Below are 56,990 nucleotides of genomic sequence, written 5' to 3' on the forward strand. Positions count from 1 at the left end.
GTGAAGTGGCACGATCTTGGCTCAGTGCAACCTCTGCCTCCAGGTTCAAGTGATCCTCCCACTTCAGCAGCCTGTAGCTGAGATTATAGGCGTGCACCACCATGCCCTGATAGTTTTGTATGTTTAGTAGAGACAGGATTTCACCATGTTGTCCAGGCTGGTCTTGAACTCCTGGCCTCAAGTGATCCACCCGCCTTGGCTTCCCAGAGTGGTGGGATTACAGGTGTGAGCCACCTTGCCAATTCAGGACTGTTTCTTAGTGGTTAGACTGTTAAACCTGGGCAGGATTTGTGAGGCCACTTGAGGATCCTGGGGCAAGGTAGCTATGCAGGGGCAGGCTCAGGGGACCCATGATGGAGCCAGATGGGTCGTCCAGACTGGGCTTGTGACCTGCCCCACAGGGACTCCCGTGCCCTCACTGACCAGCTTGCTGTGGCCTTTCCTCACCAGGAGCAGCACTCAGAACAGAGCAGAGGAGATGATGTTCCAGACTGCAGCATTTCTCTGGGAATGCACTCATCAGCCCATGCCTGCCTTATATCCATCTCTCTGCACACCTTCTAGAACCAGCCTCAGACCTGGGTGCAGCTGTTGCCAGCGCCCATGTTGCCCAAGAGGGCTGTTCACAGCCCAGAGGCCTGGTTTGAGCAAGTTGACAGTGACTTGGCCTTTGTAGTCTGCGTTCTCAAGGAAGCAGCTTTCGGAAGAGGGAGGCAGCTTTTACACCAAGCTCACAGGTAACCTCAGCCCGTAGATGTCCGCAAGCTGTACTCCCCCACTACCAGCACTACGGGGGCAAAGGATGATGACATTCTGAGCACTCGTTTCTCCCGCAAGAAGCGGAATGTGGGCAAGGTATTCACCCAGTGAATTAGTGCATAGCACTGAGAACTGTCTACAGCTGTCAGCAACAACGCGGATAATCTTGCAAGCGTGGCGGTGAGTGAAGGAAGCCAGGCATGAAAGAGCCTCCACTGCATTCTACTTACATAAAGTGCAGAAACAGGCAAAGTGATTTACAGAGTGGTCTCCCCAGGGTCAGTAGTGACTCAAAGGGGACACAGGGAACCTCTGAGATATGGGTGATGCTGTTTCTTCAGTTTTTTTTTTTTTTGAGACAGAGTCAAGCTTGCTCTGTCACTCAGGCTAGAGTGCAGTGGCATGATCTCAGCTTACTGCAACCTCTGCCTCCCAGGTTCAAGCAATTCTGCCTCAGCCTCCCAAGTAGCTGGGACTACAGGCACATGCCACCACACCCAGCTAATTTTTTTATTTTTTATTTTAGTAGAGATGGGTTTTCACCATGTTAGCCAGGGTGGTCTCAATCTCCTGATCTCATGATCCGCCTGCCATGGCCTCCCAAAATATGCTGGGATTATAGGCGTGAGCCACCTTGCCCAGTTATTTATTTATTTTTTTTTTTGCAGGGGGAGTCTAGCTTTGTTGCCAGGCTAGAGTGCAGTGGTGAGATCTTGGCTCACTGCAACTTGGCCTCTCAGCTTCAAGCAATTCTCCTGCCTCAGCCTCCCGAGTAGCTGGGATTACAGGCACGCTCCACCATGCCTAGCTAATTTTTGTATTTTTAGTAGAGATGGGGTTTCACCATGTTGGCCAGGCTGGTGTCAATCTCCTGACCTCGTGATCCATCCACCTCGACCTCTCAAAGTGCTGGGATTACAGGCATGAGACACCGCGCTCGGCCTGTTTGTTCAGTTTGTGGGGATTTGCTGAGTTGTTCTCCTGTGACTTGTGCACAATTGGTTTGTGTATATATATATATATATATATATATTTTTTTTTTGAGACAGTCTCACTCCGTCACCAGGCACCAGGCTGGAGTACAGTGGTGCAACCTCAGCTCACTGCAACCTCCGCCTCCTGGATTCAAGCAATTCTCCTGCCTCAGCCTCCCGAGTAGCTGGGATTACAGGCACGCTCCACCATGCCTAGCTAATTTTTGTATTTTTAGTAGAGATGGGGTTTCACCATGTTGGCCAGGCTGGTGTCAATCTCCTGACCTCGTGATCCATCCACCTCGACCTCTCAAAGTGCTGGGATTACAGGCATGAGACACCGCGCTCGGCCTGTTTGTTCAGTTTGTGGGGATTTGCTGAGTTGTTCTCCTGTGACTTGTGCACAATTGGTTTGTGTATATATATATATATATATATATTTTTTTTTTTGAGACAGTCTCACTCCGTCACCAGGCACCAGGCTGGAGTACAGTGGTGCAACCTCAGCTCACTGCAACCTCCGCCTCCTGGATTCAAGCAATTCTCCTGCCTCAGCCTCCAATGCTGGGACTACAGGCACGCGCCACCACGCCCAGCTAATTTTTTTGTATTTTTAGTAGAGATGGGGTTTCACCATGTTGACCAGGATGGTCTCGATCTCTTGACCTCGTGATCCGCCTGCCTCGGCCTCCCGAAGTGCTGGGATTACAGGCGTGAGCCACCGCGCCTGGCCCTGGTTTGTATCTTATAGCACAGTGAGTGGGGCATGGAGGCTCACAAATGTAAACCCAGCATTGGAGAGGCCGAGGATTGCTTGATCCCAGGAGTTTCAGACCAGCCAGAGCAACACAGCAAGACCCCCTCTCTGCAAAAAATTCTTAAAAATTAGCTGGAGGCCAGGTGCAGTGGTTCACACTTGTAATCCCAGCACTTTGGAAGACCGAGGTGGGCGGATCACCTGAGGTCAGGAGCTCAAGACCAGCCTTGCCAACATGGAGAAACCCCATCTCTACTAAAAATACAAAAATTAGCCAGGTGTGGTGGCACATGTCTGTAATCCCAGCTACTTGGGAGGCTGAGGCAGGAGAATCGCTTGAACCTGGGAGGCAAAGATTGCAGTGAGCTGAGATTGTGCCACTGCACTCCAGCCTGGTTGACAGACTGAGACTCCATCTCAAAAAAAGAAAAAAAAAAGAAAAGAAAATTAGTTGAGCATAGTGGAACACACCTGTAGTCCCAGCTACTTGGGAGGCTGAGGTGGGAGGATCACTTGACCGGGAGGTGGAGGCTGCAGAGAGCTGTGATTGTGCTACTGCCCTCCAGCCTGGGCAACAGAGCAAGACCCTGTCTCAAAAAAAAAACAAACAAAACCCACACACACACACAAAAAAAAAATTAAGATAGCATAGAGAAAGAGCTCACTGTTTTGCCCTGGATAAATGATGACAATACTAGTAGCAGATAGCTAGCACCAGCCTTCTTATGCGCTGCACATGTCCTAAGCACTTTCCTATGAATGCATTTAATGCAGAAAGCACTCTAAGAGGAAGGTGCTATCAGGATGTTCATTCTAGGGATGATACATTCCACGGAGGCACACAGCTAGGGGTGTCAGAGCTGGGATGCCAGCTCAGGCAGTTGGAGAATGGGTGTGAGAGGAGTGTCAACAAAATTACAACACGTTTAGTTAAAAGATCTTCACTGGGGCAGGCTGGGCGTGGTGGCTCATGCCTATAATCACAGCACTTTGGGAGGCCAAGGTGGGAGGATCACAAGGTCTGGAGTTCAAGACCAACCTGAGCAACATCTCTACTAAAAATACAAAAATTAGCTGGGTGTGGTGGTGTGCACCTATAATCCCAGCTACTCAGGAGGGTTAGGCAGGAGAATCCCTTGATCCCAGGAGGTGTACGTTGCAGTGAGCCGAGATTGTGCCACTGCACTCCAGCCTGGGTGACAGAGGAAGATTCTATCTCTTTTTTTTAATTTTTTTATTTTATTTTTCAAGATGGGGTTTCACCATGATGGCCAGGCTGGTCTTGAACTCCTGACCTCAGGTGATCCACCCACCTCGGCCTCCCAAAGTGCTAGAATTACAGGCGTGAGCCACAGCACCCGGCCCGGAAGATTCTATCTCAAAAGAAAAGATCTTCACTGGCTTTTACTTGTGATTCTAGAATCAGGCAACACCTCATTCTACAAAATAGAATTCTAGGTGTGTGCTGTGGGAAAAAAAATAGAATTCTATAAAATAGAAGGAGCGTTCTCATGAGCCAGGCAGAGGAGGCCGGCTGGAGTATAGTGGCGCGATCTCAGCCCACTGCAAAGTCCACCTTCTGGGTTCAAACAGTTTTCCCACTTCACCACACCCAGCTAATTTTTGTATTTTTAGTAGAGACGGGTTTCACCGTGTTGGCCAGGCTGGTCTTGATCTCTTGACCTCATGATCCACCTGCCTTGGCCTCCCAAAGTGCTGGGATTACAGGCATGAGCCACTGTGCCCGGCCTGAGGCTGGCTTTATAGACAGTAAAGGCTGGTTTTATAGACAGAAAAGGGGTGAGGGAAGCAGACACAGAGAACAGAAAGCAGATGGGTGGTTTCCTTTTTATTTATTTATTTTGAGATGGAGTCACTCTCTGTTGCCAGGCTGGAGTGCAGTGGCACGATCACCGCTCACTGCAATCTCCTCCTCCTGGGTTCAAGTTGTTCTCCTGCCTCAGCCTCCCAAGTAGCTGAGATTACAGGCGCATGCCACCACACCCAGCTAATTTTTGTATTTTTAGTAGAGACGGGGTTTCAACATGTTGGCCAGGATGATCTCCATCTCCTGACCTTGTGAGCCACCCGCCTCGGCCTCCCAAAGTGCTGGGATTACATGCATGAGCCACCTCGCCCAGCCCAGATAGGTGGTTTCAAAGTGACTTTCCTTGTAAAGGTTAACACAAAGGGGACTTCCTTATCATGCTGTCTAAAACTGGCCTGTTTGGGGATTTGGCTGCTATCTCTCTTGATTTCTTGGCAGGTCAAATAAACAACTTAGTTTTGGCTTGGTGGTGTGGAACTTGAGCAAGAGTGACTCCATTTTGGTTTGGTTTATTGGGTCTAGTGCAGGAGCTCAGTACAAATCAATGTTAAAAGTTTTATTTAAAAGGAGCTAATAGCCAGGCGCAGAGGCTCACGCCTATAATCCCAGCACTTTGGGAGGCTGAGGCAGGTGGATAGGCTGAGGTCAGGAGTTGGAGACCAGCCTGGCCAACTTGGTAAAACCCCATCTCTACTAAAAATACAAAACTGGCAGGGCATGGTGGTGCATGCCTGTAATCCCAGCTACAGGCTGAGGTGGGAGGATCGCTTGAACCCAGGCAGTGGAGGTTGCAGTGAGTCGAGATCGCCCACGGCACTCCAGCCCGGGCAACAGAGTGAAACTGTGGCTCAAAAAAGAAAAAAGGAGCTGACATCACTGCAAACAGAGCTCCAGTTCCTCAATGGCCCCAATATCATGCTCACAGGGTAAGAAGCCTGCCATGCCCACTGAGCTGAGTGAGATACAAGCCCCAGCCTGGGTTAGCAGAAAGAAGAGGAGGCACCCAGGATGGGCGCAGTGGCTCATGCCTGTAGTCCCAGCACTTTGGGAGGCCGAGGTGGGTAGATCACTTGAGGTCAGAAGTTCAAGACCAGCCTGACCAACATGGTGAAACCCCATCTCTACTAAAAATACGAAAATTAGCTGGGCATGGTGGCGCACGCCTGTAGTTCCAGCTACTTGAGGCTGATGCAGGAGAATCACTTGAACACGGGAGGTGGACGTTGCAGTGAGCTGAGATTGCACTGCTGCACTTTAGCCTGGGTGACAGAGCAAGACTGTCTCAAAAAAAAAAAATTATCTGGGTGTGGTTGCACACACCTGTAGTCTCAGCTACTCAAGGGGCTGAGGAGGAGAATTGCTTGAACTGGGAGATGGAGGTTGCAGGGGGCCAAGATCACTGCTACTGCACTCCAGCTTGGGTAAGAGTAAGACTCTGCTCAAAAAAAACCCCAGTAGCTTAAGGTCACATAACCAGTAAATAAGGAATTGCAGATCAACCCCAGGCCCTCTGGCCTTTAACACCCACTTTTCTGCTGAACCCACACTGTGGAGCTCCGCAGCGCTGCTGCTGGAATCAACTTTAGAACCAGACAGCCTTCGTCCCCCATCACAGCTGCACTGCTCCACCTCCTGGCTCTATGACCTTCAGGGGACAGCTTCGCTAATCTTGACATGGGTGAGGGGGAGATCGGCCTCTGCTTCCCACTGCCATCCTTTGCCTGCTTTGCTCACCAGTATATAGTGAGCTCCTCCCTGGGGCTGCATGCCGAGCCCTCTTTAGACTTCCTTCCACTCCCCTCCTCTGGAGCCATCTCCTTCTCTCCTGCCCTCACCCACCATCCACATTAACTTTCACCTCCTAGGGTTGGGTGTTTACTAGGAGTCGGTGCTGTGTGATTTTACGGGCTCTCATTTAATCCTTTACAACCCTCTGAGGTAGGTCCTATTATTATCCCTCACTTTACAGATAAGTCAACTAGGAGCAAGGTCATGCACCCAAGGTCATGCAGCCAGTCATGGGAAAGCCAGTGTTCAAGGGCTGGATCCACCTGGCTTCAAAGGCTTAATGAACACCGGGTCTCCACCACTTTGAGTGCCCGAGACCCTCACATCTGAATCTCCAGACTGGTCAGATGTGGCAGCTCGTGCCTATGAGCTCAACAATTTGGGAGGCTGAGGCAGGAGTATCACTTGAGACCAGGAATTTGAGACCAGCCTGGGCAATATAGGGAGTCCCTGTCTCTACAAAATTAAAAACAAAAAATTGGCCAGGCACAGTGGCTCATGCCTGTAATTCCAGCACTTTGGGAGGCTGAGGCTGGTGGATCATGAGGTCAGGAGTTCAAGACCAGCCTGGCCAACATGGTGAAATCCCGTCTCTACTATAAATACAAAATTAGTTGGGCGTGGTGGTGTGTGCCCATAATCCCAGCTACTCGGGAGGCTGAGGCAGGAGAATTGCTTGAACTGGGACCCAAGAGGTGGAGGGTACAGTGAGCCAAGATCGTGCCACTGCACTCCAGCCTGGGCTACAGAGCAAGACTCCATCTCAAAACTAATAATAATAATAATAAAATAAAATAAAAATTAAAAATTAAGACAGGTGCGGTGGCTCATGCCTGTAATCCCAGCACTTTGGGAGGCCAAGGCGGACAGATCACGAGGTCAGGAGATTGAGACCAGCCTGGCCAACACAGTAAAACACTGTCTCTACTAAAAATACAAAAATGAGCTAGGTGTGGTGGTGTGTGCCTGTAGTCCCAGCTACTCAGGAGGCTGAGGCAGGAGAATTGCTTGAATCTGGGAGGCGGAGGTTGCATTGCACCAAGATCATACCACTGCACTCCAGCCTGGGTGACAGAGTGAGACTCTGTCTTGAAAAAAAAAAAAATTATCTAGGCCCGGTGGCATGCACTTGTGGGCCCAGCTACTGGGGTGGTTTGCTCCAACCCAAGAGTTCCAGGCTACAGTGAGCTGTGATCACACCACTGCACTCCAGCCTGGGCAACAGAGCAAGACTATCTCTAAAATAAATCAATCTCCATGGTCATGCTCGGTGGCTTATGACTGTAATCGTTTTGGACAACTGAGGCAGGAGGATTGCTTGAACCTTGAAGGTCAACGTTGCAGTGAGCCATGATCATGCCACTGTACTCCAGCCTAGGTGATAGAGACCCTGTCTCTAAAAAACCATTAAATAAAAATAAATAAATCTCCAGACCATGAATCCAGTTACCTGCTTTACACCTCCCCAGCCCTTGGAGGCAACGGGTAGCCCTCACACTCACTCACCTCCTCCCATCTGGCAGCCATACTGGTCAAGATAACCCCCCAATGCCTCTATTTCACCACCACCATCGCCTTGCCCCTGGGTGGCTGCGGCGACCCCAGCCTCCTCCAGTTCACTTTCGAGAGAGGAGGATGCCACGTCCTTCCATTTGTGCACATCCATCAATAAAAATTGTTCATCTCACACTCCCAGTAAGAGAACGTTTTCTTAAACTGAAATACGCAAACCAACATTAGCTAATACTTCAAAGCACAGCGTACTTACAGCAAAGCTCAAAGCTCCGCCGGAATGAGCGTGGAAGTAAGTCCATGTTCGGAGTCTTCCTGATATTTTCAGGACTGTGTGTTTTGGACCTCTTGTTCAATCTCATCAGCGAGATCTGTGCTGTGGCCACCAGGCTCCTCTGTGCCACAGAAGTGCAGGTTCTGCCATTTTCTTCTGATTCACTGATACTTGCATTATCACCATTATCTTTTTTAATTTTTGAGACGGAGTCTCACTCTGTTGCCCAACCTAGAGTGCAGTGGTGTGATCTTGGCTCACCGCAACTTCCACCTCCCAGGTTTGTGATTCTCCTACCTCAGCCTCCCGAGTTCCTGGGGTTACAGGCACCTGCCACCATACCCGGCTAATTTTTTTATTTTTAGAGGAAACGGGGTTTCACTATGTTGGCCAGACTGGTCTTGAACTCCTGACCTCCAGTGATCCAGCCTCCCAAAGTGCTGGGATTACAGGAGTGCACCATCATGCCCAGCCAATTGTTGTATTTTTAGTAGAGACAGGGTTTCACCATGTTGACCAGGTTGGTCGTTTTTATTTATTTATTTTTGAGACAAAGTCTTACTCTGTTGCCCAGGCTGGAATGCAGTGGCACGATCTTGGCTCACTGCAACCTCTGCCTTCCAGATTCAAGTGATTCTCCTGCCTCAGCCTCCTGAGTAGCTGGGACTACAGGAGCATGCAACCATGCCCAGCTAATTTTTGTATTCTTAGTAGAAACAGGGTTTCACAATGTTGGTCAGGCTGGTCTCAAAACTCCTGACCTTGTGATCCACCTGCCTTGGCTTCCCAAAGTGCTGGGATTACAGGTGAACGCCACCATGTCCAGCTAATTTTTTTTTTTTTTTTGAGACAGGGTCTCCCTGTATCACCCAGGCTGGAGTACAGTGGCTTGATCTCGGCTCACTGCAACGTACGCCTCCCAGGTTCAAAGTGAGTCTCCTGCCTCAGCCTCCTGACTGGCTGAGATTACAGGCACGCACTGCCACAGCCCAACTAAATTTTGTACTCTTAGTAGAGACGGGGTTTCACCATATTGGTCAGGCTGGTCTCGAACTCCTGACCTCAGGTGATCTGCTCACTGCGGCCTCCCAAAGTGTTGGGATTACAGGTGTGAGTCACCATGCCCAACGATTTTTGTATTTTTAGTAGAGACGGGATTTCACCATATTGGCCAGGCTGGTCTCGAACTCCTGACCTGGTGATTCGCCCGCCAAAGTGTTGATTCAACCTCCCAAGTGTTGAGATTACAGGTGTAAGCTACCGAGCCCAGCTTACCTCTCTCATTATAGCAGTATGGGAAGGGACTAATACAGGTGTCTCAGCAGGTGTCCCCCACCCCTGTGGCTGGTCCCTGCCAGGCATCATCCCTTCCCTGCTTCTTCCAGCACGGCACTCCTCTCTCTTTGGGGAACCGCTCCCCCACATCCTCACAGTCCTTGAGTTGGTCGTCGCAGAAGTCCTTCTGCACCCTCCCCAGGGGACACAAGGGGTGGCTACCTGGCCATCTCGAGCTGGACATGGCCGGATGGAACGCCTGGTGCCCAGCTCCTCTTGATGGCCCTTTCCCCTCTCAGGCAGGGCAGTCACTCATCACACACACGACAGCACCTGGCCCTCACTGGGCCTCCGTAGTCTAGGCTCATTTTCGGTCCTGCCTGCCAGCCACTTTCAGCTCTCCACCGCCTCCCAGGGCGGGTGAGTTCCTGGAGTGCTGCTGACCCCTCTTATCCTCTCTCCGGAACAGTCTGCCCGCCCACCATGCTCCCTGCCAATCCCTGGTTCTCTCTCAGGTCACCCCCAGGTTCTTTCTCACCAGTGCCCACTGAGGACAACGAGCCTTAACTGTGGCAGGAACCACAGTTGTCTCAGACCCCCAAGAACCCCACGCACTGGCCATACAGCAGGTGCTCAATGAAGACCAGTGAATAAAGATCCAGCCCGTGTCCAATCAAAATAACCCAGCCCCTCCCCTGGGGGAAGGCCTTTCTCCTGGGGTACCACCCCCACCCCCCTTCATCTTCAGCAGCACCCCACAGTCCTCCCTGCTGTCCAGAGGAAGCCACCAGGTCTGAGATACTATGGGTGTCCTTCCCCTCCTGACAGTAGGGAAAGGCCAGCCAGCGGTGGCCAGGACCCCCAGGGATACAAGTCAGATGGACTCAGGATGGTTCGTGCTTGCCACGTGTTCCCAGAGAGGAAGGCGCAGCCAGCTCAGACACGACTAAGCGCCCGTTTGAGTCACGTGACTTCCAAGGTGGATTCTCCTGACGTGGCACAGGCCAGGGCTGGAGCCTCGGGGGACAGGCAAGGTACTGGCTCCCACTTTCCATTCACATGGAAAATCTACACAATTGAAATATTAGTGAAGAGGTAATAGGTGTTTATTAAAAACGTTTTCACCCAGAGGCAGTTAAAATTTATAACTTAAAACCCAGCCCACTACAAAAAGGGATGGGAGCCATAAAAACTGTGCAACATTGACCAAAGGACCCAGACAGACGAGGCCGGGAGGGGCAGCCCCAGGGGCCGGGGTCTCTCCTCTCCCGAGGCCCAGAGCAGCTGCAGAGTGGAAGCCGAGGTGCCCCCAGCCTCTGGTGGGGCCCTGTGCACCGGCCTCTTCTGCTGGGTCAGGGACCCCTGAAAGGCCATCAGTAGTAGTGTGTGCTCATCGCGCAGCCTGGACGCCCAGCTACTCACTCTGCTGAAGGACAGAGAGGGACAGCTCAGGATCACCCTGGGCAGGACGGGGTGCCCCAGTCGCCCACCGCGAGCCCAGACATGGTGCTTTCCAGGTCATCAGGGCACACATCAGGCCTGTGGGGCCCAGGGGAGGCGGGGCAGGGTTCTTTCTCCCATCCCTTCCCAGCACATCCAGCAGCTGCACCGGAGCCCAGAGCCCCCACCTCCGCCATTGCTGAGGCTGCACTCCACGGCCGCTCGAGGCGAACACCAATTGCTGCAGCTCCTGCAGGGCAAAGGCAGGGGAGTCATGACCTCAGGGGACCTCCACTCTCAGCGCTCCCCTGGGCCCCTCGCAGAGCCTCGGGCCCACCCCAGCCGGCCTGGGCGGTGCCTCACCCGCGGTCTCCCTCCAGTGTGCTCTGGATTTCCTTCAGGACTCCTGCAGGCCGGGTGGGAACAGAGGCCCACTAAGGCCCTCGGGCAGCCAGCCACAGCCCTTCCGCCCCCTTTCACCAAGGGTGCGGGATAGATCTGCCCCCGCCTCAGGGCAATGGCCTGTCCAGCCTCCCTGACCCTGACCCCTTTCCCCAAGCCTTCTGCCAGCCCCACCCTCTCCCACCCGACTCACTCTCATCACTCAGCAGAGCACGCTCCATCCCTAGGCTCGGCGGCTTCTCTGGAAGGTAGAGGCCGGTCAGGGAGCCACGCCTAGGCCCTCCTCGGCCCAGCTCTTTCCTCACTGAGGTCAGGATTTGGAAGCCCAGGGTGCAGGGCTGGAAGGAATCCTGTCCCTACTCCCAGCCTGAACACTGCCTGCTCACTTGGGACCCCTTCCCTCCCGTCCAGCCCCAGGTCTGGCCTTGGTGTGGCCAAGGAGTGCATGGGCCCAGGAGGCCTGTCTTACCTTCGCCATCACTCTGGGTTCCTGAGATCCTGCAGGGGAGAGACAGTGAGGATCAGGGTCCCTGGGCTCCCTGCCCGGCTCTGAAAGCCCTGGTCCCGTGATGAACAAAGTCAACTGGCGCGACCTGCCCTGAGCAGCAGCCCTGGGAGGTAAACTGAGCCCAGCCCTGGGCCGCCAGCTTGCATGGAGGCGAGAGGCACGCAAAGAGGTATGGAGAGCCGGGTCCTGGGAGGGTGGGCTGAGCTGTGGGGAGGTGCCTCCGGCCAGGCAGCACTGGGAGCCTCAGGGTATCTCAGAGAGGGCAGGGAGGGGCGGGAGAGGCCTCCAGCCCTTTCACTTACCTGGCTCGGCTCGGGGCCTTCTTGGGGCCTGCCCCGTTACCAGGGCGGTGGTTCTTGGTTTCTGCTGAATCCACCAGACACCGGGGCTCCACTAGCCACTTGGTGGAGAGAGAGAAGCGCTCGAACTCGGAGGGAGAGATCAGGTAGAAGCCTGGGGAGTGGGGGCAGCGCTAGCAGCCTGACCTCCGCTTAAGGCCCATCCAGTCTGGCTGTGGCCACAATCTTGGCCACCTTCTGCCCTGCCCCTGCAGTGCCCGGGCCCCACCCCACCCAGCCCGGCTCGAACACCTTGGCCGTATTTGGTGAAGACGCAGGAGGCGATGCCGCTGACGTCCTCCCGGCGGATGCAGCTGTAGCGCACCTGGGGCTTGAGATGGGGCAGCGAGACCACCTGTATGTCGCCCAGGTTGGTGAGGACCGCTAGGTGGTGCTCCCCGTAGTCCTCGGCTCGACGGCTGCCGAAGTGGGCCACGCTGACCCGCCGCACCCGAGAGCCCTCCAGGGCTGTCAGCTTCAGCTTCAGCTTGGCACTCACTTTGGGCAGTGTGAACACCTGCGGGCACGGGGTGGTCATTCATGCCCACGGCTAAACCACAGTTCTCCTGCCCCATGCTGCTGCTGCTGCTGCTGGGCCCTGCCCTCCCCCATGCCTCCCGGTGTCCTGGCAAACCTGGCTCTCAGATGCACAGTCTGGGAGGATGCCAAGGTCACTGAATTTCCTGTCTGGATTTTATTTTCTGAGACAGAGTCTTGCTCTGTTGCCCAGGCTGGAGTGCAATGGTATGATCTCAGCTCACTGCAACCTCTGCTTCCAGGGTTCAAGCAATTCTCCTGCCTCAGCCTCACAAGTAGCTGGGATTACAGGTGCTCACCACCACGCTGGGCTAATTTTTTTGTATTTTCGGTAGAGACAGGGTTTCACCATGTTGGCCAGGCTGGTCTTGAACTTCTGACATTGTGATCTGGCCTCCCAAAGTGTTGGGATTATAGGTGTGAGCCACTGCGCCTGGGCCCCTGTCTGGATTTTATCCCTTCCACAGACATAGGTCCTGCCTCAGTGTCCTCATACAAGCTCTCCCCGCCTTATTTCCTGTGCTTCTGCGGCCCCTCAGACACCAACTACAAACAAGCCTGAGTCCCAGCCATCATTTGTGCCCAAGGTCCGAGCCTCCTGGATGTCCCAAGAGTCCCGGGGAGTCCCGCCGCTGCCCGTGTGGCACCTTGAACTGCTCCTCCGACACGACGAGCAGCTGGTGGCTTCCCTGCATGTCTGGACTCTTCGACAGATCATGGGCCACTTCTAGGGGCTCGGGAAGGGGTACGCTGTGTCCGTCGAGCACCAGAATGCCTACCACAGGCGCGCGGTGCATCAGCTGGATCTCCTTGACTATGGGAAGGAGCGGGGTGTGGGGCTGGAGCCACTCCTGGCCCCAGCCCAGGCAGCCCGAGCACCCTCTGCTCTCCCTGCCCAGCACTCACCCTGCTCTGCCTGCACAGGCTCATCCATTCTCCGCTCAGCGGGGGGCACACGCAGGGAGAAGGCATAGACGGTGCCCCCGTTGGTGCCAGCCCACAGTGAGGGGCAGTGGCGGGAGCCTGCCAAGAAGCCACGTTTGGGTGTCTGATCCTTGGAGTGGGAGGCGGGTAGAGCTGGGCAACCAGGGCTTATTCCCAGGTTTTCCCTCCTGGGAGAGGCTGGAAGGCTCTCTGACAACCACACAGGCCCCAACATAGAGGACCCCAATGCTGGGTCAGCTCAGCCTTTGCTGTGATACAGCAGGGGAGAACCCGCCAGGGAAAGGCACACCCTCTGGGGACCAGCAGGCTCTGCCATCCCTGATTGTCACAGCTGCTCTAGGAGGAAGCTATCATTCCCTCATTTTACAGAGGGGCAAGCTGAGGCCCTGAAAGGCTGAGTGACGGGTCTGAGGCCATGCTTCTAAAGGATGCTACAGCCTGGATAGGAAGCCAAAGCAAGCTGACTCCAAGGCCCAGGCAAGGGAGGGGAGGAGGCAGGCAGAGGCTGCAGTCTGCCCCTGCTCACAAGGGAAAACCGTCTTAGGTCCCACCACCCAGGCAGGCAGCAGCCCCCGCATGCCCCCAGGTCAGGAGGTGTCTGCTGCCCCCCACCCCCCAACCGCAGGCTGGCCACTCACTGTCCCTCAGGTAGGTGTCAGCAAAGTACAGGGTCCTCACGAAGCCTGTGAAGGAGTCCTCTGCCGAGCGAGCCTCGATCTTGCGCTGCACAGGCGCCAGCTCCATATTCTGCAGGCCCGGCCGCTCAGCCTTGGTGCTCCCCTCCTGTACCTGTGGGGTGTGGCTGGCCTGAGGGTCGGCTCTGGCCTCCCCACCCCAGGGACAGTGCTTTGCTCAATGCCGATCCTTGCATTGGAAGGCTGGCCACAGCCATGCCAGCCACCTGCCAGGCCTGCGTCTAGGGGGACCCTTGTCCAAGTGGGAGGTGCCCTGGGGGGAGCCTGCTTGGGCCCCCAGCACGTCGCAGAGAGAAAAAGAAAATCACTCATGCTTACTGGGGATTGCCTCTAGGGTAAGCGTTACAGTTACTGCCTTTCTGCTCGGGAAGCTGAGGCACAGAGAAGCAGCGGGACCTGTCTGAGGTCACACATGGTGGCAAACTCATGCGGCCTGGATCCTGAGTCTTGTTTGTAGCCCCGCAAGCCTGGGGAGCAGGTGCTGTGTGGCACCGCCCCCCGCTGGCTGCTCTAAGCTGAACCTGGGCGCATGGCCACTTGCAGGCTCTCCAAGGGCCTCACCTCTCCTGGGGTGCCAGCGGGGAGCCGCTTCCGGCTGGATACCCGGCTCCGTCGCATCCGGCGGAATGACTGGCGCAAGGACTTCTTGAGGGACTTGACGCGGGACAGTGGGCCCTCCAAGGCCAGCTGGTCACTGGGGTGCAACGTGCACCTTGGGGAGACGGCAGGCTGTCAGTGCGGCCAGGTCCTGGGGGTCCTCATGGGGCCCTCTCCCAGCCCCAGGTCCCAGCGCCCTGCTCACTTAACAAAGACCTGCCGCCGCTGCTGGTGGTCGAAGAGACCAAATCCATGGCTGGTGCCGAAGGCCACAAGCCGCCACTCGGAGTGCAGGGCCAAGGAGGTGACCACAGCCGGGGGCTGGCACTGCACCAACACGAAGGGCTGAAAGCCAGGCTCGAAGTGCACAGGCCCTGAGCGGGCTGCCAGGCGCTCGTGGCCCTTCCAGCGGTAGCCCTCCTGGTCCTGCAGCAGGTCAGCCTCCACCCGCTGTACAGTCTGCTCCGCTGCCTCATCATTCAGCTCCAGCACCAGCACCTGGGCAGTGGCAGGCAGCTCAGCAAACCCTCAGCAAAGGGACAGCAGGGCCGCAGGGTGCTACCAGTGGGGACAGCAGAAGAGCCGGGACCCAGGCCAATGCCCAGGGCTCAAGCAGGGCCAGAGACCTCTGTCCAACCCCAGCTCTTAATTCTTTTTTTTTTTTTTTTTTGAGGCAGTCTTGCTCTGTTGCCCAGGCTGGAACACAGTGTTGCGATCTGGGCTCACTGCAACCTCCACCTCCCAGGTTCAAGTAATTCTTCTGTCTCAGCCTTCCAGTAGCTGGGATTACAGGCGCGAGCCACCATGCCTGGCTAAATTTTGTATTTTTAGTAGAAATGAGGTTTCACCAGGTTGGCCAGGCGGGTCTTAAACTCCTGACCTCAGGTGATCCGCCTGCCTTGGTCTCCCAAAGTGGTGGGATTACAGGCGTGAGCCACGGCGCCTGGCCCAGCCCTTAATTCTGATTTCTGCAGAAGAAACAACCATCCCACGGACCTCCCGCCAAGAGGACTAAGCCACCTCCATCCACTGGAAGAGCACAGGACACAGAATGTGTGTCAGGCAGGTGGCTGGCTCCTGTCCCTGCTGTCCCCAGTCACCCATCACTCCTCCCTGAGTTTCCTTCCCCGGACCAGCCTGCTACCTGCCCTGCTGTGCCTGCCACAGCCAGGTAGCCGCTGTACTTGCAGAGGAAGATCTTCTGGATGCCCAGCCGGGGGTCATCACTGTAGGGGTCAAAGGAGCCCACCTGGCGAAGGAGAGGGGCCCTGTGAGCGGCCATGTGGAGCGGGACCCAGCTGGTCTCTGCCCTTCCTCGTTCCCAGGCTCCTGGCCTCACCTTGCGGAGTGGGGGCCACTCATCCTCGCCCTGGGCGTTGAGGTTCTCGTTGGGGTCCGTGTCGGTGAGGAACACGTGCACCGTGCTGAGTTTGTAAAGCAGCCGCAAGCAGACGCCCGAGGCATCCCAGAACCTCACCGTGCCGTCCTCATGCCTGTGGGCAGAGCCCGCCTGCCAGCTGTGAGTGGGATGCCGGCCGGGGCACCCAGGGGCTGGCTCGTCCACCTCAGGGCTCTGCTCCCACCCCACATATCCTGCTGGGAAGAGGAAGGCATCAAAGTCCCCTACCCTGTGAGCAGCAGGTCCCTCTGGGGTGGGGCTGGGGTCAGGCTGGTGCCACCGTCAATCGGCCACTCCTAGAGAAAGAGACCAAGAATACCATGGGAGAGTTTGGCCTGGGCTGGGGCTGGGGCTGGGGCTGGGGCTGGGGCGGGGGCTGGGGCTGGGGCGGGGGCCGGGGTCAGACCTACCATGGTGGAGAAGTGTGAGTTCTGCCGGCTGCCGGCGGCGATGATCCCCTCCCACAGCTTCAGGGGGATGTTGGAGACGTGGTGGGAGCAGGTGATGGCGGAACAGTGCAGGGAAGCCAGGTAGGGCAGCTGGACTGGTGGCCAGCCTGCTGTCTGCAGGTCAATCACCACCAGCTCCTCCTCAGCCAGCACCACCAGCACGGAGGGGTCGTCAAAGGCTGGGGTACAGGCCAAGGATCAGGGGCTGGGGCCAGGAGGAAGCAGCCCAGCCCTGTGGAATCAGAAGCTCCAGGGTGGGAGCTAGGGCATCTGCAGATCCAGAAAGCCCTGTTCTTGGCTGCTTGAGCAAAGCCTTTCCACTCCAGGAGGGCAGCAGGTGTGGGCAGCAGCCCTGCCTCTGTGTGCAAAGTGGCTGAGAGCTACCTGGCACAGGGCTCTTGAGGGGGGCATACCTGGCTGGAAGGCAGGGTTCCAACCAGGACAGGCATCCCAGAGGTATGGAGCTGTGCCTGCCAACCCCCTTCCCTGGTTCCTCCTCCACGGGGCCTGCTCCCTGCTCAGATGCGCCTGCCCAGCCTCTCCCCACAGGAAGCAGCAAACCTGGTCTTCAGCACACCAGCTGCTAGGGGTGGCATTTTCTTACTGCATGCAATCACCTCACCTCACTCAGGCCTGGCTCCAGCTAGCACTCAATAAACGTGCGCTGGATGATAAAATCATTTCTTTTCTTTTTTTTGAGACAGGGTCTTGCTCTGTCGCCCAGGCTGGAGTATGACCAGCTAATTTTTTTTTTTTTTTTTGGTATTTTTAGTAGAGATGGGGTTTCACCATATTGGTCAGGATGTTCTCCATCTCTTGACCTCGTGATCCATCCACCTCAGCCTCCCAAAGTGCTGGGATTACAGGCATGAGCCACCACGCCAGGCCTCCTTTCTTTTCTTTCTCCCTCTTTTTTTTTTTTTTTTTTTGAGACGGAGTTTTGCTCTTGTTACCCAGGCTGGAGTGCAATGGCGCGATCTCGGCTCACCGCAACCTCTGCCTCCTGGGTTCAAGCAATTCTCCTGCCTCAGCCTCCAGAGTAGCTGGGATTACAGGCACGCGCCACCGTACCCAGCTAATTTTTTTTTTTGTATTTTTAGTAGAGACGGGGTTTCACCATGTTGACCAGGATGGTCTCGATCTCTTGACCTCGTGATCCACCCACCTCGGCCTCCCAAAGTGTTGGGATTACAGGCGTGAGCCACCGTGCCCGGCCCTCTTTTTTTTTTTTCTGAGACAGGATTTCACTCTGTTGCCCAGGCTGGAGTATAGTCGTGTGATCTCGGCTCACTGCAATCTCCACCTCCCGGTTCAAGTGATCCTCCTGCCTCAGCCTCCCGAGTAGCTGGGATTACAGGTGTAAGCCACTATACCTGGTTAATTTTTATATTTTTGGTAGAGATGGGGTTTTGCCATGTTGCTCAGGCTGGTGTTGAACTCTTGGGCTCAAGTAATCTGCCCCCTCAGCCTCCCAAAATGCTGGGATTACAGGTATAAGCCACCACACCCAGCCTTTTTTTTTTTTTTTTAACCTTTTTGTGAGATGGAGTCTTGCTCTGTCACCCAGGCTGGAGTGCAGTGGTGCGATCTCAGCTCACTGCAACCTCAACCTCCCAGGTTCAAGTGATTATCCTGCCTCAGCCTCCTGAGTAGCTGGGATTACAGGCATGTGCCACCACACCTGGCTAATTTTGTATTTTTAGTAGAGATGGGGTTTCACCATGTTGGCCAGGCTGGCTTGAACTCCTGACCTCAGGTGATCTGCCCGCCACGGCCTCCCAAAGTGCTGGGATTACAGCTGAGCCTCCACGCCTGGCTGACACTGCGTCTTTGAAGCGCTTGTCCTCCCTGCTCCTCTGGGGTCTGCTGCTCGCTGGCTGCTCCCGGGTGTTCTTAGCCAGATCACCACCAAGCGCCATGCCTCTAAGGCCGGAGGGTGCCCCGGGCTCAGCCTTCCCGTGGCTTCTCTTCTGTCTTCCTCACCACCTGGGAAGCCTCATCAGGGCCCCTGGTTTCACATCTCTCTCTAACATTTTTTTCTTTAAACCTCAAAATCACTGAGTAGCCTTCACACATCTCTGCGTGGAAGACTCCAAACGGACGCCTTCCCAATCTCTCCTCTGAACTCCAGAGCCATAAACCCCAGTTGTCTATTCAGCATCTCCCTTATGCGTCTGGAGTTCAGAGGAGAGATTAAGTCCTCAAACCTGACTCCCACCCAGCTGAGCTTGCCGCACCCTCTCGCCACTGCCTTCTCCAGGATTCCTGGTGCTCCCAGCAAAACCTCACGCCATCCTTGAGTGATCTCTCCTCCCTTCACTCACCTCTCCCTAGACAAGGGGCCAAGAAATTACAGCCCGAGGGCCAAATCTGGCCTCCTGCCTATTCCTGTCAATACGGTTGTCCTGAAACAGATCCACCCCTTGTCTCGTCTGTGGCTACATTTGCTCTGCAATGGCATTAGACTGAGTAGCTGCGGTGAAGAAAGCTATCCGGCCCTTTACAGAAACAGTCCATGAGCCCTGACCTGGCCCCTCAATGCTGAATATCAGAAAAGACAGTGTAACCCCAGCCACCTCCTGCCAGCCCCATGGCCTGCACCAAAGCCTAAGCCGAGGTCAGCTCTCCCTCGACTCTCACGGGGCTCCCATCCTTGCTCCACTCCATATTCCTCACATGGCAGCCAGACAGATCCTTTTGGAGCAGAGGCTAGGTCATGGCACCCCTGCTGGGGGCCCTCATCTCCCTCAAAATAAACACCAAGTCCTGACCGTGCTTCCACAGCTCTATACGATCCGGCGCTGGCCACATCTGGCATCATCTCCGCAGCCATTCTGCCCTTCCTCCGCCCCTACCTCAATGGAGCAAGCCAAGAGCTCCCCCAGCTCAGTCTGCACCCCAGGTCCCTACAGAATGAGCCCTCTCTCAGATTGTTCCTGTGTCTATGCAAATATGTCCCCTTATCAGGGAGGCCTCGCTAACCCTCGTCTAAACCAGCGCTGCTGTCCTCTGCCTGGCTTTTTTCTTACCTCTGACGTTATTTGGCAACCTGGTCACTCTGTCCCCAAACTCAGATCTAAGTTTCATGGGAACAGGGGCCTCATCTGTTTCTAGAATAGGGCGTGGCACATAGCAGTTGCTCATTAAACAGGAAAGCCTTCCAGGGACAGCTGGGTCAGAACCTGGCAGGGCAGAACCACTATGTGGGAGCCTAAGGGTGCCCACATCTCATCTGAGGGGAGCACCCCTCATCAGGCACCCATCTTCTGGCCTGTGGGACTGTGGGGAGTTAGGGGCACAGAGGGATAATTGCAGGAAGGTGGCCTGTCCTAGAAAGCCCAGCAGTCTTAAACTTGTAGCTCAGCAAGTTTCTCCCCTCCCTTCCTGACCTTTCCCCTGGGAATCCAGTTAACTCAGCCCAGCGAGTGTGGCCACCGTAGCCCAGGAGGCCCTCGCTCTGTGCCTGCGTGGCCCGAGTGCTGTGGAAAGAGCGGAGCTGGGCCCTGCTCTCAGCATCCAGGGTGTGAGGAGGGAAGAGAGGCTAAGAAAGAAGGAAAAGCAGGTTTGGGGTTCCCCTGAACAGGGGAGAGGCTGTGAGAATACAGAGCAGGTGTCCTGAGCAGCCCCGCCCCCTCACCTTTCGGCCTCAGGCCCTTTCAGGCTGGCGTCCTTAGGAGAGGGCCCTCCCTCCTGGAGCTCCTGCAGGCCTCCTCTCCAGGTTGCGACATCGGCCCTTTCTGGTCTTGCCTGTCACACTATTTACGAGGCTGACTCAGGGCTCTGACAGTCCTGCTGGAGCTCCAGGAGGCCACACAGCCACTTTCTGCCCTGACCAGAAGGCAGTCTTTGCCAACCCTTAGTCAGGACCCTCTTGCCTCAGCCAGGTGAATGTTAAATCCAACAGTCCAGATCAGCCCCCTGTGGGCTAACTTCCATTCCAGTCTGGAAAGGGCAGAGCGCCTAGGGCAGGCAGGAGGTATGGCCGGCCTGGGTCTCCAGCTGGGGAGGGTGGCAGGGAGGCAGAGAAAGGAGCTGCAGGCCTTGGTGACACTCCACCTTGGGGTGTAGTGAGGCTAAGGGACTCAGGACAGTGGCAGGCTTAGGAACAACTGTGTACAGCCCATCTTTCTTTTTTCTTTAAGACTCGGTCTGGCTCCATCACCCAGGCTGAATGCAGTGGCATGATCTTGGCTCACTGTAACCTCCACCTCCCAGGCTCAAGTGATCCTCCCATCTCAGCCTCCTGAGTAGCTGGGACTACAGGTGTGTGCCACAATACTCAGCTAATTTTTTTTGTTTTTTGTAGGGGTCTCCCTACATTGCCCAGCCTGGACTTGAATGACTGGGCTCAAGCGATCCTCCTACCTTGGCCTCCCAAAGCACTGGGATTACAGGCAGGAGCTACTGCACCTCGCCCTTTCTTTACTGATGGACCTGCCCCACACCTCCCACACCTAACCCTGGGCACCCACTCCCGAAGCTCTCCTACCGGCTGTGGGGTCCTCCTCTGTGAGGACAGTGAAGTCGATGACCCGGGAGGTGAAGTCAAAAGCTGTCTGCTGGCTGTCGTGGACCACCGAGATGCAGTGGCGGTCCCCGTAGCTGGCCCGAGGCATGCCGCCCTGGAAGATGATGAAGGGCAACCTGGCAGGCACAGAGGAGCAGGGGTGGGCTGGGTCTCCCGGCATGGCCTCAAAGCCACAGGCCAGCGATCAAAGAGATCACTCAGTCAAGTTCCCCAGGAACAGATGGAGCTGGACCCCATCTCCTTCCAACTGCAACAGACCAGGAGAACTTGGGGGCAAGGTGGGAGCATCCAGGCTGGGGGCGCTAAGTCTCGGCAGCCACTCCTGCCTCAAGCTGGGTACTCCCCCCAGTTCCGTTTAAACATCACCCAGAGTGATTTTCGAGGAACAGGGCTGCCAGTAAAGGGGGTTGAGACCTGCAGCTCAACACCGTCTCTCTGGGAGGGTGGAAGGAAGGAGCGGGAATGAACTTGGCAGGAACTGGGCTGCTGAGAGACATAAACAGCATCCACCCGTTCTCCCCTCCCTGGCATCCAAGACCCCGACGTGGGACCTGAGAGTGTTCACTAGGCACTGTCTTCCCAAGCAGAGGCCTAAGTGACCTTTCCAGCCTTTTCCAGCTCTCCAGGAAGGCTCTGGAGAGGGAAAAGGACCAGCATGGATACCTACCCCTGCCTGCTGGTCAGCCAGAGGATTTTGGTAATAGCTTTGCAAGGAAAGGGACCTGCAAGGAAACAAATGGGCTTGAACGGATCCTCCTGCTCTCAGACAAGCATCAGTCCCCACGGGCACAGATCCCTCAAGCTCATGCCCACACCCACATGGTAGACCTGCTTGGGACTCTTGCTCTGAGAAGTTCCCCAAGAAACTGGGTGACAGGAACCCTGCTGTGCGGCTTTGGACAAAGCCTTTCCCCTTCTGGCCCCAGAGTTTGCTTGAGTTGAACATCCTGCACCTGAATCCAGGAGGCACTGGGGGTGGGCCCTGCCTGGCGGGTGAAACACTGACCATAAGGCACGAGGCTGCGGAGGGGCTCTGATTGCTGGGCGTCGCTGGACACGAGCCACTGGCAGTAGCTGCCGTCGGAGTGGCAGCTGACCAGCAGGCGGCCATCCCGCTGCCAGCAGATATTCTCCAGTTGCTATGGAGGAGGAGAGGGAGAGAGGGCAGCAGGCTGGGACCGAGGCAGCGTTTCCATCACCTGCAGCCCATGCCTCTGCACAGAGCGTGTACATGCCATGTGGGGCCTGGGAGAGCAACATGGCGCCTGCCATGTCCCGGGCATTGCCTACCTGGCTGCTGAGGAAGTGGTAGAGCACGCGGCTGCCCTGCAGGTCCCAGATAACAACGAGGCCTCGGTTGTAGCCGATCAGGATCTGGTTGGGATCTCGAGGGTGCTCCTGCAGCACCTCCACCATCTCGAACACCCGCCGGTGGCGGGCCTCGTCCGGCAACCTGGGTGAGGGGAGTGCTATGAGCCTCTGATGCCACCGCCAGGGGGTATGGCCCCAGCATGGCACGGCCACGGGGTTCCCCACGTAGAGGTGGCTGCTCCATGTGCCTGCATGGAAAGATGGCTAGGGGCTGGGCGAGGTGGATGGCCAGGTACAGTGGCTCACGCCTATAATCCCAGCACTTTGGGAGCCCAAGGTGGGTGGATCACTTGAGGTCAGGAGTTTGAAACCAGTCTGGCCAACATGGTGAAATCCTGTCTCTACTAAAAATAAAAAAAATTAGCTGGCCATGGTGGCATGTGCCTGTAATCCCAGCTACTTGGGAGGCTGAGGCAGGAGAATCGCTTGAACTTGGGAGGTGGAGGTTGCAGTGAGCCGAGATCACGCCACTACACTCCAGCCTGGGTGACAGAGAGAGACTCTGTCTCAAAAAAGAAAGATGGCTAGGACAGGTCACCAAGAGAAGAGGAGCAGCATGTAGAACAAAGCAGTGACATGGAAACAATGCTAGTGATGTAAACACAAGCGGTACAACTGTAAGGCAAGGCAAGGCAGCGACTTCCGGAAAAGTCAACGTGGGGGCCGGAAGGAGCCTTGACTGAGAAGGCGTTGGGCGTCAACGTTCTATTTCTATGCCTGGGGGGTGGCTGCAAGGATGCTCTACAAGAACTGTTCAACTATACATTCATATTCAGTGCATTTCTGCAAAAGGGGATATTTCATAAGAAGCAAATTTTTTAGCCCTATCAAACAAAACTCTATATGAGTTGGCCTGGCCCTGGAACCTTGACCCCTCCCCCGTCTCCAGGCCTGGGATGCTGACATGAGGGCTGGAGGTGTTGCAGCTAACAAAAAACCACAAGGCAGCAGGCACGGGACCAACAGCCAACAGCAAGGATGTGGAGTGGGAAGTGGACCCAGCCTGGACCCAAGCCACACTAAACCCAAGCTCTCCGCATCATCTACACCCGGCACATCCGCTACTGGCGCTGACCTCAGTGATATTCGAATTTGAATTGAGAGTGAGAGTTGAAGGGGACTTTAACCCGATCGGTAAAGCTGCATTTAATTTTTAATTTTTTTTCTTTGAGACAGAGTCTTGCTCTGTCCCCCAGGCTGGAGTGCAGTGGTGCAATCGCGGCTCACTACAACCTCCACCTCCCGGGTTCAAGCGATTCTCTTGCCTCAGCCTCCCGAGTAGCTGAGATTACAGGCATGTGCCATCACGCCCGGCTAATTTTTAGTAGAGATGGAGTTTCACCATATTGGTCAGGCTCGTCTCAAACACCTGACTTCATGATTCACCCGTCTCTGCCTCCCAAAGTACTGGGATTACAGGTGTGAACCACCTCACCCGGCCTAATTTTTAATTTTTTTTAGAGACAGGCTCTCACTCTGTCACCTAGGCTGGAGGGTAATGGCCTGATCGTGGCTCACTGCAGCCTCCAACTCCTGGGCTCAAGTGATCTTCCCACCTCCCATGTAGATGAGACCACAGGTGAGTGCCACCTTGCCCAATTAATTTTTATTTTTTGTTGGGAGAGATGGAGTCTTGCTATGTTGCCCAGGCTGGTCTCGAATTCCTGGCCTCAAGCAACCCTCCCACTGCAGCCTCCCAAAGGGCTGAGATTACTAATTCTAGCCCTTTGGGAGGCCGAGGCAGGCAGATTACCTGAAGTTGGGAGTTCGAGACCAGCCTGACCAACATGGAGAAACCTCCCCCGCTACTAAAAATACAAAATTAGCCGGTGTGATGGTACATGCCTGTAATCCCAGCTATTCGGGAGGCTGAGGCAGGAGAATTGCTTGAGCCTGGGAGGTGAAGGTTGCAGTGAACCGAGATGGCATCACGGCACTCCAGCCTGGGCAACAAGAACGAAACTCCGTCTCAAAAAGAAAAAAAAAATGCAAATAATACGCTTACACAGATGAAATTGTTAGACAATTAGTCAGCTTCCAACTTTTTGCCATTAAAAACATCACTACAATGATATACCTTTTTTTTTTTTTTTTTTTATATGGAGTCTCACTCTGTCACCCAGACTAGGGGTCCAGTGGCACATTCTGGCTCACTGCAAACTCTGCCTACCGGGTTCAAGCAATTCTCCTGCCTCAGCCTCTCTAGTGGCTGGGATTACAGGTACCTGTCACCATGCCTAGCTAATTTTTTTGTATTTTTAGTAGAGATGGGGTTTCTCCATGTTGGCCAGGCTGTTCTCAAACTCCTGACCTCAAGTGATCCTCTTGCCTCAGCCTCCCAAAGTGCTGGGATTGTAAGCCACTGTGACTGGCAGATCATTCTTATCCTGTATCTTTAGGACAGAGACTTCTCAGAGACAGAGTTGTGAGACTAAAGGATTGGACATTTTAAAAACTCAGATTCTGGCCAGGTGCGGTGGCTCAAGTCTGTAATCCTAGCACTTTGGGAGGCCGAGGCGGGTGGATCACGAGGTCAAGAGATCGAGACCATCCTGGTCAACATGGTGAAACCCCGTCTCTACTAAAAATACAAAAAATTAGCTGGGCATGGTGGCGCGTGCCTGTAATCCCAGCTACTCAGGAGGCTGAGGCAGGAGAATTGCCTGAATCCGGGAGGCGGAGGTTGCGGTGAGCCGAGATCGCGCCATTGCACTCCAGCCTGGGTAACGAGCGAAACTCCGTCTCAAAAAAAAAAACAAAAAAAAAAACCTCAGATTCTAAGTGTCATCAAGTGGACAAGAACTGGCGAAAGGGGCTGGGCGTGGTGGCTCACACCTGTAACCCCAATACTTTGGGAGGCTGAGGTGGGTGGATCATCTGAGGTCAGGAGTTCGAGACCTGCCTGGCCAACATGGTGAAATCCTATCTCTACTAAAAAAAAAAAAATTAGCCCGGTGTGGTGGCACGCACCCATAATCCCAGCTACTGAGGAGGCTGAGACAGGAGAATTGCTTGAGCTGGGGAGGTTAAGGTTGCAGTGAGTGGAGATCCCGCCACTGCAGTCCAGCATGGGACACAGTGAAACTCTCTCTCAATAAACAAATAAACAAACTGGCAGGAGGGGCTCTCAGGACACTTGGACCTCCCCACTGCCCCACAACTAGACTCCTGCCAGCTAGCTACAGGGTGAAGCTGGGTGCTGGTATGGCCGTCTGCTGGGGTGCAGGTCCTCCCGCCATCCTGCCCACAGGCTGTACCCCACTGTGCCACCTGTCATCCTGCAAAGTGTTCTGCTCTGACCTTGGACTCGCTGCCCCAGCCCTGCCCTGCTGAACGGGAAAGGCAGAGGTATGGACTCAGAGGGACACAGCTGCAATGGGGGTCCTCCCAGCCCAGCAATGCGCTGCCCTAGGCAGACAGGCCCTGCTTCATCACCACCACCCACGGCTGGACAGCCTGCTGGCCAGTTGCAGGAGTCTGTCCTGGGCCCAGTCCAAAGCCCTGCAGGGCCAGGGGCCTAGCACCCTGGCCTCCTCTTGCCCCTTGGAACCACAGATCACTCCACCATGACTGACCCGGCCCCCACATGCTCCTGTCAGACGCTGCCTCCTCTCTTTCTTTGGGCCCCCATCTCCTACTTCCACACCTAAACCTGCTATGACTCCCTCTCTATTGTGGTACCATCAGTAAGGAGCAAAGCTTCCAAAATGATCTCCACAGACCCACACACCTGTGGCGGTCAAGGCTTTGTAGCCATGGAGGCTGCGAGCAAATGGAACCTAGGCAAAGTGCCCACAGGAGCTGCCCCAGCGACGTAGGGAGGTTTGGGCCTGACTCCACTGCTGCGGAGTCGATGGGGTCTTTAAACCCATAGTGCAAAGGACACTGGACTGAGTCAGTGACATTACACAGTCATTTGGGGTCTTTAGATGAGGGACCCCTAAATCCCCCTTTTTACTGATATGATGCTAACCTATGATAAGGCTTTAGATTCTCAGGAGGGGACAAGTAGGAAGCCAGGAGTCTCCCCTGCTAGCCCCATGGAATTCCCAGCAGAGAAATGACAGCTCCCGAGAGACTCCTGGGGACCAAGGGGAGAAGCCATGCCTAACTCGAGGGGCTAAGGTTTCTAACAGCAGCCGGGCTCTGGGCTCACCACTGCAGCACCGCGTCCGAGCTGATGGTCCGGTCCTCCAGCACGCAGAAAGCTGGCAGCTGCACCACAAACACGTTGCCACTCTCGGTGCCCAGGTAGAGCAGTTTGCAGGAGGAGTGTGGCAGGACCACGGTGATCTGTGTGGCACTGGGGGCAGCCCTGTGACGAGAACAGCTGCCTGTGAGCTGACCACTGCCCGAGAGGGGAGACCCCATGGACGGGGTCCCCTGACTCCTCAGAAAACAAGCCCATAAGGCCTTTTAATGGGGTTCACAGCATTTTGGGCCAGGACAAACATTGGTCACTTTCTGCCAAGACAGGAGACCAATAGCGGAGAGCCTGGGCTAGGAGGCAGGAAAGACACCAGGGACCCTCCAGCATGACCCAGGGTGCGGATGGGGAAGGCGGGCTGCAGCCCCACCCACTCCACTCAGAGCATCTGAGCATGGTGATGCATCAGCTCAAACGCATGCTAGGCACTGCCAGGGGCACAACAGGGCCCACAAAGGGTGAGTCCACTCCAGAGGTGGGGCAAAGGTCAGGCTGGGCTGGGAGTGGAAGGGGATGGGGATTGAGCCCTTACCCTGGGGGGCCACGAAGTATGAAGCTCTCATCCTCCTGCAGCTCCGACACCCCGCCCTTGACCTTCAGGCTCCAAAGGTGCAGGCTGTTGTCATCCAGCAGGGTGACCAGCTGGCACTAGTGAGGGAATAGGGATGGGAGCATGTGGTCTTGCTACCTGGGCAAGGTCTTTACATACTGGGGCCGCCCAGCCTGGGCTGGTTGTTTAAAGACCCCTGGCCACTAGCAGGGTGGCCCATGAGCCCCAACTGTGGAAAGGGAGGGGGCCCCAGGTTTTCCCATAAGCACCAAGCCCAGGGCCAGTGAATGCTGGCTTCTCCACAACAGCCCTGCTGGAAGCAGTGAGGGCAAGGAGGGCATGGAGGTGGCTTCCTGTCCCACCCTAGGCCTCTCACCTGGCCGGGCAGGAGGTGGATCTGCATCACCGCGTTGTTCTCCCGGTGCAGCCCCATGAACTCCACGCCCGGGGCTCCGTAGCTAGGAGTAGGCTCAGGAAAGCTCTGGGAGGCCAGACACCATGCCCTGCCCACCTCGAGTACCAGGCCCTCAGGGCCCATGTGCAAGGAGCGCAAACACAGAGGGGGGCTGCCCTCCCTGCAGGCAGCAAGATTCATGCATGGGGCCCGGGGTAGGGAAGAGATACAGCAGCCCTGGCCCCCGGGGCACCAGGCTAGTGAACAGACCCCTGGGAGATTTTTCCCAGTCAGGCCAGTGGGAGCAACTCCACAGAAAGGTGAGGCCCAGCTGGGCGCGGTGGCTCACACTTGTAATCCCAACACTTTGGGAGGCTGAGGTGGGCAGATCACGAGGTCAGGAGATCGAGACCATCCTGGCTAACAGGGTGAAACCCCATCTCTACTAAAAATACAAAAAAACAGGGCGTGGTGGCAAGTACCTGTAGTCCCAGTTACATGGGAGGCTGAGGGAGGAGAATCACTTGAACCCAGGAGATGGAGGTTGCAGTGAGCTGAGATCATGCCATTGCACTCCAGCCTGGGCAACAGAGTGAGACTCTGTCTCAGAAAAAAAAAAAAGATGAAGCCCAACCATGGCAACTGTCAGGTTGCCACCCTGAACCTGAGCCACAAGAGACACATCGGCTGTGGCTTGGTGGCACCTGTGAGAACACACAGTACCCGGAGGCCCGTCCCCAACAGCCTCTGCCCATGAGTCTCAGCACCGGGCTTTGGTAACCAGAGTCTGGCTGTGGCCTGGCAATGATTAACCAGCTGAGGGAAGGCTGAGCCAGCAGCAAGGCCCTGGGCCCCTGTGTACATCAGCCCAGCCTGGAACTCCAGCGCTCCATACCACTCCCCCACACTGGGCAGAGGGGAAGAGGGAGGTTGGGCTCCACTGGAGGTGCCAGCCAAGCTATCGGAGTTGGTCCCCCATATCTCAACTCCTTTTGGGCCTGCCTTGGGAGCACAGATCAGATTGGCAGGGTGCCCAACCTGATCTGGTTTTTCATCTCTGAAAGCACCGGGAGCCCCTAGTCGGCCAGAACCAGTGCTTTGGATAAAAGATGACCCAACAGGACAACATTCAGCCTCAGGCCGGGGAAGGCTGTCCCTGCCAGGCAGAGCCCTCTCCACTATCTGCTGCCTGTGGGGGTGGGGATGGAATTTGGAAGGTGGCTACCTGAGCCCCATCTCTGCTTGTGGCTAGGGCCCTGGGGCCAGTCCACCTCTGATTCTTATCGGGGAAGAAGGTTTAAAAACAAAACTGCGGCTGGGAGTGGAGTGGGGAGTGGAGTGGCTGACGCCTGTAACCCTAGCATTTTCAGAGGCCAAGGCCAGAGGGTTGCTTGAGCCCAGGAATTCATGACCAGGCTGGGCAAGATAACAAGACCCTGCCTCTACAAAAAAAAAATTTTTTTTTGATACGGAGTCTTGCTCTGTTGCTCAGGCTAGGATTACGGGCACGTGCCACCATGCCTTGCTATCTTTTTTGTATTTTTAATAGAGATAGGGTTTCACCATGTTGACCAGGCTGGTCTTGAACTCCTGACTTTAAGTGATTCACCCTCCCAAAGTGCTGAAAAAACATTTTTTTTTTTGAGACGGAGTTTCGCTCTTGTTACCCAGGCTGGAGTGCAATGGCGCGATCTCGGCTCACCGCAACCTCCGCCTCCTGGGTTCAGGCAATTCTTCTGCCTCAGCCTCCTGAGTAGCTGGGATTACAGGCACGCGCCACCATGCCCAGCTAATTTTTTGTATCTTTAGTAGAGACAGGGTTTCACCATGTTGACCAGGATGGTCTCGATCTCTTGACCTCGTGATCCACCCGCCTTGGCCTCCCAAAGTGCTGGGATTACAGGCGTGAGCCACTGCGCCTGGTAAAAATTTTTTTTAATTACAAACATCCCCAGTGACAAGACAGGTCCCTGTAACTTGCTTTTCTGGTGGGGAGATGGGGCGCTGAGGGAGGCAGGGGCACAGAAGGGCCAGGCCTTGCTATTGACCCACCAGCCAGCCCCTCATTTACTGAGCAATGGCTGAGACTGGTGTCAGGTCCTTCCCCCTGGATCCCCCAATGTAGCCCATGCAAAACAGGTCCCTGATCTCCACAGTGGCCTTGCCCCCTGCCCAGGGAGTCCTGAAACTTCCAGCAACAGGTGAGAAGGGGAAACTGAGTACAGGGAGGAGACCACATGAACGTCCTGAAAGGACACAGGGGATGAAATAAACCTGTACCTCCTCGGTCAGTTTCACCCTCACTGTCCTCCTGCAAAGGACAGGGTCACATCCCGCCATGCCCAGGTCTCCGTCCTGCCATAAACCATACCTTCCTCACTTTGGAATAAAATCATGTCCAAAGCTGGAAATTCAGGAAAGTCCCTCATTTTATCCCAGCAGCCCTGGACAAGGAGGGAAAAGATGTCCTTCCCCAAATCTCATCCACCCCAAGGCCCTGCCCAGTTGGGAGTGAGGGGACGGAGGATACAGCTTGATGGCTCCAGAACGGGTGCCAATGGCCAGGATGCGCAGAGATGGGCTGTAGCCGAGGGCGCTGGGCTGGTGCGGGAAGCCATGCTCCACCGTCTGCAACGAGAACCACGTAGCGTGAGCCTGTAGACCTGTCCCCTTCACACCACCATGGCTGGGGAAGCTGTAGCACCGGACCACCCCAGCAGGAAGCAGGGATTCTGTACCTTTCAGGTTCCTCCCAGACACCTGAGTGTTGAAGCCTAACCCAAATTTACCAGGCCCTACCCCCAGTCCCTTCATGACTCTGCCCTTGGCCTCATGGCCACCCCTGCAAGCTCATCCTCCCCAACACCACGCCAGCCTCTTGATGCTCTCCAGGCACGGACTTGGTGCCTCCACCACATGTGCCCTGCGTGATGGACCCTGCCCTCCTCAGTGGCATGGGGGCCTTATGGGATGGAGAAAGTAGGGGGAGTCTGGCACAGTGAGACACTGGTCCCTCGGGGGAAAAGCCTGGTGGTAGCGCAGCTCCGGGCCCAACCAGGGGCCTAGAGTACTCAGAATATCACAGAGGCCCTGCCTGGCTCCGGTCTCCTCCAGGCCCCAGTCAGCTGCGTCTCACAGGCTCTCACTGCCACCACGTTTCAACCATCTTCCCAGAAAGGGAATTCCTGGAGCGTCATTGCAGACACATGCTTTTTCATTTCTTATAATGGAAGTAATACACACACATTGTGAAGAACTTGGGAGGTATAAAGATGTTTAAGAACAAAAGTTACCCAGACTCCCACAACCAGAAGTAACGCTTGCTAACACCTCAGCGTGCGTCCTTTGAGTCTTCTCGCTTGTGAATGTTTGCACGTGTCTATATTTAAAAAGATATAATTGGGATCATGCCATATGGATATACATATACAAGATCATGTATAGGTATAGCTTTGTAGCCTGGTTTCCTACTTACAGCCAGCCCAGGTTGTTAAAAGCTTGAAAATGACTTTTAAAAAATTTTAAATTAATTTATATATATGTTTTGAGACAGGGTCCCACTCTGTTCCCCTGGTTGAGTGCTGTGGAGTGATTTTGGCTCACTGTAGCCTCGGCCTCCCAGGCTCAAACGATCCTCCCACCTCAGCCTCCCAGGCAGCTGGAACTACAGGCACACGCCACCACTCCCGGCTACTTTTTAATTTTTTGTAGAGACAGGAATTCGTCATGTTGCCCAGCCTGGTCTTGACCTCCTGGACTCAAGCAATCCTCCTGCCTTGGCCTTCCAAAGTGCTGGGATTACAGGCGTGAGTCACTGCAACCTGCCTAAAATGATTTTTTGTTTTGTTTTGAGTCTGAGTTTCGCTCTTGTAGCCCAGCCTGGAGTGCAATGGTGGATCTCAGCTCACTGCAAACTCCACCTCCCAGGTTCAAGCAATTCTCCTGCCTCAGCCTCCCCAGTAGGTAGCTAGGATTGCAGGCGCCCACCACCACACCTAGCTAATTTTTGTATTTTTAGTAGAGGTGGGGTTTCACCATGTCAGACAGGCTGATCTCGAACTCCTCACCTCAGGTGATCCGCCCGCCTCGGCCTCCCAAAGTGGTGGGATTACAGGCGTGAGCTACCACATCAGACTAAAATAACTTTAAAAACAGCAAAAGAATGTTCTTTACCTGGAGATGCCCTAACTCACCAGGGCTTCATTGTTGAGCATTTACTTGGTCGCTAGAGGGTTTGCAACTGACAACCATGTTGACGGCATTCTTGGACTCCTATCTTTGTCTACAACACTTGAGTATTTCCTGGGGCAGATGTCCCAGGGATAGAATTGTGGGTCAAGAAAGGTATGAACATAAACGCTACAAATTTAGAGGGATAAACCATCTTCAGGAAGGTTTTCGGTTCAGTTACTTAATCAGTTATCCCAGTCTGACCCCCACCTCCCACTGCAGGAGATACTAGCTCTGCAGAGCTGGGTGAGAACAGCACAGAGTAATGCCATGTCAACTGGTTGCTTTAAAGACTTAAAACAAAAAGCAACCACAGAGACTATGCCCTGCAGAAAAAGGCCCCAACAATGAGGCAGCCTCCTTAGGCCCTAGGCTCTCTTACTTTGCAGCCCTGCCACCTCAAAGCAGCAGAAAGGGAGAAGTCCCTGGTGAGACCTGGCAATGACAGCTTAGAGAACCCAATTGCTACCTGCCTCCCCCATGTTAGTCTAGTCTGATGGCTCTCACAAGGAATCCCATGCTGAGGTCAGACAGGGAGGAGAGCTCCAAGTGTCTATTTGGGGGGTATGCCTGGGGATAAAAAGGTTGGGGGAGATGGGGGTGCCTCAGGCCTGGCTCTTTGCCAGGAACACATCTGCCCTGCAAATGGTCATACCTGAATGGGATAGCCAGGGGGAGACAGATGGGGCCCAGCAGCGGCCCCCAGGCCAGCCCAGGTCCCTGTTCAGCTATGTGAAAAATGCAGAGCCTGGAGAAGCCCTGGGTAGAGATAGCTGAGTGTCTGGAATGTAAACATTTCCCAGGAAAAGAGGAGTAGGCGACTGGTTAGGATGTGAAGGACAAGCTCCCCCAGGGGCCCCGCCAGACCTCAGCCAGCCCCACGTTGCTGGGGCCTCAGGATCCGCAGCCAGAGCGTCCCCCTGGGAGAGCAGCACTTTCCAGCAGCAGAGGCAGCTCAGGGAACAGCCTCTGGAATTTGGAGGACTCTGGCAGAAATGCCCCACAGGAGCCCGCTGGCCTGGCCAGGAGCAGGCCCCACGCCCCAGGCTGCACGGAATGGTAGCCATGAGCCCCAGGTAGCCACCAAGCGCTTTCAGTATGGCTCATGTCACCAAGGAGGATTAATTCAGTTCTTGGAAACTCTTCAAGTATGCCTGGAACAACTTGGGTTCTAGAAGAACAGGGGCTGGACTCAGGCAGACCATGCTTCAAATCCCCCTTTTTCTACTGTAAATCATCTAAATTCCAAATACAGATCTAGTACTTCCAAAGAAGATTTAATGTCTGAATTGAGATGTGCTCTAAGTGTAAAACACACCTAGATTTCATATTTAGCATTCGAAAAAACAAACTGAAAAAACATCACTAGTAATTTAAGTTAGCTACATGTCACAATAGTTTGCATATGTTAGATTAAAGGGAATATATGATTATGATTATTATTATTTTTGAGATAGGGTTGTGCCCGTCACCCAGACTGGAGTGCAGTGGCACAATCTCGGCTCACTGCAACCTCCGCCTCCCCAGTTCAAGTGATGCTCCTGTCTCAGTCTCCAGAGAAGCTGGGATTACAGGCAGACGCCACCAAGCCCAGCTAATTTTTGTATTTTCAGTAGAGACGGCGTTTCACCATGTTGCCCAGGCTGGTCTCAAACTCCTGGCCTCAAGTAATCTGCCAGCCTCAGCTTCCCAGAGTGCTGGGATTATAGGTGTGAGCTACTGTGCCCGGTCAGAATATATGATTAAAATTAATTTCACTTGTTTAAATAATTTTATAATGCAGCTTCTAGAATTTTTTTAGATGGACTCTAACTCTGTCACCCAGTTGGAGTGCAGTGGTGAGATCTCAGCTCAGTTCCACCTCCCAGTTCAAGCAACTCTTCTGCCTCCGCCTCCCAAGTAGCTGGGACTACAGGCACGCACCATCACACCCTGCTAATTTTTGTATTTTTAGTAGAGATGGGGCTTCATCACATTGGCCAGGCTCATCTCAAACTCCTGACTTAAAGTGATCAACCTGTCTTGGCCTCCCAAAGTGCTAGGATTACAGGTGTGAGCCAGCACCGGGCCAGAATACATAATTAAAATTAATTTCACATGTTTAAATAATTTTATAATGCAGCTTCTAGAAAACTTTAAATTACAAACGTGGCTCATATTACATTCCTACCGACCTCAACAATTCTGCACATCAGCAGGAAAGTCAGGCCATAGAGAAAACAGCCTGCAACTTTTTGCTGGGCTCTCAGGCCACATGTCATGGGCAGTTCTAACATTTCACCTGAGTCTCTCCTGCTCGGGCTCCGTATCTTTCCTCTAACCCAGAGGAAGACAAAGAGGATGGGCCCATCCTTCAACCACCCACATTCATTCCTCATTCCCTTCTAGCCTTGGAGATACTGTGGCCACCCCTCCCTCCCATCCCCACTTTCTTTTCCAAAGGCTGATTTAGAACAGGGGCTGAGTCAGACCCACTAAGCTTTGAATCCGTTCCTGCCACGTACGAGGCATTTGGTAGTGGGTAGGCTGCTAGGCCTCCCTGAGCTTCGTTTCTCAGGTAATAAACGGGATGGTACTGGTGACTGCGCCGGGCAGGGCTGTCCTCGGATTGGACATGATGGACCTGAGGCCACCTGGTGCGGCTGGAAGCCTCAGCCACCCCACAGCACACACGGGCCTCTGCTTCCTTCGAAGCCTCGAATCATTCCATGGTATCCCCTTGGGCACTTCTCCAAGTTGGCAACTCTAGAGGGACCAGGGCTCCCCCAAAACCGAAATAAAGGCAGTGACCTTCACAGGGACTCTGCCTGGGCAGGCCCAAGAGAGTCAGTTCACTTGTAAATGGCATGGCTCCCCAGGGACTCCCCAGGTCGGGGAGGGGAGGCAGCATCCAGCCCACCTGGCCCCACCCATAGATGACACCTGGCTCAGGTGACCTCTGCCAAGGGAGGACAGAACAAGGAACTCTTTTGACAGGGGTCTGGGCAGTCCTATGAGGAAGGGACTCGGGCTGGGCAGAGAGGCACAGGAGCACTAGGTTAGTTATGAGAAGCCAAAGGGATCTTGTTGGAAACAGGGAAGGGATTGAGATTTGGGAACAGGACTAAGAGCAGCTGATGAAGGGACAGGGAGGAGATAGAAACCCAGGACCCAGTGTCCTGAGGAAACCAGTCAGGGAAAGAACCATGGGCACCTCTGGTGTGCCCCAGTTGCCCCCCACTGTGTGTGTGTGTGTTTGAGACAGGGTCTCACTCTGTTGCCCAGGCTGGAGTGCAGTGGTGTGATCTCAGCTCACTGTAACCTCCGCCTCCCAGGCTCAAGTGATACACCTCAGTCTCCCAAGTAGCTGGAATTACAGGCCTGCACCACCATGCCTGGCTGATTTTTGTATTTTTTTGTAGAGATGAGGTGTCACTATGTTGGCCAGGCTGGTCTCGAACGCCTGGATTCAAGTGATCCACCTGCCTTGGCCTTTCAAAGTGCTGGGATTACAGGTGTGAGCCATTGCGCCTGGCCTGCCCCTTACTTTGGTGCCCTTCCCACCCCCTTACTCTCCCATCCCCAACTCCTACCAGCCTTGTAAGGCTCAGCTTCCCTGCTGGTGAACAAGTCATCACATGGGTGGTGACTCCCCCTTGTTAAGGGTTCAGGAACAGTTCCAGGTCCCTGTTAGAGGGAGTGCCTATGGCCTCCCTGAAAGGAGGCACCCACCTGAGCACAGAAGGTTGGGCTCAACCCCAGGGCTGTGTTCCTGCAAAGGCACAGACAGCAACCCTGAATCATGCATGGCTCCACTCAGAACACAGGGTGGGACAGGGTACAGCCCCTGGGAGGTCAGGGAATTCCAAGACTAGCCCTCCCAGCTATTCTAAGACCACAGCTATCTCTCTTCAGATGCAAACTAGGAGGCTGACCAAAGCCTGGCAGCCACTGGGACCTCCTGAGCACGGCATCCAGCCTACCTGGCACCGCCCACATCTGATACCTGGCTCAGGTGACCTCTGCCAAGGGAGGAAAGAACAATGAACTCCTTTGACGGGGGGTTGGGAAAGGAGAGCAAAGATTTGCAGAAGCTGCCAGACTGCAACATTAGCCTACAGTGGGAGAGAAGGCCCTCTCCAGGTCCCGGAAGGGGCGGGAGTGAGCTAAGGCTGTTTGTCAGAGACAGTGGGGCCTTCATCCTGCCCGCAGCCAGGGAGGACCCTGCCTGAGGGCTAGAACCAAGGAGTCCCTGGCACTCCCCAGGGGGTGGGAAGGAGGGAATGCCAGGAACCAGGTCCTTGGAGGCTGCACAGGGCGGGGTGGGGGGCACACCCACCTAGCTGGGCCGCTCTGCCCGATACTGGCTGGGTGTGGCCAGCTCAGATTCCTGGCAGTGGCAGCAACCTGGCCTTCCCAGTGTGGCTGCTGTCACCTGACACCAGGGGCCCAGCCATGCAAAAGCCAATACAGAACAACCTGGCCCTCCGCAGGGGCTGCTGGGTCAGAAACACACTGTTTGTTCAGGACCTAAGGGGACAGGGAGGGTGGGCATGGGCAGGGAGGGCCCAGGCAGGTGCTTCTGCGGCAGCCCCGGCAAACACAGTGGCCTGTTTGCCCTGATGGGTGCGGCTGCTTGGGGTGTGCCTGGGATTGGCCGTGGCGGGGCAGGGAGGCTGCGGGCAGTTGTCTAGGAACGGGTTTTACCCTGACTTTTCCTCCAGCAGCACTCCCTCCCTTCTGAAGTCCCATGGTCCCCTCCCTTGGTCCTCAGTGGCCCTGTCCTGGCGCTGCAGCTGACTTGTCTGTCTGTCCATCCCTCCACTGGCCTCAGGGGCCAACCACATATAGCAAACAGTTACTTCGCTAGTGAAGAAACTGAGGTGTGAAGAGAAGTGAAGCCACCACCCTAAGGCCACACAGCCAGACAGCAGGTGGAACCAGAACATCCTCATCCCCAGCCTGTGCCCCTCACGACATCCTCCAGCTGTGCAGGCCCTGGAGGCCTCAGTGTCCTCCCTGGCAGAATGGGAGCAACACCCATCGTGAGTTGTGGTGAGGATGACGCCATGACAAGGCAAGCCCTGGTAAGGCATCCACCTGTACCAGGCACCATTTGAAGCAATGATACTCCCTTAGGGACAGGTATGATGCTGTTGGGGCTCAGGACATACCACCCCAAAACAACACTGTAAGAGACCAGAATGTGCTACCCCAAAATATACTTTTTTTTTTTTTTTTTGAGAGTCTCACACTGTCGCCCAGGCTGTAGTGCAGTGGCACGATCTCGGCTCAATGCAATCTCCACCTCCTGGGTTCAAGCAATTCTGCCTCAGCCTCCCGAGTAGCTGGGACTACAGGCATGTGCCACCACGCCCAGCTAATTTTTTTGTATTTTTAGTAGAGACGGGGGTTTCACCATGTTGGCCAGGATGGTCTTGATCTCCTGACCTTGTGATCCACCCACCTCGGCCTCCCAAAGTGCTGGGATTGCAGGCGTGAGCCACTATGCCTGGCCTACTATTTTTTTTTTTTTTTGAGACGGAGTCGCTCTGTCGCCCAGGCTGGAGTGCACTAGTGCGATTTCAAGTCACTGTGACCTCTACTTCCCAGTTCAAGCAGTTCTCCTGCCTCAGGCTCCTGAGTAGCTGGGATTACAGGCACCCACCACCATGCCCAGCTAATTTTTAAATTTTTAGTAGAGATGAGGTTTCACCATGTTGGCCAGGCTGGTCTCAAACTCCTGACCTCAGGTGATCCACCTGCCTTGTCCTCCCAAAGTGCTGGGATTATAGGCATGAGCCACGTCTCCCAGCTACTTCTTTGGCATAATTTGAGCTACTTATTCTCAGAAAGTGCAGACATGGGAGTAGTTCTGAAAAGCTGTCCTTTTGTTAAAGAAATTTACATCCATAAAGGAAATCTACATTCGTCAAGTACAGGCTGAATATTCCTCATCTAAAATGCCTGGGACTTCAGTGATGGGCAGCTATTAAAACAAACAAACAAAAAATGAAATAAAAGAAATAAAATGCTTGGGACTAGAGCATTTTGGATTTCAGAACCTTTTGGATTATGGAATATTTGCATTATACTTACTGGTTGACTATCCCAAATCCAAAATTTCAAAATCTGAAACGCTCCAGTGAGCATTTCCTTTCAGAGTCATGTTGGCACTTCAAAAACTCAGACTTTGGAGCATTTCAGATTTCAGATTTTCTGATCATGGATGCTCAACCCATATCTGTATCAGGAAGAGGGCTGCTCTAAGGCAACTTTTATTACCCAGGAGACCGTCTCTGCATACATAACAGGATAACCTTCCTCCTCTCACTTTCCCATAACCTGGTCAACCTGGTCACACCCTAACCCAGTCCCCCTGCCTTTTCTTTTGAGACAAGGTCTCACTCTGTCACCCAGGCTAGAGTGCAGTGGCGTGATCTTGGCTCACCGCAACCTTCACCTCCCGGGTTCAACATTCTCCTGCCCCAGCCTCCCGAATAGCTGGGACTACAGGCGTGCATCACCACAAGGCTAATTTTTATATTTTTAGTAGAGACGAGGTTTTGCCATGTTGGCCAGGCTGGTCGGTCTCTAACTGCCGACCTCAACTGATCCACCCACCTCAGTCTTCCAATACAGGAAGTGAGCCACTGTGCCCAGCCTCATGTCAATTTAATTCCTGGCTCAGTCAAAGAACCTAGAAGGCTGGAGGGAAGCCAGTTTTTGCTCCCCTACAACGCCCATTTTATGGATGAGGAAACTAAAGAACGGAGAGGCTAAGTAACACGTCTGCTGTGTCTTACACAGTGAGGAAGCAACAGAGCCAGGATCTAGACTCAGTGCCAGCATCTAGACCCAGGCCATGTGGCTGCAAAGTCCCTGCCCCTAACCACTACCCAGGCCCTCTGATGCCTGGCACATAGCCCTCAGTGAACTGGAGTTACTGCTCTGACAGCCAGCCCCTGGCAGAGTTCAGAGACTGTTCGCAATCACGGATCCTCTGCAGGTACTGAAGCCAAAGAAACAGGACGTCTGATTCTCGGGGCCCCCAGGGCGATGTCCTTGCTCTCTTTGAGGCATCCGGCTTGGTGTGGATATAAGACAGTTGCGCCAGAAGGTGTTGGAGAAAAAGGCTGGGACTGGTTCAGAAGACGGCGCCTACAAGCCACCTAGGGTCAAGCTACGATTGACTGTACTGTGTGTGTCCCAGCACAGTACCCAGCAGACTGGCCTTCCAGGACCACTGGAAGAAACATAACCTGAGAACTGCCAGACGTGAACACTCTCTGGGAGCTGACCCTCTCCTATACCAACAGCCCACATGCCACTCCAGGCTCCAGCCCTGGGTATCACACCGTCTGCTGGAGCTGTCCCAAGGCTCCTCAACTCAACCTCAAGCCACGTGACACCCACCATAGGATGCTGCTGTCTGACGCTGCAGTAGCCAGACAGGCGTGGCCTTCGAATCATGCAGAAACTCATGTAGTCCTCACACCAACAGCATGGATGGAATGGCTCTGAGTATCGTGTCTATCTCAGAGGCATGTAACCTGCTCAAGGTCACACAGCTGGCGAGCCCAACAGTTGGCACCACTCACCACTGGGCAAGCTACCTCTCCATAAATGGAGAGCACTGTTGTTGCGATTGTGTGCAAATCAAAACAATCAAAAAAGATTACTTTTCCCCAAATCTGCTCTTCGCCACTCCTGGCCTGGGCTCCCCCTCCCAAGGCCTGGCACCACCACCCACCCAGGTCAGAGACTCCATGGTCATCCTGGACACCCACCTTGCCTCCCATCCCCTCTTTTTTTTTTTTTTCAAGATGAAGTCTTGCTCTGTCACCCTGACTGGAGCGCAGTGGTGCCATTCCAGCTCACTGCAACCTCTGCCTCCCGGGTTCAAGCAATTCTCCTGCCTCAGCCTCCTGAGTAACTGGGACTGCAGGCATGCGCCACCATGCCTGGCTAATTTTTGTATTTTTAGTAGAGACGGGGTTCTACCACGTTGTTCAGGCTGGTCTCTAACTCATAACCTTGTGATCTGCTGGCCTGGGCCTCCGAAAGTGCTGGGATGACAGGCGTGAGCCATCGCGTCCGGCCCCATTCTCTCTTTACTGCCCGATCAGCAGGTCTCTGCAATCGGATGCCCTAAATAGTTCTCTATTCAATGGGTCTCAAACCAGGAGCGATTTTACCCCTCAGGAGACATTCCGCAGTGTCTGGAGACATTTTTGGTATCACATCTTGGCAGGCTGTGTGTGTAGGACCAGGGACACTGCTAAATAGTCTACAGTGCACAGGACCGCCTCCACAGCACAGCCAGCCTCAAGTATCATCCGTGAGTGCTGAAGCTGAGAAACCCTGCTCAACCCATGCCTTGTCCCCCAGTCCCTTCCTTCTGGGCCATTTCTAGTCATGCAATGTCTCCTAATTGCTCTGAGCTTACCTGATTTGCCCAAAGAGTAAAAATATCTCCAGGTTTATCTTTCCTACATTGTAAATGGGACCATTACTCACTCCCTTGCTCATAACCCCCTAGGGCTGCAGGGTCAGTCAGTTCAGGCCCAGATGCCAGCATCCAGCATCCTCCCTGCCCCTTCAGCCTAGGCTGTGGAGGGGCAGACCATCTGGGATCCCAAATCCTCTGGGATCTGGTCTCATCCTTCAATCCCACCCTGCTCCACAACACTCGCCGAGCCTGGAAGGCTCTCTCCTTCCTTCTCTCTATTCCCAAGGCCTGAAATTTCAGGCCATAAGCCTCCTCCTTCCTGCAGACTATAAAAGTGAAGGGAAGAGGCCTAATCAGATTCCCATAGCCCTGAGCCTTGGGCTGTGGATCCAGTAAGTGCTCAATGCATGCTTCTTGCATATGAATGGAAAGAGGAAGGCAGAGGAGGAGGAGGAGGCCCAGGAGCCTCCCTCTGCCACCCCCAGGCCTGGGAGTGGGCCAGTCAAGTTTAGGAACCACTGCTGGAGAATAGGGGAAAGAGGGAGGGACAATTCCTCACCCCAGCTCCACCCCAGTTGTACAGAAAGAACTTTGGGAGCAGGGGAGGAGTTCAGCCCTGTTTGCTGAGCCTGTGGGTCAGGTTCCTGCCATCTTTTCAGAGTGAGAGACTGAAGGCGGATGGGGGTCACCCAGCTCCCTTCCATCCCCTGTGGACACTGAAGCTTTGAGACCCAGCACCCATAGGCTACTCCCTCCAGAGCAAGAGTAGCAGGCTCTAGGGGTCCTGAGATCTCCCATTCCCAACACCTGCACCCCCATATCCCAAGGCCCAAAAGCGAGCTGGTGGGAGGTACGCTGGCGTAGGAAAGTCCTAACTCCGGAGGCAAATGTCCTTGTGGCAAAGCTCCATCAGGGACACCAACTTCTCCCACAGGCTAAGAAACCCAGAGGAAAATGGCAGGGCAGGTGGGGACCACTGACCCACCTCTCCCAACAGGGAGGTCCCCTCCACCCCACAACAGCAGCCGACATTCCTGGGCCACTGTGCTAGCCTTGTTACCTCATCCCATGTAAGCCCTTAACAAGCCTATGGTTTGGGTGACAGGCACACGATCATCCAGCTTCTACGTGGCAAAGTTGGGTTCGCACCTGGGCAAGCTGACTTCTGCACTTCTCAAATCAACAAACAAAAATACAAGCAGGCGGGTGCCGTGGCTTCCGCCTGTAATCCTCATTAACATCCTTGCTTAGTGTCTTCTCAAGTTTTCTTTACCAAGGAGTTCAGCTTGTGACACAGATCCATCCCACTAGCTTATGAGGTGGAACTAGTAATAAAGACCTTGAATTTGGATTTGAAAGGTTTCCGATCTTTACATTGTTGAGGAAGTCTTTTTTTTTTTTTTTTTAATTGGTCAAGAAATGTTATCTCTCACAGGCTTGGGAAATCCTGTTAGCATGCAGAATAATGTGGTAACTTTGTCAATTTCTCATTTTTTAAAATAAATATATGATATAAAAGCCAAAAATAAATAAATAAATAAATAAAAAATAAAAACTTTGGGAGGCCGAGGTGGGCAGATCACGAGGTCAGGAATTCAAGACCAGTCTGGTCAACATGGTGAAAACTCATCTCTACTAAAAGTACAAAAAAATTAGCTAGGTGTGGTGGTGAGTGCCTGTAATCCCAGCTACTCGGGAGGCTAAGGCAGAAGAATCCCATGAACCCAGGAGGCAGAGGTTGCAGTGAGCCGAGATTGCGCCACTGCACTCCAGCCTGGGCAAAAGAGTGAGACTTGGTCTCAAAAATAAATAAATAAATAAAAATAAAAATAAATACAACCAAAGAGAATTCCTCATCCGTCACAGGGAGACATTCCTTTTCCAGACTACCTGGTCTTACATGCACTGCTTCCTTTTAGGGGAAAGGGAGCCCAAACGGAAGCCCCCAACAAAAGCCAGATGTCCAGCCCTCAGCATGCTGGGAGGCTCCTGGATCCCCGGGGCAAGAGCATCACAGTGTCCTGGTCCCTGCAGCCCACCTTCCCAGCAGAGTGAATCAAAGCACAGGTGAGAAAGCCCCACACTGCTCGGTGGCCCAGGAGCTGAAAAGCCACACTGTACACCTCCTGTGCACTAAGACCTGTCCTGACCTTCTCAGGTCCCAGGTCCCTGAGGGGAAGCCCCATGCGGCTTCTGGTGCCCTGGGTACAGGTTTGGGATTGGTATAGTCCGATGCCAATTCTGGCTCATTCTCCCTGGCACCTCTCCCCACTCTCCCAGCCGGAGCCTGCCAGAAGGAATCACGTGCTCAGCCTGTAGGGGAGCTGCATTTTCCTTCAGGGGCAATTTGAGAAGGGACAAACAGCCATGGCCTGTGACTCCAGGGCCCCAAGGGACATTGTTACCCCCTGCAGAGTTCATCTTTTCATCACGCACGTCCCTAAGCCTCCTTGACAACCCTGTGCCAAGGTAGGCAGGGCAGATAGTTTTATTCCCATGATACCAGTAGGGAAACTGAGGCTCGATGAGGTGGGGTGACTTGCAGAGGTCACAGAGCCAGTGAAAGACTTGGGATGAGGAGTCATGAGGGCATCCAATTCCTCTTTCCTATAAAAGCCCTTTCACAGGGCCCCATTTCCAAAGTCAGAGTCCCAGGAGGCATTGCAGGTACCACGTAAGAGCTATACCTTAATCCAGCCCCAGCCTGAGCTCCCCAACCCAAAACCCAGGTCACCTCCCCTGCTCTCCCTGACTTACCTTGTTAAACTGGAACAGGTCCCGCTTGAGCCTCTCCCGCACAGGGTCGTGCCCTGGCCTCAGGAACCGCCTCATTCTGCTTGGTCTGCAGCCCCCACCGGAAACCTGGAGAAACGGGAGGAGCTGCAGGGGCCTGTCCTGGCACTCGGGTATCGATGAGGCCCGGCCCAAACAGGCGGAGCGGCCCTCTCTCTCCAAGTCCAGTAGGCAGCCACCCCGGGGCCAGGCCGGCTTCACGGTGATCGCCCATGCACCCTGGCTTCCCCACGCTCAGATCTAGAGGCCGGACCACCTCAGGGCTGAAGGCTCTCACCACCTGTGGCCTTATAATGGGGCAGGAAAAGCTGGGGGAGGAAGCCATTTAGCCTGGCTTTATGAGCACAAGGAGGGCCCGCCAGCCCTGAGGTTAATTAGCTTAATTGTTAACCTGTTTTCTGAGAAACCATGAAACTCCAGCTAAGCAGAAAGGGAAACCTCACAAGCCTCTTCGTCCAAAGTCAGGTGGAAGGTGGAAACACCAAGGCTGTTCCCAGATCAGAGCCCAAGTTGGGGCGGCCCAGGTGATTCCAGGCCAGGGCCCTGGGGCAGATGCCTCTTCCTTCTAACCTCAGGGAAGGCTGTCCATGGGCTCTCAGCCTCAGCCTCTCCAATCAGCCACGGCCACGAGGAACTCGAGTGGGCAGGGGTGGCACAGGGCACTCAGTAAAAGTGCTGGCCCATCCCACTGTGCCCGGGGTCTCTGTGAGTCCCCTCCCCTCTCTCTGGCTAGCCCCAGTCCAACCTTCCTGTGCTCTATTGGGGTGTGCTCAGAAAGGTTCTCTTTCCCATGGGCTCAAGTGGAGAATAATCAGGAGAAATCTGCTCCCAATAAAGAAACCAGCTTGAGGCCCCCAAACTCTCCGCCCACCACAGAATCCATTCCCAGCCCAAGGGGAAACTATTTCTGGATTATCCTTGGAGGAAGGGGAAGGAGCCTCTGTGCTCCAGCTTTTGGCTTCTAGCAGCTCAGCCTCCTCCTGACCACAGGACAGCAAGGCCCGTCCTTGGGAAGCCCAGACACAGGCCCACCTGGGGCACAGCTCTGTTCACTCCCAGCAGGATGGGGAAGGAAGCAGATCTAATCCCCACCCTGGAGGCGGGCACTCCGGGCAGGGGCAGGTAGAGACAGGGCAGCTCAGTGTGTTGAGTGCTCTGACTGCAGGAAGGAGAGGGAACACCTGGCCTGTAGCAGGGAGGGCAGCTCATATTTGAGAAGAAGGTATCTAAGTCCGGGCACAGTGGCTCATGCCTATAATCCTAGCACTTTGGGAGGCAGAGCCGGGTGGATCACGAGGTCAAGAGATGGAGACCATCCTGACCAACATGGTGAAAGCCCTGTCTCTACTAAAAATACAAAAATTAGCTGGGCGTGGTGGCAGGCACCTGTAGTCCCAGCTATTATGGGGGGTGGGGGGCGGTGAAGGCTGAGTGTGGTGGCTCACGCCTGTAATCCCAGCACTTTGGGAGGCCGAGGTGGGTGGATCACCTGAGGTCAGGGGTTTGAAACCAGCCTGGCCAATGTGGTGAAACAAACAAAAGGTATCTAAGCTGAGGTTTGAAGGATTTCAGGTTCTTGGGAGATGGCAAAAATTAACTATCAGGTCAGGACTTTGCATATGACAGGATCCCATGTGATCTGGGCCGGGGGGAAGAAGGTAGGTAACGTGCGTGGCAGAGTTGGGGGGTGTCTTCTGGCAGAGGGCTTTGCCATGCTGGGAGGGTGACCCGATTCTGCAAAATCACAGTGTAAAAAAGAGGCAGTTCTGTAATCCCAGCACTTTGGGAGGCCAAGGCAGGTAGATCATCTGAGGTCAAGAGTTCAAGACCAGCCTGGCCAACATGGGGAAACCTCATCTCTACTAAAAATACAAAAATTAGCCAGGTGTGGTGGCAGACTCTGTAATCCCAGCTACTCAGCAGGCTGAGGCAGGAGAATTGCTTGAACCTGGGAGGTGGAGGTTGCAGAGCAGAGATCAGGCCATTGCAATCCAGCCTGGACAACAGAATAAAAACAACCTCTGAAAAAAAAAAAAAAAGAGGCAGAGCCACATCCTCCTTGAGTGAAAGGATCTGCAGGGTCAGTTACCTCTAAACCGAACACCAGGAACCAGCCCCATTCTGGGGAAACTGAAAAGGTGGGTCAAGGTCAGTATGAGACATTCCTGCCTTTATATTTTGGAGGAGTCAGCCCAAAGGTGGGGCCCCCACTTTGCTGGAGAAGAGAAGGTGGCCGGGAAACTCCTAGGGCCCACTTGATCCAAGGCCCTGAGGGGGTTCAGAGAACAGACACTGGCTGGGAAAGCCCCTGGGGCTTCTGGGAGTGGAAGTGAGAGGACACTGGGATCCACCGGCCCAGCGTTCCAGCCTAGCGGAGAGCAGCTCACGCTCATAAACCAGTCAGACTCCTGGGGGCTCACACCCCAACCCAGGGCCCAGGCCGAGGTCACTGGGTCAGAAGTCAGAGGAAGCTTGGTGGGGGCTCCCTGGAGAGCGACCACGGCCTGCAGACTCCAGGGAGGGGAGAAGAGGGCACAGGGCCATCTGTGCCAAAGACTCCACAAAGGCTCAAAGGTGACAAGGCAGAACTGGGGGCTGGGAGGAGGTGCCGGTAGGAAGGAGGGAGACGGTACAGCAATGTCATCAGGAGAGGGCCCCACTGAGTCAGGGGGGTGAGGACACTGAGCACCACCCACCCAAATGCTGGAGCACCTGCTGTGCACCCGGAACGAGCGTACCAAACCCTCTGCAGCCTATTGCATTTAAACAATTTTGTTCAAGTAGTCTGTGCCCAATGTAGAAAAAGCAAATACAGAGGAGAAAATCCTCCCCAAACCCCAGCACCCAGAGAGCCACTGTCATGGGTCACTGAATGTCCTGGCCACCTCCTTTCCTTGGTGCTGAGTACGTTTGTGAGCGTGGAGCTCCTCAACACCACCCTGATCTCGGAAGCCACCTGAAAGGTAAGTGGAACGTCCCCACTTGACAGGCGAGGAAACGGACCACAGCAGTGAAACACCTTGTCCAAGGTCACCAAGTAGGAAGCAGCAGAACTCAGACTGGACCCCATGTCAGAAGGGCTCTGGGCGGCAGTGAAGGATGGATGATATGGGACAGAGGATGCCCAACGATGCCCCTGCAGTTAAAAGGCAGGGACACAGCCGGGCGCTGGAGCTCACGCCTGTAATCCCAGCACTTTGGAAGGCTGAGGCAGGTGGATCACGAGGTCAGAAGATCGAGACCATCCTGGCTAACACAATGAAACCCTGTCTCTACTAAAAATACAAAAAATTATCCAGGCATGGTGGCATGAACCTGTACCACCATGCTACTTGGGAGGCTGAGGCAGGAGGCTTGAACCCAGGAGGTGGAGGTTGCAGTGAGCCGAGATTGTGCCTCTGCACTCCAGCCTGGGGGACAGAGCAAGACTCATCTCAAAAAAAAAAAAAAAAAAAAAGGCAGTGACACACGCAGACATACCCCAACATGTGCTGCTCAGAGCCAACCCAGCAATCTGGGCCTGGGGACTGGCCGCTGCTGATAGGGTGCTGGTGAGGTCTGGCTGGGCAGGGCTGGTGGTTTTGTGTGGACCTGCTGCTCTTCCCACAGGCGGCTGGGACCTCATGGGCATGGGGTGATGGCAGGAGGACCAAGGCAGGGTGGGCATGGCATCCCCACACTTCAACCCACTGCCCAGGTCAAGGCATGGAAAAGCGCCACACTTTCTTGAAGAGGGGGCTGGTCTGGGCCTGGCCAGGCTCACCTCCAGGTGGCCCCTCAGCTCCCCACTGCAGACAAGCAGGTTCTCTGCAGAGAACTTCAGGAAGCCAGGCCTAGGGTTGCCTGGTATAAACAGATCCTACCTACGTAGCCCATTCTTGGAGGGAGCCAGGGGTTGTAAGGGAAAGAGACCTGGGCTAGGGGCCAACAGGCCGGGGCTGGCTATCACAGCACATACAGCTCCCCTGAGCCGCGTGGCCTCTGCAGACAGCTCCTCTGTAAAGGGAGATGGCATTACCTCCCACACAGGTCCCCTAGAAGGAGCAGGAGCTTGGCATGGAGCAGATACTGTCCTAGGCCAGGGATACAGCAGTGACAGGGGAGTGACAGACACTTGACAGGACACAAATCAGAAAATGGGATGATTTTCAGCCAGGCGCGGTAACTCATGCCTGTAATCCTAGCACTCTGGGAGGCCGAGGTGGGTGGATCACTTGAGGTGAGGAGTTCGAGACGAGCCTGGCCAACGTGGCGAAACGCTGTCTCTACTAAAAATACAAAAATTAGCCAGGCATGGTGGCGTGCACCTGTAGTCCCAGCTACTCAGGAGGCTGAGGCAGGAGAATTGCTTGAACCCGGGAGGTGGTGGTTGCAGTGAGCTGAGATTGTGCCACTGCCTGGGTGACAGGGCGAGACTGTCTCAAAAAAAAAAAGAAAGAAAAAGAAAAAGAAAGGAGGATGTGAAGATCCAGCAACTAGGCTTTGGTGGTTGAAAGGTCTCAGACCATTCCTTTGTCAGGGTCTGTGCGCTCCCTGTTCCTTCTGCTTGGGCCACTTTCTCCAGATGTCTTCATGCCCTCCCTACCTGAAGCTGCAACCTCCCGGGACGTTCTCTCTCCTTAGCCCCGGCCACACTTGGACACACTGAATAGCTTACTTATTAATCTTGTTGATTACCTGTGTAATCCTCCACAAGCAGTAGCTTTCTTTTTCCTAGTCAAGGCCTTCTGTCCTTTTATTCACTGCTGTATCCGAGTGCACACAGTGTGTGCTCACTCATTATCTGTTGAATGAATGAATGAACAGAGGAGGTGAGATCTCCACCGAGACTGACTGATGGGAAGGGGCCAGCCTCAGACAACTCGGGGCACAGTGTATCAGGCAGAAGGAACAACAGCCGCAAAGCCTCAGGATGAGAGAGGCTTGTATGTTTCACGATGAAGACAAGTGGAGGGCCCAATGCAGAGATCCGTGCAGATGACATGAGAGAGATCATAAAGTGGGCCTCCTGGGCTGTCCTGAGCAGGGACCTGATGGGGCCTGCCCTCCCACTCGTCCCCTCCTCCATGCCACTGGCCCTCTCCTTGACCCTGCATTGGCTGCTCCATCCACTCAGCCCCACCCCAACCCCATTCACTATGGTCTCTGCCATTCTCTGTCTGAAATACCTTCTTGCCCCCTCAAGCAGCCCAGCCCCCTTACAAGCCAGGTGCCATGGCTCACACCTGTAATCCCAGCACTTTGGAAGGCCGAGGCAGGTGGACCACTTGAGGCCAGGAGTTCAAGACCAGCTTGGCCAACAAAGAGAAACCTCCTCTCTACTAAAAAGACAAAAAATTAGCCGGGCATGATGGCGGGTACCCTCTGGTCCCAGCTACTTGGGAGGCTTAGGCAGGAGAATCGCTTGAACCCAGGAGGCAGAGGTTGCAGTGAACCGAGATTGCACCACTGCACTACAGCCTGGGCAACAGAGCAAGACTCTGTCTCCAAAAAAAAAAAAAAGTCACCTTCCAAAAAGCCTTCCCATCTGAACCCATCCTGACCATTCTTAGAGTCTTGAGAGCCTGTCCCTGTCCATCATAGTTTTAAGCGATCTTTTTTTGTTTGCTTTTGAGACAGAGTCTTGCTCTGTCACCCAGGCTGGAATGCAGTGGCACGATCTCAGCTCACTGCAACCTCCACCTCCCAGGTTCAAGCAATTCTCCTGCCTCAACCTCCTCAGTAGCTGGGATTATAGGTGCGCACCACCACACCTGGCTAATTTTTGTATTTTTAGTAGACAGGGTTTCACCATGTTGGTCAGGCTGGTCTCAAACTCCTGACCTCATAATCTGCCTGCCTCGGCCACCCAAAGTGCTGGGATTACAGACAGGAGCCACCATGTCCATCCTGGGATCATTTTATCTTAAAGGGTAAAGAGACCATTTATCTCAGAGTCCTGAGAATGGTCAGGATGGGTTCAGATGGGGAAGGACTGTACCTCAGGATTAAATGATCCATTAAAACCATGGTGGACAGGGACAGCCTCCCAGCCTCACGCATGTCTCCCGGTCTTGATGTGCTGTTTATTAAGCTGTCAGAAAAAGTTAGGAGCAACCTAAATGACCCACAACAGGGGACAAGTGAAGTGTGCTCAGGCCCATGACAAAAGACTGGCAGTCATTAAAAAGACCAAAAGGGCCGAATGTGGTGGCTCATACCTGTAATCCCGGCACTTTGGGAGGCCCAGGCGGGCAGATCACTTGAGGTCATGAGCTTGGGACCAGCCTGACCAACATGGTGAAACCCCATCTCTACTAAAAATACAAAAATGAGCTGGGCCTGGTGGTGGGTGCTATAACCTCAGCTACTCAGGAGGCTGAGGTGGGAGAATTGCTTGAACCCGAGAGGTGGAGGCTGCAGTGAGCCCAGATCGCGCCACTACACTCCAGCCTGGGCGGCAGAGTGAGACTCCTCTCAAAAAAATAAAAAAATAAAAGGACAAAAGACTATTTCATGACACGGGACCATATGTACAAAGCATCCAAGAGTCAGGTAGAATCTATTAAAAATCTCTACCCATGTTTCACAAAGTACTTGGAAGAGTTATGGGATTAGTGGTGATTCTTTTTTCTTCTTTTTGTTTATCTGCCTCCTAGGCAGGGTGGATAAGAGGATCAAACAAGAGAAAGGATGAGGCCCCAGGCATGGTCAAGTGGGAGGGTGGGTCCAGCCCCGTCCTGCATATGGAATGTTCCTGTGCTCACCAGGTGTGGGCTCCACTCCAGTCACTCCAACCTGAGTGGGGAGAGGTGCCCCCTAGAGACACCCAATACTTAGGCCCAGAAAGCCAGGGAGACAGGCAGGTGGGACTAGCTATGCGACCTTGGGCTTCAGAGTAGAAAATATTTTTCTTTTCTTTTTGAGACAGAGTCTTGCTCTGCCACCAAGGCTGGAGGGCACTATCTCGGCTCACCGCAACCTCTGCCTCCCAGGTTCAAGCGATTCTCCTGCCTCAGCCTCTTGAGTAGCCGGGACTACAGGCACGTGCCTCCATGCCTGGCTAATTTTTTGTATTTTTAGTAGAGACGGGGTTTCATCATGTTGGCCAGGCTAGTCTCAAACTCCTGACCTTGTGATCTGCCCACCTCAGCCTCCCAAAGTGCTGGGATTACAGGCGTGAGCCACTGTGCCCAGCTTTTTTTTTTTTTTTTTTTCAGACGGAGTTTCACTCTTGTTGCCCAGGCTGGACTGCAATGGAGTGATCTCAGCTCACCACAACCTCCGCCTTACAGCAACCTCCACCTCACAGCAACCTCCACCTCACAGCAACCTCTGCCTCCTGGGTTCGAACGATTCTCCTGACTCAGACTCCCGAGTAGCTTGGATTACAGACATGCACCACCACGCCTAGCTAATTTTTTATATTTTTAGTAGAGACAGGGGTTTCTCCACGTTGGTCAGGCTGGTCTTGAACTCCCTACCTCAGGTGACCAGCCCACCTCGGCCTCCCAAAGTGTTGGGATTACAGGCGTGAGCCACCACACCAGGCTAGAAAGGACTTTTCTATTCCATTGTCTCGAAGTGTTAAAGTGGGGCCAAGGAGCGGGCTTGGCGAACTCTCAGGTGCTGTGCACTTAAGTGACGCACCTGGGAGGAACGTGGAGAAGAGGCAAGTTCAGGAGCCCCACAGGCTGAGGAGCCCCCAAGTCCTCAAGTCTAACACCAGAAACGGTCTAGGGCAGTCACTGGGGTTGCCACCAAGCCAGACTGCAACCTCTGAGATGAGGCTTCTTGGGAAAACCTTCTCTGCCCCCCTAACTTTTAAAGGCCATCTAACCTCAGACTCTACTCCTGCCTGTCACCAGACCAGCCTCTGAGCCACCCTCCCTGCTCTGCCCTGCTCTGTTCCTTGCAGTGGGTGCCAGGGTTTAGGGCCAGCCCACAGGAGGCTTGCTGCCCTGTGGCTGGTTCCCATCCATTTTCTCCCTAAGTCTGTGCCTTGCAAGTGGAACTAGCTGAGAGCTCCCTGTGGGCAGCTGATCAGCCAATTTCCTTCCCTCCTCACTGTTCCAATCACCCACCTCTGCAGCTGGCCAGCAAAACATTTCTGGGTCTAGGACAGGTGTCCCCACACCCTGACACCCACCTGGAGAAAAACAGGAAAGCTCTCTACTTGGTGACAGGCCAGAAAATCCACACTCTGGCCCACCTTCCATCTCGAGAGCTCAAGAGCCCAGTGGAGGCAGAGAGAGAACAACTGCATAGGGTGGGCTTGTCTGGGGCCTCCCTTTGCTTTAAGGGGCAGATGTGATTGTGCCCTAGAGAAGAGAGAGGGGTGCTGAAAAACTAAAGACATGAACTTGATAAAAAAGAGAAGAGAGAGGGGACTCCCAGGCCAGACTGCTTCTCCCACCCTGCCACTGTTTGGGGCACCTGGGCTTTGTCCCTGTGAGACCAAGGCTTGGCCAAGCCCAGCCGAGGCAACCTTCTGGCCTGGAGATGTGGGAGGGGCCAGCCCTCAAGAAGGTCCCTCATAGCTCAGGAAGTTCCATTGATCTCATTTATCTGCTGGGAGAGTCCACACCCAGCAGCAGGACTCCAGACCCAGCCCAAACCAGAGAGGGCCCTGGGGCTGCACCCAGTGTCAGCTGCCTGCTCTCAGGGTGCACCTCCTGATGTCCCATGCTCTTCTCCCTTCACTCTGCTCCCCACAGCCCGCTGCTGATTAAGAAGCTGCCTTCCCCTCTGCGACATCCTGTGTGAGGCCTGTGTGTGGCTGTGGCCTCCTGTTTGACGGATGTGAATCCGCCCCTGCACCTCCTACTCTGATGGCAGTGGTGCGCAGGGATCTAAACCACAGAGGCAGCTGCTGACCCCTGCGGCATCTGTGCCAACTCAGATGCCTGTAGGCGCTTTACAAGTGCCCGTGTCGCCCTGGGAAACCCAATCTCCCAGAGGCACCAGGCAGGTCCCTGGCCAGCAGCTTGGCAACCAAACCTTGGCTGAAGGGCAGTTCCATGGAGTAGGACCTAGGAGAACACAAACCAGAGGGAACAGGGGCATAGCCAGAGGACTGTAGTCCCAGCGGTTGTTAGGTAATAAAGGGATTGAGAGCTAGCTCGAGCTGGATGTGACTTTAAGCACTTTACATGCACCTCATTTAATACTTACAATTACTTATGAAATGATCGATGATTCAGAGTGGCCCCAAGCCCTAACAGTTAATAAGAGTCCAAGTCCTTTCCCAAGCTCAGTGGCTTATGCCTGTAATCCCAGCACTTTGGGAGGTTGAGGCAGGAGGATCTGTTGAACCCAGGAGTTCGAGGCCAGTCTGGGCAACTTAGGGAGACCTTGTCTCAGCAAAAAACTTAAAAATTAGCCAGCCATGGTGGCACACACTTGGCTAACTTAAAAATTAGCCAGCCATAGTGATCCCAGCTATGCAGGAGGCTGAGGTGGGAAGATCACTTGAGCCCAGGAGGTTGAGGCTACAGTGAGCTATGATGGCACCACTGCAGTCCAGCCTGGGTGACAGAGCAAGACCCTGTCTCGAAAAAAGAAAAAAAAAAACCCAAGTCCCAATTTGCATTCCAATCTGACTCCAGAATCTTCTGCTCAGGTCAGGCCTCTCTCCCAGGACAAGGGGGTTCCCTGCCCGCAGGCTGGATGGGCCCCATTTGGGGTCAGCCTCCACCACCCCCACCATCTATCTTACAGAACCATAACCATCCCACAACCCCAAGAGGCTCCTCCCACCGTGCCCAGGCTCCTCCTGAAGTTTCCTTTCTGTTGCCCCTCCTGGGTCTGTGAGGATGGGGTGGAAGGTGGATATGCACCCCCATTTTGGGGGCCTTGGCCCCCTTTCACAATCCAGCACCAGGCTCTCCAGGGAAGTGACTGGAAAAAAGTCAAGTACAAGAAGACAGACAACCCACCTGGGGCGGGGGTGGGCAGGCCGCTCAGCCCATCCAGTCAAGCCCCTTTCTGGGGCCTCCTACCTGCCCTAAGACTGGAACAGCTGTCACAAGAAGCTTCTAGAAGATGTCAGCTCCAGGAGGTGGGCATCGTGCTGGCCTCATCCATGACTGCACCCCCAGTGCCTCATGGGAGATACTCAATTCTTTTTTTTTTGAGACGGAGTCTCACTCCTGTCACCCAGGCTGAAGTGCAGTGGCGCGATCTTGGCTTACTGCAACCTCCGCCTCCCGATTTTAAGCGATTCTCCTGCCTCAGCCTCCCAAGTAGCTGGGATTACAGGCATGCACCACCATGCCTGGCTAATTTTTGTATTTTTAGTAGAGACGGGGTTTCACCATGTTGTCAGGCTGATATAGAACTCCTGACCTCGTGATTCATCCACTTCGGCCTCCCATGCCCACGGTACTCGAATTTTATTTACACAGCTCCCTTACTTCCTTCAAGGCTTTGCTCAAATGTCACTTTCTGGCAGAGGGCCACTCTAACCACCTGTTAAAGCTGCAACCTGCCCCCCAACCATGGGGGTTCCCAATTGCTGCTCTACTTCTTTTTACCATATAGCCCCTATCGATTTTTCACACGTAATATATTAGTTACTCTTAGTTTCTGTTACTCAGGCTTCCTACCCTTGAGAAAGAACTTTCTATGGCCGGGCGCGGTGGCTCAAGCTTGTAATCCCAGTACTCTGGGAGGCCAAGACGGGCAGATCACCTGAGGTCGGGAGTTTGAGAACAGCCTGACCAACATGGAAAAACCCCGTCTCTACTAAAATACAAAATTAACAGGGCGTAGTGGTGTATGCCTGTAATCCCAGCTACTCAGGAGGCTGAGACAGGAGAACTGCTTGAACTCAGGAGGTGGAGTTTGTGGTAAACTGAGATTATGCCATTGTATTCCAGCCTGGGCAACAAGAGCGAGACTCTGTTTCAAAAAAAAGAAAAAAGAAAGAACTTCCTATGATGGCAGAGATCTTTGTTTAAGGATCACATTCAACATCTAGAACCACACAAGAGGCATCAGAAAAGATTTGAATGAATGAATGAACAGTTAGGACTGACTAGGGATTAACTAGGCAAGGTATCTGCCAATCACTGGCCCCATGGAACACTGAGGTGGGGCCTCACAGGGTCCTCAGGGAACTTCCCTATCCTGTTCTCAAGTCTCCAGCCAAGGCCAGGGCCCTGTGGACGTCATGCCCGGCAGAACACCCTTGTGGGCACTGCCTTATACCAAAGTTTCAGGACCCCCAGAGATTCCAGAATTATATTAAATGCTAATATTATTTACTAGAAGGCCAAATGCAGTGGCTCACGCCTGTAATCCCAGCACTTTGGGAGGCTGAGGCGGGTGGATCACGAGGTCAAAAGATCAAGACCATCCTGGTCAACATGGTGAAACCCCGTCTCTACTAAAAATACAAAAAATTAGCTGGGCATGGTGGCGCGTGCCTGTAATCCCAGCTACTCAGGAGGCTGAGGCAAGAGAATTGCCTGAACCCAGGAGGCGGAGGTTGCGGTGAGCCGAGATTGCGCCATTGCACTCCAGCCTGGGTAACAAGAGCGAAACTCTGTCTCAAAAAAATAAAATAAAATAAAATAAAATAAAATAAAAAATAAAATAAAATACAAGAATTAGCCAGGCGTGGTGGCGCATGCCTGTAATCCCAGCTACTGGGGAGGCTGAGGCAGGAGAATTGCTTGAACCTGGGAGGCGGAGGTTGCAGCCAAGATCGCGCGCGCCATTGCACTCCAGCCTGGGCCACAGAGCGAGACTCTGTCTCAAAAAAAAAAAACATTTACTTGAGTCAAATGGTCCTGTGCCCAGATGTCCCTCTTGTCAAACCCTGGGAACACTGAGTCAGGTGTCTCGAGAGAAGGCTCCAGTTTCTGCCGAATTCCTGAAGGGTAGAGTCAGGTGCCTTGCAGCCTCCTTGTCCCCATGCCCAGAGGAGCCTCTCCTAGCTCAAGAATTCACTGTGGTTCCTGGGAAGAAGAGCAAAGTGAGAATTCAAAGCCACTTTCCTCTGAGAGGCAGGGCTTGAGGGAAGGCCACCTCAAAGGGACCTGGGCAAAGTCATGGCCACAGGCACAGAGAGGGAGGGTCTCCTTGGAATTCCTAGGGAGCCAGGGTGGGAGGGCGAGCAGGGCTGGTGGCCCCACTGAGGGACACCCACCTCCTGCCCTGTCCCCAATTTTCTCCCTGCAAACTGCTCCTGACAGAGGAAAGCAGCGTTGCTAAGCAGACCTGGCATGCCTCGCCCAGGAGGAGCCCTGAGAATGATATCACCTGAGAAAGATAAGAGGGCCTCTCAGAGTTGATGACTGAGGACAAATTAGTTCAGGCTGCCAGTGCTGCTCAAAGCAGCCGGCCCAGGAGAGAGGACATCCGTCTCTTGGGCCTCCATCCTGGCCCCCAACTTAGGCATCTCAACAGCTGCTTCTGACTCATCTGGAAAGACCAGGAAGGCCAAATAACCACCGGGGAAACTAAAGTCCTTAGATGGCTCCTGGAGGCTCTTGCCAGAGATGGGCAGGTCTCCCACAGCACAGGCAGGGGATCACGGGCCATCCAGCCCCATGCAGCAGTCCATCTTCCTAAGGGAGAGTCCCAGGACCGGGAAGTCCTGGCAGGAGAGGACATCCTCTCCTCAAGCAAGGTCGAAAGGGGACACAATGAGGCCGGGCGCGGTGGCTCATGCCTATAATCCCAGCACTTTGGGAGGCCGAGGTGGGTGGATCACGAGGTCAAGAGATCAAGACCATCCTGGTTAACACGGTGAAACCCTGTCTCTACTAAAAATACAAAAAAAATTAGCTGGGCATGGTGGTGTGTGCCTGTAGTCCCAGCTACTCGGGAGGCTGAGGCAGAAGAATTGCTTGAACCCAGGAGGCGGAGGTTGTGGTGAGCCGAGATCGCGCCATTGCACTCCAGCCTGGGTAACAAGAGTGAAACTCCGACTAAAAAAAAAAAAAAAAGAAAGAAAGGGGACACAATGGCATTCCTAGAAAGTCTCCTTAATGCCAACAGAGCCGCACAGGCCTGTATTCTCTGCCACCTGGCAGGGTGAGGAACATGTACCCAGCAAGCACTTCCCAGCTGGAGCAGAAGGCAGAGCAGGTTCAGTCCTGCACTCTCCGATATCCCCACCCCAGGAAAGAGTCCCAGGCAATCAGCTCTGACTCCTGGCCCTCCCGAGGAGCAAGGGAAGCACCAAGGGCCGCTGGAACGCAAGGTCAGTTAAGGAGAGGCCACGCCCTCCACTGCAGCCCCCAACTCCTGAAAAGGGTCTTCACTGAAAAACTTCTGACCCCCAGAGACTTTTCTTTTTTTTGAGTTGGGGGTCTCACTGTCACCCAGGTTGGAGTATAGTGGCGCCATCATAGTTCACTGCAGAATTAAACTAGGGCTCAAGTGATCCTCCTGCTTAAGCCTCCCATGTAGCTGGGACAACAGGTGCACACCACTATGCCCAGCTAATTTTTTAAAAAAGTTTTGTAGAGACGCAATCTCACTGTTGCCTAGGCTGGTCTTGAACTCCTGGGCCCAAGCAATCCCCCCTCCTCAGACTCCCAAAGCACTGGAATTACAGGCATAGCCAAAACGCCCAGCCAGAAACTTTAAAATATCACAAATTTATGAGCTGTCAGCTGATTTCCAGAAAAGACAAATTCTCTAGACCCGTCAGGCATTTCCAATAAGCCCAAGTGCCCACTCAAAGGCCCCGGAGTGACCGATGCTTCTTATGCTTCATAGAAGCTGAGTCCACCCTCACTGGGCGCCTGCTGTGTGGCAGACTACACGTGCTGGGGACCTTTCTCATACTCTCATCTCATTAAAGCTCAGCATGGGCCAGTGACCACACTAAGGTCACACAGCAAGAACGCAGCAAGGAATAAGTAAAAACTACACCTGATGCCTGGAAAGACACTAAAAACCTTTTTATTTATTTATTTATTTTTTGAGACGGAGTTTCGCACTTGTCCCCCAGGCTGGAGTGCAATGGCGCATTCTCGGCTCGCCAAAACCTTCAGGTGATTCTCCTGCCTCAG

At 54.1% G+C, this 56,990-nt stretch overlaps 1 protein-coding gene across 7 annotated transcripts; it reads right to left on the bottom strand.

Annotated features, from left to right (window-relative positions):
• Window positions 1-10,154: 10,154 nt before the first annotated feature.
• LLGL2 (LLGL scribble cell polarity complex component 2) lies at window positions 10,155-47,745 on the bottom strand. 7 transcript variants are annotated; one of them, XM_012453717.3, is made up of 26 exons: window positions 47,659-47,745; window positions 42,946-43,050; window positions 30,058-30,155; window positions 27,510-27,591; window positions 27,116-27,231; window positions 26,533-26,691; window positions 22,296-22,458; window positions 22,012-22,144; window positions 21,673-21,727; window positions 20,967-21,121; window positions 16,439-16,656; window positions 16,257-16,324; window positions 15,969-16,122; window positions 15,774-15,878; window positions 14,835-15,127; window positions 14,594-14,744; window positions 13,976-14,126; window positions 13,299-13,415; window positions 13,040-13,206; window positions 12,108-12,372; window positions 11,820-11,970; window positions 11,479-11,507; window positions 11,203-11,250; window positions 10,971-11,013; window positions 10,796-10,857; window positions 10,155-10,590 (listed from the first exon to the last, which is right to left on the bottom strand). In XM_012453717.3, exons 2-26 carry the CDS (start codon window positions 43,018-43,020, stop codon window positions 10,586-10,588), a joined length of 3,063 nt encoding a protein of 1,020 aa, XP_012309140.3. In that variant the 5' UTR covers window positions 43,021-43,050; window positions 47,659-47,745; the 3' UTR covers window positions 10,155-10,585. The 7 variants fall into 7 exon arrangements, 5 of the variants coding, with proteins under 5 accessions (XP_012309140.3, XP_012309139.3, XP_012309143.3 ...); XM_012453716.3 differs by having other exon boundaries at window positions 10,155-10,593; XM_012453720.3 differs by lacking the exon at window positions 10,971-11,013.
• Between the last annotated feature and the right edge of the window lie 9,245 nt (window positions 47,746-56,990).

This window comes from Aotus nancymaae, unplaced genomic scaffold (genome assembly GCF_030222135.1).
Source record: "Aotus nancymaae isolate 86718 unplaced genomic scaffold, 86718_ANA_hifiasm-v0.15.2.pri h1tg000089l, whole genome shotgun sequence".
Classification (NCBI taxonomy): domain Eukaryota; kingdom Metazoa; phylum Chordata; class Mammalia; order Primates; family Aotidae; genus Aotus; species Aotus nancymaae.

Bases quoted from the DNA above. Each gene is read 5' to 3' on its own strand.
- LLGL2 (XM_012453716.3), bottom strand. From the start codon at position 43,020: ATGAGGCGGTTCCTGAGGCCAGGGCACGACCCTGTGCGGGAGAGGCTC. The intron at 13,207-13,298 runs GTGAGTGCTGGG...TCCTTCCCATAG, and splicing joins GCCTGTGCAGGCAGAGCAGG to TCAAGGAGATCCAGCTGATG. The intron at 11,971-12,107 runs GTGTTCGAGCCG...CCCACTCCCCAG, and splicing joins CTTCACCAAATACGGCCAAG to GCTTCTACCTGATCTCTCCC.